The following is a 70,974-nucleotide window of genomic DNA, read 5'->3' on the forward strand; positions in this document are numbered from 1 at the left end:
GCTGGCTTGCATGTACTGCGGTATTTACACGGGTCATCCACTACAGGCAGCCAGGACGCATCCCTCACCGGTCACCTTCCTGAAAATCCTCTTGGGGTCCTGCCTCTGGCCCTTTCTCCTCTATCTCTGGTTCCTCAGTTAACTGCCTTCTCAGTCCCTCCATCAGCACTCGAAGGTCCTTGGGGTGGAGACGTTGTACCCAGTGGACCTTGTGGTGGGGGCAGTCCCATGCGACATGCCCTGGGGCATTACAGTTGTAACAGAGTCCGTTCCGCCTTTGGTTGACTCTCGAGCGATCGAGGTCCATTGGTTGGGGGCCTGTCCCACTCATGGGGTGGGCTGCCGGAGTCAGGGGTGGAGGCATGGGTGAGGGTCATGGGGGTGCGGGCACAGGGTGTGTGAGAGAGGGGGTTGTAGCGGGCAGGGGTCGTCCAAGTGGGAGTGGGGGTCTGGGTGGGGTAGCACAAGGTTGGGTTGCTTGGATGCATCTCCACTGGTTATCGAGGAGAGTGGCTTCGCGTTTCCACTTGGCCCAAGTGGTGGGCATAGGGTGGAGGCAGTAGATACTTTCGTGGAGTCAGGCATTAATTGCTTGCTCGAAGCGGTCGACTAGCCTGACATCCCCCAACCGTGAGGCGGGTCCCAGTATCTTGAACTCCTGGATGACTTTATCCATGGAGTCACTCCCCTGTCGGATGTTTGCCAACTTCTGCCAGGCTGTAGCTTCCCGGTTCAGGTCTTGGAACATGTCATTGAGTTCCATGTTGAACTCGTCCATGGTGAGTGCGGGGGAGCCAGCCGTCAGCAGTGCGATGGTTTGTTGCATGGCCCACACTCCTGCAGTCCCTCCTTTCATGTACAATAACATGAAGAGGATCTGTGAGAGGGCACTGAAGGAGAGAACAAAGGAAGGTCAGTTGGGAGGTTCAAACGAGACCACCACCAAGCTGTTCCCTGGTTCTTTAGTTAGGATGGGGAAGTGTACTAGTGTTATTTATTGTAAATATAGTACCAATCCGAGTGTTTTGGCTAATTCTATTTTTATGGGTTAGTTTTAAAGTTCCTGGGAATTGACTTACAGATAAACCGAGCCCTGCAGAGCTGTTTCTTTATTGAAATTTCTTAATTTGTCTAGGTGTAATTCTGTGTAGCGTTGTTTTAATTTGGATTTAATCTTCTACTTGGTGAAGTTTCAAAGATTCTAATCAGTTAATGGATTTGGATTGTGTCTGGAGTGTCCCTTGAGTTTGTTTTATTTTTGTCTTATTTTATTGCTTGTTTTAACAGTAGCAAAATAACTGTTTTGTGTTTACACTTTGAAATCTGGAGTGTTAACCAGCTCTCCTGTTGAAATATCTACTTAATATTTCTCTCCTTTATTGCTGCCTTTTACTACAGTGGCAATCTTAACTGTATATCACTTTTTCGCACTGGAGTGACAACCAGAAATGCTTGAGAAAAATAATACTCTATTTTCTTACTTCTCTAAGGGGGGCGAAAAGTCACAGAAAGGGTCTCCCTTTTATACTCCTTGGGTCGCCTTCCTTTTTCACGCTCTACCTTCTATTTACAGGATTTATTTACAGTGTATTTTTCTCAAACTGAATAAAAATGAAATTTTCATGCTATAGTTCTACTGCGCTTTTGCTGCGCTGAACTGCAGTTCTACTGCGGTCAGACTGTGCCTAGAATTCTTATTGTCCTCCCTCACCTAAGCTATTTTAATGGTTAATTGGAACTTGGCTGCGTGTCAGGAACGTGTCAGAAGCGTATCCGGGTGACCCGCGAGGCGCGCGAGGTCGTCCGGGCTCGTAAGGTCGGAGGGGCGGGACTTTAGCTTCAGCGACTCGGGTGGAGCGCTGCGCTTCGTTCTTACGTTGGTGTCCCAATTTCAGACAGAAGCCTTACGATGAGGATAAGAGTTTAGAGGGGGAATCCAAGTCGATATACGAACTGAGGTACATCCGGTGTAACCTACACGCGTTATAAACACAAGTAACTAAATGAGAGCGGCCCGGAAGGAGTGGCGGATCAAGCGCGATATTAATGAATGAAGAAAGGAACAAATAATCAATATCGGCAAACTTGGTCAACAAAAGGAAAGCAAGAAACAAAAGGAAGAACAATAGTCCGCAAGCAGACAAAAGAAAAAGAACCATCCGGCCGTCTAGCAAGCCGTCCGGCTGGCGAGCGGACAACAATGAAGCGGGCAACCTAGGTTGGAGGGTACGCACACGAGGGAGGAAGTGCGGATGAGGGTGACGGGTGGACGGATGGGTGGACGGATGATGATGATAGCGGGAGGGACGGACCAAGTGGCACTGGGGCGCATAGAGGGAGGTGACGGATATGTCGGGTCGTGACAGTATCCCCTTCTTAGGGCCGACGCCCCTGGAGGCCCAATTGGTGCACGTGGGAATCGTGCGGCCAATTCCGAATTTGAATCCGCGTGTGAAATCAAACATTCGCTCCATCAATTTGACTAAGTCCAGTCATTACTCAACAGCTCTACTCAATAACCCCGCCTCTATGTCCAAAACTCTTGAACTGCACAACATCGCGTCCTGGGAAGAGGAGGACATCCAGGAGGCGACGGATGACGAGCCTGCCATGATGCAGGCAAAGCTGAATGAGCGGGTGAGGTGCAAGGCGGTCAAAAAAGCGGCCGAGGCAGCTAGGCGGGCGGCTGAAGAGAAGAAAAGGCGTGAGGAAGAGGAAGCCAGGGAGCGGGAGGCAGAGGCGAAGCGCCAACAGGCGCGGGCGGCTGGGTCGTCCAAAGGCAAGGTGAGTAGCCAGCTTCTTTAATCACTTACTGCCACGAGATCCTTGAGGCTAACACAAGTATTTTTGTTTTTGTTTTTTTTTTTTAGCGCAAGGCCTCAGTCGACCCTCCACAGGCCGCAAGGGAAAAGCCCCCCTGTGGTCGATGCATCAAGTCCCAGCTGGTCTGCGAGCGGGGCAGGTATCAGGCATGCACGAACTGCACGCGCGCCAGGGCCAAATGCGACCTGGTCACGATTCGAGTGGGGACTGCGACGCCCTCACAGCAGAAGAAACCGCGGGTGATCTCACCCAAGGCGCCAGTACACGCGTCTGAGGATGGGGGAGATGATACGGAGGACGAGGAGGACGATTGGGACGAGGATGGGGGTGACGTGGAGAAGTGGGGTGAGGCGATCGTGGACGCCCTCAGGGAGCTGACTGACGCTGTGAGGCAGTTGCCCAGCGAGGTCGCCAAGATTACGCGGGAGGAGAGGTCGAGGAAGAAGAAGGAGAAGTCGGAGGGTGGGGGAGCGGGTGACCCGCCCACGTATACTTCCCGTGGTGTGGGCGCGTCGCCCTGAAGTTCTCTTTTTTTTTTTTTCATTTTTGTATATACCTCCACCATGCCATACCCTAGTCAAAACATGGCCAGTTGACGCGTGAGCACTCTAAGAAAAGTGAGGGCCCGGTTTGTCAGGATAAAGCGCGTGGAAGTCAGAAACCAAGTCAGAGGCATGGCCAAGCTCCGTGGCCGGCAACCAAGAAGTCTCCTCGTCCGTCCCATCATACCCGAGCCAACGTACCAGGTACAGTAACTTACAGTTACGACGCCTACGATCCAGCTTTGAATCTAGTATTTCAGCAATCTCATACTCAGGTTCACCGTCAATCTCAACGGGCGGAGGCGGAGGTTGTACGCGGTTGGGGATGGTGTTGGGGACGGCCGGTTCGAGTTGGGACACATGAAAGACCGGGTGCACGGCTCTCATAGTCTCAGGAAGGCAGATGGTGCGGGAATGGGTTCCTGGCGCAGCGATGATCTCAAAGGGCCCGAGGTTCTTTTCTGAGAGTTTCTTCGAGGGTCGGGTGGATCTAAAATACTTAGCCTTAACAAAGACCATAGTACCAACCTCAAAGTCGGGTGCGGGTGAACGTCTAGCGTCCGCAGGGCCCTGATAACGCCGTTGCGCTGAGGACATTTCCTCACGTAGGAACTGATGTAGGGAATCGAGATCAACCGAGTACTCTTGGGCACGTACTGAAGTCAAATCTCGTTCCGGATGGACGGAGAGGGTCGGATGGTATCCCTTGTTGGCAAAGAACGGAGAGACGCCAGTAGTAGCATTAGGGGCATTGTTGTACGCGAACTCAGCCAGGGGCAATAGCTCAGCCCAATTATCCTGCTGGTAGTTGCAATACACCCGAAGATACTGTTCTAACGTCTGGTTCATCCGCTCAGTCTGACCATCCCCTTCTGGGTGATAACCCGAAGTGAAGTGAAGGCGGATGTCAAGAGCCTTACCTAGAGAGCGGAAGAAATGGGATACAAACTCGGATCCTCGATCCGAAGTGATGTGGGAGGGTACGCCGTGTTTCGAGAATACATGGAGGAGGAACAACTTGGCGAGACCGGGCGCATCAATGGTATCGTGCGTAGGAATAAAGACGCATTGCTTTGAAAGACGATCAACGACTACCAAGATGGCCGTGAAGCCAGAGGACGGGGGAAGCTGTTCAATGAAATCCATGGATATCGAGTTCCATGGGCGACCGGGGACGGGGAGTTGTTTTAGCAAGCCATAGGGCTTGTGACGAGGGACCTTGGCACGGGCGCAGGCAGTACAGGACGAAACATAGTCCTTGACGAATGAGCGGATACCTGGCCAAGTATACTCTCGACGGACCAGATCCAATGTGCGGTTCTGACCAAAGTGTCCGGAGAGTGGATGGTCGTGCTTGTATCTCAAGATCCTGAGACGAAGATCGTTTGTGTCCGGTACGTAGATACGCTTATCGAGCCTTAACAGGCCGTCCGTGTCTAGGGACCAACGAGAGTCTACAGGGATAGGATCAGAGAGATATTCGGCAATGGAGGGGTCGGATGGCAGGGCGGTGAGAATGTCCTTGTGGATAGCTTCGACGTCAACCATAGAGCTGGCCCGGAGGACCGGGGTGGCTAAACAGGTGGCTCGTAGGGAGGCCGAGAGCTGTTCTGTGGTAAAGACAGGGCGAAAATTCTGCGGATTGACGTGGGCGTAGTCCCTATCCCCTTCTTTGGGGTAGACGTCCCAGCGTCTAGTCAACGCATCAGGCTTCGCACCAAGTCTTCCCGGACGAAAACGGACAACCATGTTAAACTGCGAGAGAAACTCTGACCAGCGCGCCTGCCTACGGGTCAAGAGTTTGGTAGTGGTGAAATATTCCAAGTTCTTATGATCCGTGACAACGTCAATAGGAGTGCCAGAGCCTTCAAGATAGTGTCTCCAAGAGCGGAAAGCTTCAAAGATAGCCAGGAGCTCCTTATCATGGGTATCGTAGTTGAGTTCGGGCGCTGTCAGCGTTCTCGAGCGAAAAGCAACTGGGCGAATCTCATCATCCTCGCAACGGATGGAGAGAATGCCTGAGATTGCATAGTCGGACGCGTCAGTTTCAACTATTAGCGGACGATCGGGTACCCAGTGAGTAAGGATGGGGGCGGATGTGAAAGCTTCTTTGAGGCGAAGGAAGGCGGAACGACACTCATCAGAGAAGGACCAAGCCACATTTTTACGGGTGAGTCTGGTCAGCGGAAGAACTATACTGGAATAATCATGGATGAAACGGCGATAGAAGTTTGCAAATCCCAAGAAGGACTGGATGTCCTTGACCTTACGGGGCTCGGGCCAATCCTGGATGGATTGAATCTTTTCGGGCGACATGGACAAACCAGTCGGCGAAAGGATGTAGCCCAGATACTCCGTAGTGTCAGTTGAGAATTCGCACTTCTGCGGATTGGCAAATAACCCATGCTTGCGTAGCCTACTCAGGACTTCCCGGACGTGATCCTCATGCTGAGTCTCATCTTCCGAATAGACCAGGATGTCGTCCAAGTAGACTACCACGCGAGTGTCGAGAAGATCAGCAAAGATGGTATTGACGAAGCGCTGAAAGGCTGTGGGTGCGTTGGTCAGACCGAATGGCATGACGAGCCACTCGTAGGATCCGTAGCGCGTGCGGAAGGAGGTCTTCCACTCATCGCCCGCTGCTATCCGCACCAAATGGTACGCATGGCGGAGGTCGAGCTTGGTGTAGATCTTCGCACGGCTAGGAACGTCTAGGAGGTCAGAGATACGCGGCAGCGGATACCTATCTTTCTTTGTGATCTTATTGAGGCCCCTGAAGTCCACACAAAGACGTAGAGAACCGTCTTTCTTGCGGACGAAGAGCACTGGCGCGGCGTGGGTTGAAGACGAAGGACGGATGAAACCGGACGCCAAGTGCTCGTCAAGGAATGTACGGAGAGCCTCAAGCTCAGACTGGGACAGGGAATATAGGGTGCCAAGGGGAGGATGGGAGCCTTCCTCCAACTCGATCTTCAGGTCATATTCACGGTGCGGCGCGAGAGTATTGGCTTTACTCTTACTGAAAACATCCGCAAACTCGTGATACGCCTTAGGAACAGTTGAGAGGTCGACGGGGTCAGAAGAGGTGGATGTCGAGCGCAACTCTGCTAAAGTGGACAGATTTTCCAGGCAGAAAGTGACGGACCCATCGAGTCGGGCAGTCCGGGCGAACACAGCCGGACTGACGATCTCGATGGTGATTGCCTGACGGATGGATGCACACTGTGGGTCGGAGGTCGGATTCCCTTGCGTTGGGACTGGGTCCACAACTACGGGAGGAGAGCTCAGGGTGGTTGGACTGGATTGCACAGACGTCCGGAAAGTTATACTGCTCGAGACCCAGTCAATCAACGGATTGTGTCGGGTGAGCCAGTCATGTCCTAGGACGATAGCGCAAGAGCCATCCAACGATGTGACATAGCATGTCGTCGGAGTAACCTCACCAGTGGCGAATCGGATGGGCAGATTGACGGCTTGGGTGATCATGGAATTCATGGAGCCGTCAAACAGTCGGAGTTGCAGAGGCGCGACAGGGTACGTGGAGATGTGATGTTTATTGACGAAGGATGTATCTACAAAGGTGTCAGAAGATCCTGAGTCAATAAGAGCGGAAAAGTTTCCAGACGGGAGAGAAGAAGGAAAAGACATATTTTTACGGGGTTCAGACCCCCCGGAAGAAGAAGACAGAGCAGAGCCGGGAGCATTCTCCCTTGAAGCGGAAAATAGATCAGAGCCGGGAGCACACTCCCTTGAAGTTGGAAATCGACCATCATCAGAACAAGGAGAAAGAGAGATCGGAACAGAAAGAGAATGGGGAGCGGATAGCCCAGACGCGTTCAAGCGCAGGACTCTAGACGTACGAGGAGGGTCAGCGTGACCAACCGGTCGTACGGGGCCCGGAGGGTCACTATCTAGTTTTTTTCCTCATCCGAATCCACCACAGAATCCGCGACATCCTCAGCCTGGGCTGCCCTAGCTTTGGCCGCATGGGAGGAGGACTTGGGACACTCTTTGGCCACATGCCCAGAGCGCCCACAGAAGAGGCAGAGGTTGTTCTCGAAGCGACGCTGGCGTTCTTCTTTGGTGAGCTTGCCACTCTTGTCAAGCTTCGAGGACAGGTCAGAGTCGGGTTGCTTTCCCTTAGACTTTTTAGGGTCCTTGGTAGAGCGATCAGCGGAAGTGGAGGGGTCGGACGTGGTGTCAGGAGGGTTGGAGGACTTAGAGTACTTCGAGTTCTTGCCCGATTTCGCGTTCTGCTTGGAGGAGTCGGGTGAGGTGGCTCGATCTCTCGGACGGTGCGACAACTCGCCCTTGCGCTCCCAATATCGTCCATCGATATCTTGGGCCAGAGAGCGCATGTCATGCAACGAGCGTGGCTTACCATAACGAGTGATCTCATCCTTGATCCTATCCGGCAACCCATTGTAGAAATGGTGCCTCAAGGCAACCTCACCGTATCCGGGTAACTGTGAAGCATTGCGATTAAACTCAACGACGTACTTGGCGATTCTGTGATTATCCGACATGGTCAGGGTACTTAGACGACGTTCAGCATCACCAAATGGGTCGTGCGGGCCGAAGTTCTCTTCGAGTTCTCGGACGAAGAGTTCATAGTCGTCCATCCAACGTGGATGGCGACGCGGGTTACCATGAAGAAGTTCAGGTTCAAACCAACTCAGAGCGATCCCCTTGAGGAAGGACGTAGCGTAGATGACTTTCGTACGCTCGTTGACAAATGCTTGGGGGCGGTTCTGGAAGTTGAGTTCGCACTGAACAAGGAAAGTGCGGAGTTTCTGAGGGTCAGTACTGTCAAACTGGTCAGGCTCACGAAGCTTCGTCCTACGGCTGGGGTCTGGAGGTTGACGAGCGGCAGTGGTTGAGCGGGCCAGGGCGGCAATAGCGTCCGTCAACTGGGCCAACACACGGCTACCCGGGTCATCTGGCAGCTGATCCTCAGGCGGATCATCACCACCGTCATCGCCACCACCACCATCACCGTCACCACCACCGTTACCACGGTTGGGTGGGGCGTCTGGCGGGTCTAGAGGATTAGCGGGATCAGGACGTGGAGTAGGGTTACGAGAAGCTTCGGGGTCATAGTCATCAGCTTGGCTGTCCGGATCTACATCTCTCTCAACAGCAGCCGCCTCGTCATGGTCTTGGAATATGGAACGATGGAATCGACGGGAGGGTGCAGGAGTGGAGGAGGAAGTAGGGTCGTCACAGTCAGCCGTAAAGCTTTGGAATGGCGGACGTTCAGAAGGGTCTAGGTCGTGTCTGCGTAAAAGTTCTTCAAGCGTCCCGAGACCTGGAAGCCTAGAAGAACCAGGTTCGGTGCGCGTCTGTGAACGGGTTTGATAAGCTCTAGACATAGTTCAGTGAAACAATGATAGAGCAAGGAAAAAAACGTAAGAGCGATTTGAGTTCGTATATACTGTCAGGAACGTGTCAGAAGCGTATCCGGGTGACCCGCGAGGCACGCGAGGTCGTCCGGGCTCGTAAGGTCGGAGGGGCGGGACTTTAGCTTCAGCGACTCGGGTGGAGCGCTGCGCTTCGTTCTTACGTTGGTGTCCCAATTTCAGACAGAAGCCTTACGATGAGGATAAGAGTTTAGAGGGGGAATCCAAGTCGATATACGAACTGAGGTACATCCGGTGTAACCTACACGCGTTATAAACACAAGTAACTAAATGAGAGCGGCCCGGAAGGAGTGGCGGATCAAGCGCGATATTAATGAATGAAGAAAGGAACAAATAATCAATATCGGCAAACTTGGTCAACAAAAGGAAAGCAAGAAACAAAAGGAAGAACAATAGTCCGCAAGCGGACAAAAGAAAAAGAACCATCCGGCCGTCTAGCAAGCCGTCCGGCTGGCGAGTGGACAACAATGAAGCGGGCAACCTAGGTTGGAGGGTACGCGCGCGAGGGAGGAAGTGCGGATGAGGGTGACGGGTGGACGGATGGGTGGACGGATGATGATGATAGCGGGAGGGACGGACCAAGTGGCACTGGGGCGCATAGAGGGAGGTGACGGATATGTCGGGTCGTGACACTGCGCTGCATTTGCTGCAGTTACCTATTTCAAATTCCCTATATATACCATTAAATTTGCTATGACTCGATGATTCTGAATTCAAACTTCGCATTACTATGCGTACGGCTGTGCTGAGACCTTCAGCTGATTTATTCCATTTTTATTTAGTGACATTTAGTTAAAATGAGACTGAAATGGTAAATGAGTGAATTATTCAGGTTTAAAACTGAAAGAAAAAGTTGCTAGTAATCAAGAATTACTCAAACGAATGTGTTATAGCTCTCCACCTCATTAGAATATCGTTCCCTAAAATTCCCACCATGGTCTGTTGTAGTTTAGTGGTTTTCATGAATTTTGTTCATATTCCCTGATTCCCTTTTGTATTATCACATCCTAATCCTCCATATGTATTGTTCGTTGTTATAGTAGGTCGTCCTTGAAGATTTCATATTTTTATGTATTTTATTTAGGACTCTGGACCTCTTGAAGCTGTTTTCCCGTGCATTTTCAGGTTTCTAACTTCATGTCCCTATATCTCATTCATTTCTGGATGTTTTCTCACGTTCTTGGTATCATAAATTTTCATTTATTCCCACCTTTCCAATGGTACCAAGGTTGTGTCCTATTTCCTGGTATTCGTTGAGTTAGCAAAAGTTCGCGTGCACATTCGGTAATCACATGCGTCATTCCCATAGTCGTTCATATGCAGGCGCCGTTTCCATTTAATTGTTTGGGATTTATGATATGCGTGGGTGTTTATTTCTTTCATATGGGCTTCTGTGATTTATTTCAGATTTTTCCCTCATGATTTAAGGTTGTTTTGCACTTTCCGTGCTTTGTTTTGACCGGGCTCTTCCTTATTTGGACGTAAATTGGTCTTCGCGATCTGCTGAAGTGCGGATCTCGGTTCTGATGGCCGGTTCCCTGCACATCGCCACCCTCACGTGTCATTACACATGATGCGGATTTCTATATTCCCGTCATGGGTATAACTTCACAACGGCTGGACTGTTTGGGCTGAGAATTTGCATAACTATAGTTCCCCATTTTTAATAATTTCCGTGTAAATTTCGTTGTATGTTTTAATTATGGATCCTATGCAAACATCGTCTTTTCCCTAAGCTCGGACTTTTGATGTCACTATTCCCATTATTGGATATCTCATTAATGCATGATCCTTTTATTATGAAAATTTGGGAGGATTAAGATTGGATCCCTTCATTTCTAATGGGCTATCAAGCTTGTCTCGGTCGTTACTGGTTAATCTTCGCGCTTCCCTTTTAGGCATTGTCCTCGTTTTGCAGGAGTTTTAGTCATATCTCCATCGTTTATAGGTAGTTTCCCCTATAATTACTCTCATTGGTTCCATTTGGAGGACATCTACATTTCCTATTGTAAACACGACTCTGACTTTTGCATTAGTTCCTGAGGAATCTTCGTTCCGTGGTACTTCCATCCTTGGCTACGTGTTCGGACATGGGAAAGTAGTTTCCGTGGAGGTTCTCTGATTATTTTTATAGTCAAATCTTGGTCAATTGTCCTAATTCTTGGTTTAATATTTGCTATAAATTCCCCCGAGAATTCCGTCTCGTTGATGGTAAGCTTGAAGTATTTTTGCTATTTTTCTTTCTTTCGATTTATTGTGTATAGTCATAATAATTCGTAAAAATTCGTAAAATTCGTTAAAATTCAGGTCCTTCTATTTTCTCATATCTACTTGTCGTATGAGGTTTTTGTGATTTATCTGGCATATTTCCATAATGGGTTTCCATAGTGTGGCTGTTATTTCTCCTACAGCGCTGTAGGAGAAATAATATTCAAAGAATAAAACAATGATCTATCAGAATAGTCAACAAACAGGTGACAAGTTCAGACGTTTAACAGATCTCATGATCTTTATGAGACTGGACAGACATTAGAAGATCATTATAAATTATCTACACCCATGTAGCATGAGATTTAATCTACTACAAGTATGCCTAGAACCTGGCATAGGTGTAATATTCAAAGAATATATCCCTACAACAAGAAAAAAGCACATAGACAGCAGAATAAGAAGGAACATTGGGAAAGAAATGTGAATATCTCGGGAACCAGTAAACTTTTGACTGCAATCTTTTTACCATCTGAAAGGACTGTTTCTAAACTTTATCCACGGTTTTGTTTCATTCTAAAAGCCTCAAAACTGACGGAGATATCACTCAAACGGCGAAACACCTTATAATTCATATATATTTATTTGCTAATTCTTATAAAAAGTAATGTGACTCAAGGGAAATATATTGGCACCCGGAAGTCTGGCGGACCGAATACCATATGACAGAGTATTCCCCGGCGCGGGCGGACAGTTTTTGATCGCATCAGAAGAGGAGAAAATGCTAAAAAAACTGGATCTTGTATATTTTCCCATGATTCATCAAAACCGTTTGATTTTAAGCTCAAATAAATCGGAACAAAGGAATGATTGATGATCTGGATCTCGGATTATAAGCATGAAGTGATTCAGAAGTCCGCGGATCGGTTAATTAATTGGGAAGGCTCTAGAACATTAGTAATGATGCGGCTTCACAAAAAGGGGTGAATTAGAGAACAGTCTAGAAAGTTCCTTTATAGCTGAGTCATTTCTAAAGATATCCGTTCGTAATTAAGGCGGTGTAGAGCATAGCTTCAGCGCTACAAGATCCCGCTAAGATCGGCCCAAAAGACAAATAAATGAATTACTTATTGCTGAGTCATGTCCTAAGTCCATTATTAAGCTTACACAGCCCAAGCCCCTATATCATTCTAGAACTATCTATAATACAAATGTAGCACATGTAACTAGTGCGAGGCGTGGGAGTAGAGAGGCCTCTGAAAAGCATAAAAGGCCGCCGCTTCTGCCCCCTCTCAAACCTCAGGTAGAAATAAAAGTTTAATTCTCCTCACCAGTGGGTGGTTCATTTGCTCCAAAAGATAAAAGCAAATATTAGTTGTTAGCTAATATAAAACTAACACATCACTCTAAGCGTGAGTTAGGGTCAGTTAGACACAGCTGAACAAAAGTGTCATAGTGAGAATTAGTGAGAATTTGGTGGAGGGACTTCTTAATTGAATAATCTCTCAGCAATACTTGGTTATCACACCACAGGAGAAAAGTGAGCAATCCTGAACCTGCTAGATAACTAGCACGCACTCTAAGCGATAGAAAGAGCAGTTTGGTCACTCCTGTATTGAGTAACATTTATTGCGGAATTATTTTATTAGTAGTTTTCCTTCAGTAAATTATCAGGAAAATCACATCCTACTGAAAAGTGGTATATCTAGGTGTAATATTGACTAGAAATCATAGTAAAGTCGATATAGAATTTTATCCATAGACGATCTATATGTCAGGTGAGATCGTTGGGGGGTGTTTATTGTTGTTTAGACAGTGAACAATTATATATTTGGCAACCAAAACACGGTCAGTACGCAAATCAGCACAAAACTCTAATATCGTTATTGGACGTAGGAAACTGGTTACATAAGGTGATCCAGCTCTGCTCCTTCAGCGCTAGGGAACTCGGCTGCCTAGATGTGGAAGTAGATCCCACATTCAGCTTTGAAGCGGTCAAGATCCTCGCTGGCTCCTGAGAAAGGGGTGGGAGGGGTGACCTTGGGCCCTTTGGGTCTGGGTGCAGCTGCAGGTGCAGGCGCAGGCACAGGCAGGGGGGTGAGCGCAGGCGCAGGTGCGGGCGCAGGTTGGTTCAGAGTGTGGCTCTCAACAATGGCCTGCAGCTCTTGAAACCGGGCTAGCAGTTCATCATATTGCTCTTCTGTCACCATGGCAGGGGAGGGGGGAGAGGTGGAAGGGATGAAGTTGAAACCTTCTTCTGCTGTCAGGGACATGTCCAGGGTCAAGGGGGCTCGGGTATAGCACCCAGTGCTGAGGACCTCGCAGGGGGTAGATCGGGTGTGCGTACTGGCAGGCCCGATATGGGACAGCTGTCCCTGGCCACTCAGACTGAAGTGGAAAAGGTGAATTGTTATTGAAAAGGGAAACTACACTAACTTACCTGAAATGGAAAAGGTGAGAAGAAGGTTACTTGTTACAGGAATGGGTTCCGGGGAACCCAACCTGAGCCGTTCGGCTCACTAAAGGAGGTGGCTGCGTAGCCATCAGAGGGAGAGCAGAATAGGATGAGTGTATGGAAGTACAACCTGTGTGTCGGCCAACGGTAACTTGGCACTCCTGGGAGCGTACCGGTAGCGAGTATGATGTGGGCTCCTTGAGGGAGCCACCTGGCTGTCTGCTAACAGGGACTTGGCGCTCTTGGGAGCGTGCCGGTAGCGGGTGTGCTGGGAGTGTTTGGCTAGCGGTGACTTGGCACTCAATGGAGCATACTGGTAGTGAGGGATACTGGGACTCCCAAAGGGAGTCACCCAGTTGGTGGCTATCGGTGACTTGGCGCTCATGGGAGCGTACTGGTAGCAGGAGTTGTTGGGGAAAGCAGGTTGGTGGACCAGTGCACGGTAGTGGGTGACTGTGGGAAGTGGGACCCGTGGGTGCATGGCCAGGCATCCTGGAGCTGCCTGGACCATATCCTTCTCCTGAGGAGGTGGGATAGGCTACAGTTCCTGATAGGGAACTTCTGGTTGGATGGGAGTAACCACTCGACCACCTGGTGGACTGGTGGGAGCAGGCAGCAGGAGGTTGGGCATGGGAATGCCCTCCTCGTTGTGGTTTTGTCATGGAGAGGAGGAATAGGGAGGTGGACATGGTTCCAGGGTTACAGGTTGAGTTTACAGTGGTGACACAATGGTGAGGATGTTACAATCACGGTACAAGGTTTGTGGGTTATGTATTTGATAATGAAAGACATTTTTCGGCATCTGCCTTACACATCATATGACTTCTAACTATCTAATATAAAAGTCACAATGGTCAAGGGAAGTCCCTTGAAACTCAACAAATTCCCCAGCCAGCACCAAAACCCAGTGGGAAAGCTTGGCATGGGGTTTGACAGCAAAATAAAGGTGCAGGGACCAAAGGTTTGATTGTTCATAGTCACGGACCATAAGATTCTAGGTCCATTCCTATAACATTACTTCTTCGGTTCCCACTTCAGGTACATTTATGTACATGCGGCTTGAGTCACATGACGGATGCCACATCATCCTTGGAGGCAGCTGCAGCCATCTGGGTGTCCCCATGGGGGATCCTGAGGGCATCCAGTGCAGGCACGCGTGCTGGGCACAGTGGGGAGCCATCTGGGGAGTCTGGGTCAGGTGGGTCAATAGTACATTGATGCAAAGGAAAGTGGTCCATGTAAATAGAAAGAATAAACAGGAGGGGTATGATGGGAAGAATGAAATAAAGAAAAGGGAGAAGGGAGAGAAGGAAGAAAGAAAGAGGAGGGAAGGAGGGAGGGAAAGGATGGGGAGTGGGGCAGTGGGTGAGGTGTGGCCAGGTGGACCCAGGTGGGCCCGGGTCAGGCGGGTGTGCCCTGACAGTCACCCGGATACATGTCCGACACGTTCCTGACACAGGGAGCAAGTGCAGAACACATGGCTAGCTGTCTCTGATTGATATCAGGTACACTATGATGGCAACTTAATAACATTGATTTCCCTGGGTAGCATGTATGTATATATGCAATCCTGCTTCCATTTTTATCAGTCACCTGCCAAGACTTTAACCCACATAGATGTGGAGGAGTGTCCATGCACCCTCCCTCTACCTGACATCTAGGGCTCCTAGCAGATCAGACCCATATTGGCATATCTTTGTGGGCAATCTGAATGTCAGGGGACATAGCATATGTGTCAGGAACGTGTCAGAAGCGTATCCGGGTGACCCGCGAGGCGCGCGAAGTCGTCCGGGCTCGTAAGGTCGGAGGGGCGGGACTTTAGCTTCAGCGACTCGGGTGGAGCGCTGCGCTTCGTTCTTACATTGGTGTCCCAATTTCAGACAGAAGCCTTACGATGAGGATAAGAGTTTAGAGGGGGAATCCAAGTCGATATACGAACTGAGGTACATCCGGTGTAACCTACACGCGTTATAAACACAAGTAACTAAATGAGAGCGGCCCGGAAGGAGTGGCGGATCAAGCGCGATATTAATGAATGAAGAAAGGAACAAATAATCAATATCGGCAAACTTGGTCAACAAAAGGAAAGCAAGGAACAATAGGAGGAACAATAGTCCGCAAGCGGACAAAAGAGAAAAGGCCATCCGGCCGTCTAGCAAGCCGTCCGGCTGGGGGCAGACAACAATGAAGCGGGCAACCTAGGTTGGGAGGTACGTGTGCGAGGGAGGAAGTGCGGATGAGGGTGACGGGTGGACGGATGGGTGGACGGATGATGATGATAGTGGGAGGGACGGGCCAAGTGACACTAGGACGCGTAGAGGGAAGTGTCGGATATGTCGGGTCGTGACAATATGACTACATATATCACTGCATGTAGCTGCATCAGCCCATAACTCTCTCACCCCTTTCCCTCATCTGACTCCACCCCTTGATCTGAGTATCTCCCTGTTTTTATTACTTTGTTGCCTACCTCATCATTTAGTTCTGTTGATCCTTTTTCTTCCAATTGATTCATATCTCTCATGTGAATAGCCCTATGTGTTGCTGAGGGTTGGAACCTCAGCTTTGTCTATGACTAGGTTTTTGGGTGATACTTGACTAAGGCACTGCAAGCTTGGCCATCCAGTTTGAGGGGAACCCTCATAACAATTGTAGCCTGGTATCAACTACCAATCATTCCAGGAGAACCCTCGGTTAAACAGTAGGATTGGGACAGATGGTACACTCATTTTGGCTCCTAATCTCCAATCTAAATGACTTGCTGACTTCACTCCCATGCTACTGCCTGGTGGCAATTGGCCCCACACAAAACTTCAAAAACATGTTGGGATTTACTGTAATGGGCTAGAGTAAACGAGACTTGTGTGCCCCCAGATCCTGGTGCTCACAATCTTCCCTTGTGCACCAACCTTTGTGCCTTTAGCCTCTATGCCTACTGTGTTGATCTTGCCTGGTGTCCACTGCTTGTGTGCATTTTTTCTTTCACTGCCTTTGACATGGTACTGATTGCAAGTAGTCAGGGTGAAGTACTGTTGCCTTTGGCTAGGTTTTTTTTTCTCCTTATGACTCACCCCCGACCCCAAACTCCACCTACTCTGTGTGCTTTTTATCCTGTATTTGAATGCTGCCTGTTTGTCCTTGCTTGCACATCCATCATTTTCTCTTCATGCCATTGTGTGTATTACTATGATGCATCTACCAATGAATAAATAAATTCTTTCTTCCACTATTTATTTGGTTGCACGTCGCAAAATTCAAAAACTCTGAGAACCCTGGACTCCAGAGAGCCTGCGCACATTCTGCACCATGGGAAGAAGAGGAGCAGGGGAGCTCAAGAGCCTCAAGAGAGTGTGCCTCCTGGTGCTTCGAGAGGGGGTAAGTGTCGAAATTGTATCCAGTGCAACTACTGGACTTATCCGGAGCTCCAATTCGAATGGCTTCAAATCCAGGTCACGTGGCAAGGACATAAAATCATGGACAAGCCTGGTATCGAACCCAGGACCTCTAGCATGCATCCATACACTACTCGCCCTTGAGCCATGCCGGTATAGGCTGTTAAACTCTATACTATTGGGAACATATTATATTCTCCAACAGTAAGGACCTTTTGGGCTCCCCAAGCTCCGTGGGATATCCCAGCTCCAGGAGGCCCTTCCGAGTTTCCTGATGAAAGGTATATATGATATCCTTAATTGATATCGCGTCAGTAAAAAGAATATTGGTACGCATGGAGATTGATATTCCAATACCAATCTCATCCTTGTCATCCGAGGCGAGTGAGCAGTCTAGCCTCTTCTATTTTTAGATCTCAATTTTTCTTCAAACGGTGCTGCAGCTAATACCGGCATCTAGTAGCAGTTCCCAGCCCAGTTCTAGGACACCCGGTGTCGTTTAAATACCCTCGTTTTCACACAGTCCTCTCGTGTTCTAAATGTTCCCAGCACCTTAGAAACACTTCAGTTGGATGATTTCGTCAGCCTGAAGTCATTGAACATGTTTAACCGCTGCTCGACGAGCTCCTGACAGTTCCACGAAGATCAAGTGTAGATTTACCTCTGTCTCTCGCTTCAGCTTATGGACCCTCCTTGTTCTTCGAAGTCGGCTGTTCTCTCCATGGAGGTATCAGGGACACCTGGCCGAAGGTGGCGAAACTGCTGGCAATTCTCAGGAAAAAGTGGGCTGACTTGAGCGATAACTGTCACTGTTACATTGTCATTCGGCAAGTTGGCAAAGCATCATACATTGGATTCCGAACGTCGACTGTTATTTGTTGATTCCGAAATGAAGCCCAGTTCCGGCTAACGATTTCCTCCGGCTGCGACAGAGTTTCCACCGGTTGCTACTATGGTTTTCTGGGGTTCTGACCCCCAGAAATCCGTCATCCACTTGGTGTCCAAGAAGTCATTCTGCTCCACGACTTTTCCATCGGCGTTGAAACGAAACCCGTGCACGTGCGAAGTAGCGACCGGCTTCCCTTCTACCGAGACGACGCCGGGCTGTGTGTACGGGACCCGTTGGCGTTCAGAGGGGATAGTATAACAACAAAAACGAGACGTACCCCGAACTTGGTGTAGAGAATCACGTTATTTTCGCTTTCCACCAAGTCTGTGACGATAAGCTGAAAGGAAAGGAAATGGTCTTTGGGGGCTCCTGTCGCGACTGATCAAACGGCGTACCTGCATTCCCTTAATCGCGGCCCACCAAGCAGTCCGGAATGCTTCGATGAACGCCGCCTTATTCAACTGATTCCATCCTGGCGTGCTGAGTGATTCTGGAAGTGCGTTCCAGACAAAGCTGTCCGCAACGCACTCATCCATGGCGGTCTTCAGGGTTTCATCAGAATATGAAATCCAAGCGTCGCAGAGGCGCAGAGCAGTTTTCACGTTGGGGGATGGCGCCTTGCGGGCTGCAGTGAGGTGTTCAGCGAGTTGAGTGGTGGCCATGTCTCGATAGGGAGCACTACCAGAGCTCGAGACTCTGGCCGTTATATGCCTTAAAATTCAAAATTTCTTCCTTTCGAGGTCCCATGATGCACGGTACGATAAGGCCTGCGTAAGCCAGTATCCCAGAGACTGAACGTTTTGGCAATGGCATGCCAACAACTCCAATACGTCACATGTGAGGGTAATGTACTAGCATGTATGCAGCGAGTGGGTGAGGGATCGACCCACTGGTTATCTCAAGCAGTTACCTCAGCTCATTTGCTCATCGTTCTCTCACCATTCAATGTGTATCGTTTTATGGTAGCGTCACACCGTACCCTTGTCACGATATTATGGATTCAACGGGGTCCCTTCGTTCCCCACCGCTTCTCCGGGATTAACAAAACAGGCCCACATATCATCTTCATTGAGCAGATGTTACCACAGTGGTGGCGCTGGTATATGTTATTAGTTTGTGCATGCTAGCTCGGGAGGCCAGGGAGAGGTTGATCTGCCCGACTTCTGGTCGATCATTGTCGCCGATAAGGGCAACCTCATTTGGAACTTGACGCAATCCTTGCGGAAGCTGCCTTCTCCGTACTAGAGGACGATTCAGTTTCTAAATGAAGATCAACTGACTATTTCTGTCAGCCTCTGGTACTTGGGGGTTGCTTCGAATATATACATATACTTTGCTCTCGGGAAATATCGCTTGGATGATGTGACTGTCCCCCCCACACATATACTCAACCTGGCTAAGGGGCTGCCTTATCTTTTACTACGTCAGCTAAACTCCATTGTGGTGCGGGACACCTCGAAAGGGTGTACGGTTATGCATACGTTTTAATTGTCTTTGGCTAAGCTGCCAGATAACGAAATTGTGCTGTTTTGGACGACGTGCTGGGCTGTCCGAGCTCACAGAGGCTCACTCCAGCAGCTAACCCTGACGAACAACCTTGCCAGAAGACAGGTATCACTGTCAGTTATCGTAGAAGCCAAGAGTTGGTTGTCGGCCTTTCATTTCCTGATTTCTGCTGTCTCCCGGTCGGTATTCCTCATCAACGGAGCAATAACCTGTCATAGATTGCAACTACTGGGCACTTTGTCTGTCATTACTATCCTCTCAGCGTGAGGCTGCACTCGTGCAGGCTGCATGCCGCGATGCAGCGCGAGCACTCTACTAGTTATATTGACGCATGTCACAATAGGGCCTAAGGCATACCACCTTAAATTTGGGGATGAAGTCCCTCATGTTCCTCTGGGTCAATATATATCAAATTGGGAACTTGGGAGAGGCACGGAGGAATAGCACCTGGCTCCTTGGTCAAGTCAGGTTCAACGATCAACCCCCATCAGCAAGCCGAGTTCTAATGTCACACCCGGTGACTCCTCCAGTGTTCAAGTAAACTTCCGTAATCCTACGGAGGGTCGATTCCCAAGTGCTCTCTGGGCCAAGCTACGGCTGTCATTATTTAATACAGTCACTTGTCGCGATCGGACTTTAAAAGAATATTGACCATTCTGTCCATTCATTCAGTACTTCCATATTTGGGCGCTTATTAATGCTGGGGCAAGGGATACGGGCTCTGGATAGACTGCAATAATAGAGCGCTCGTATAGGTCCGAAAGATCCGATCGCATGTCATAATTGCCCAATGGAGTTGGAAGTGCAACCCGATTCTGTTGGTGCGCGCGTCATAGGAGGGTAGAGGAACTCATTGTCGTTGTGATGATGGGTTACGAGTATGTGGTTCTGGTTCTGACAAGATCGGAGAGGGCGCGAGCCCTTTACTCAAATGTTGCCATACTACTACGTCCACCGGTGGCTCAAGTGGTTGTGGGGATTCACCCACTCATGAAAAGCTGCCAGCCATGCACAATTAACACTCAAGCCAACATCCGTCCGTACTTGCGGATTCACACAGGTCAAAGGAGTGACTCGATTCTGTCGTCGGGCAAAGAAAGCCGCACCCACTCGTTCATCTAAACATGTAAAGTACAGCTATGTACGTCCGTGGGTTGGGTTGGACTATATGTGTGCAAAATGCATGAGTAGATCGATCGAAGGTGGTTGCATGATTCCCTCGTGGACACTTGCGTGAAGCACTTAAGCCGCAGGCGGGAGAAGGTTGTACGTCACACCGGGCCCTTTCCATGGCTGAAGCCAACCTTGGAGAAAGCCGCGGAGGATTCAAATGATGGGGAATGTGGAGCGGGCCGGAGGGCATGTGGCGCTCGCTTACTTTTACTTACCAAGCTCCGGCGTGGAGGGGGGGGGGGGCAGTTATATATACCCGATTCAAATTTGAAAATGCTCTTGCAGACGGGTACATAACGGGAAACATTTTGGATTTCTTGGGAGCATGAGCACGCAGCTTCTTTTTTTCATTTGATTTGCCCGGGCTGCCAATCACTTCTTCTATTTGACTCGGGAGAATAACCTCGAGAGGTGCATGGGAAGGTTATCCTGGACAGCTATGGTAAAGTTAATTTGAATGATGGTCGCACCGCGTGGTTGTGTTGGGTAATCATTGGATATAGGTCGGTTTTCGAGATGAGGCAAGGTAGATGACAGTAATTCCCTGGGACGGGATCGATCGTAAGCGGTATTGTATGCCGGAAAAGCTAAATATTTCAGCTACAATTACCACTGCTGTGTATGTGTGTATGGTGTACCGGCGGATAGATGTGGCGTCATCGTCATCGACACCAAATGAGGTTTCCTACACCTATATATGATCAAATTCATGAAATACACACCCACCAAATTCGATCGACATGTAACACGGAGTTTTGCGCTAATATGACAAGTGCTCAATTGCTCATGGATGACTGGCCTTGGTTGACAGTATATATGGATCAATAGCGCACTAGTCTTGATCCGACGACGTATCAATTTATCGTTGGAGCTCATGCTAGCAATCGACTCATTCGCTTTTGCTTTAACTGGGTAGTATCGTGACCTGACAAGCTGGGCGTAATTAGCCGCAGCGAGGAGGAACTAATGGCCGATGATATGTCACGGACGATTTGGATAGCGAGAAGTGATTGGGATTCGGGGTGTGTGTATGTTTGTACTGTTCACGTCGAGCGATGTCCAATACGTAACGTACGTGAAACAAAAGGCAGGCATTGTTGTTTGGCTGAGGTATGTAGTTTCTTGAGTGAGGTTTCTCTTTCTACCCCCCTTGACCGATAAGAAACTTTCTTAGCTCCCCCAGCCTAGCCTAGCCTTTCACCGTATACAATGATCGATTTCCGTTCTCAAGTGTGTACGTACGTACGTACGAATGAATCGATCGAATACCCCGTTTGCCGTTTGTTGTTATGAAGGTAAGAAACCAGAATTGTAATTAATTATTTCACATCCGGCGGTTCGTTTTGTCAGCCGCCGCGCCTCGCTTGGATACACGAGCGATCAGCTGCAAGGGTTACATGCTGTTGCGCGGAAAAGCCTGATGCAACCCAGCAATGGTACGAGAAGCGACTTGCTCCATTTTATTTTATTTTTCACTTATTGCGAGAACGAGGGGTGGTCCACATGGGCATGCGGCGTCGAAACTAGTGTGAACCAGTACTCAGGATCCGCGAGACACTTTACATCATGTTCAGAATTATGCCCCAATTCCGGCGCTTCTTCGGTCACAGGATTTAGGTGTGGTACTGATCGGCTATATATCGACTAGCTCCGGTTTCTCGTTTCTTGTACGGATAAAGTCAGTATTGGGGGGTGTCGAACCAACTGTTGTGATTCGGTCATCGTACTATTGTGGGTCCCCCCCCTTTTTATTTTTTATTTTATTGGTTCAATTTTACGTACGAATGAGAAGCGGAAAGTAGTATACTAGTATACAAAGAACCGAGTATAGAAGGAAAGAAGAAAGGAAGGTGGCGTTCTGGTTTCGGTGGTCATGAGTTTTTCTTTGAAAATGCAGACATGTGCTTCAGGGAATTTGGTTGTAAGTGACCCTTTTGTTTCTTCGAAAGTGCGAGGCCAGACCTGAAGACGAGTAATTAACATTTGTTTTGTCACAACGAGGCGATTGCCTCAATAGAGCAAAATATATACATATACATAATCTATATTTATCTTATCATCTCGAGTGGAGTTCATGAAATGTATCGGGTTAATTAAATGATCTTGGTTATTACGTCTTCTGAATGAATTAAGTTGAATGGTTCGATCGAATCGAAAGGAAGGCTTGGCAGGGCGCTTATGTACAAATGGCCGGAGGGCTAATTTGTGAATGCGGGGTTAATCAGGTGATGAATGAGAACGGGAGAGAGGAGAGTTGGAAGATCGATTTTTTGTTTGATAAGTAAGCCTCGTTGAGTCCTCACCAACGAAGCAGCGCGTTGATGTTCCCGCCCTCCCTTTATCTTTTTCATGTTAGCCGATGACACCATTTGCTGAGTCAACATGGTTTTCTGATACGTTCCCAGGCTGTATTCTGGTATACTTATGTGTTGAAGGGGAAGGTTGGTATATACCGTCGTCAAGGGTTGGACAAATTGGACAAGGTTTTGTGGGTGTGTGATTCAGGTACGAGAGTGGAGTTTTTGTGGAACCAGAGTTGGGCAAGTTTCTTCTCTTGGATTGCCCCTGGAGGGTTGAATCGGGGGGTTTGAGACTCGGTTTACGTCGAAGCTGAGGTGGAGGTAAGAGAGACTGGGTCGTGGACACGGCACGGGCCGTGCCGACGTTGTGTTTGGTGAGGATGTTCACTTTCAAGCAACAACGTTGTGTATGTATTCTATTCTTCAAGTAACCACGTTTACAATGATTCATTTCCGGGTCTAGTTCACATAGATTTCCCACGTCAGAGACGCTTGAAGTCAAGAACAATAAACTGAGAGTCCCTTTCAATTCAATCACTTGTCCATTCTCGGTAATGGCCATCCGTTGCTCATTTACCTACCCATGTGTACCCGTGTGTACAATGTCTCTCCGTCCCCTCCCCTTACGTATATATCCCCCCTCTCTCGTGCTCTTTCTCTCTTCCCCTCCAGCTTTGCGCTCTCATCGTCGCGTGCTTTGCTCTTTCTCCAACACGCGACCTTTGTCAACACTTGGCTTTGGTCTCTTGCACCATCCCCCATTTGGCTTGACGTCGTTCCAGTAAGGTATTTTCATTTCCTTTTCCTCTCCAAGACATGATGATTAATCAGCCTCGGCGTTTGTAAACAGCAAGTCAACCAAAAATTCTAAACCATGCTTTTCTTCCTCTCCGTTCTCCTTTCTACGCCTCTGCTCTCACAAGGCGCGAGACTCCCGTCTTCAGAGAACCTTCCTTCGGATAAACTCGTGGAGCAATACGAAGCCTATTCGAATGGGAGTCATATCGAGCGTAGAGCTCCGACCAATGGTTTCACGGTTGTTGGGAACAGGTCAGTCGGTTGCAACTACCAGTACTCTCTTTTCTTCTTTGGCACTCATGGTTTTGTTTACATAGTGGTGTATCGGCTCAGATGATGTTCCTGGGTAGGCCGAATAAGGTGAGTTTTCAAGTAACTTGCAACTCGTTCCTTTTTTTGTTTTTTTGTTTTTTGTTCTTTTGCTTTTCTTGCCGTTCTTCCCGGAGGGCACACATTTATCATATATCGAGAGGTTGTCGCGACGATAAAGGAAGGGGGGGGGGGATGTTTCAGGGTCGGATATCTTCCTCGACTCCGTTCCTTGTTCCTCGTTCCTTTTCGGTTTTTCCGGCTTGTTCTTTTTTTTTTTTTTTTCCGAATTGACGCCGGGGATTTGACGATGTGACTGATGGGCTTTTTTTTCTTTGTCTTTCTCTGTCTCCATCACCCGCTCCTCATTCACGTTCATGATGAATCACGGTGACCATGATGTATAGGTTTACATCATCGACAAAGTCGAAAGGAATGCTTTGCAAGTGAATGGTCATCCGGCCTTCGCGACCGAGTATACGCTTTCTAGCAATGGTATACGTGCCATGGACGTAAGGACGAATACATGGTGTGCTGGTGGTGGTAGTTTAGGGGATGGGAGGTGGATTGATATCGGTGGCAATCCAGGCGTCGACGGTTCGTTTGATGGTGATGGCGGGTTTGCGTGAGTTTTTTCTTCTTCCCGTTTTGAGGATGTTCTGATGTCTTTTGGATTAGCGTGAGGTTCCTTACGCCTTGCGATAACGGTGGATGTCAGTGGGATGATAATCCTGCTAATGCCCTGTCGACGAGGAGGTGGTATCCTGCAGTGTAAGATTCCCATGCTCGTCTAGTCCTTGCCTTTCCGCGCCGCCTAACTTGCATTTTTCTGTTCGACAACCGGTGGTCGTTCGGCCTCACAGTGAACCAATGAATGATGGAGGTGTGATCATTATCGGAGGGACCAAGTTTGGTGGTTACGTCAACGGTCAGTGTGTCTCCTCTCATCATCTTCACGATGCTCATTTTCTCATTGTATGACTCGAATTGGAATTGGACTCGTCTTGATCGGACGGTATCAATGGGTTCGTTACATCCCCCGGCCGCCGGCGTCCATTTACACCGCCTCCTTCGCGACATCGTCACGCAATATCCACCTTGCATGACTCGACAATACATGACGACAGACGCATCACGTAACAACCCTACCTACGAATTCTACCCATCTCGGGGTGGGCTCAAAACGCTCAACCTCTTGGTCAACACCCTCCCTGCCAATTTGTACCCCTTAACTTGGTTGTTGCCTTCTGGACGGCTCTTCATTCAGGCCGGTCGGGGTACAGCCATCTTGGATCCTAACAGTGGCACTGAGACCAGGATTGCGGACGTTCCTGCGTGAGTAAAGTTTGCTTTTCGTGATTTCATGGCCAGAGAGAAGGGAAGTCGCGTTACGTCACGCGTTTTCGCTCTCCCACCCTATGTTTCCATTTCTCAGCAACGGCTCTTCTCCTTCCATTTTCACCTCTTCGATTCACTAATGCTGATTGACTCCACCACCTGCGCATATACATCAGCGCTGTCCGGACTTACCCGGGAAGCGGAGCGAGCGTTCTTCTCCCTTTGACCCCCGCTAATGGTTACACCGCAACAATCCTGATGTGTGGAGGACAGAACATCAATAATTGGACGCCGTCGCCTTCGTTGGTGAATCGCCCCGCGAGCAACAATTGTGTGAGGATCACGCCGGATGGTGGAGGCAGCTGGAGTGGGGATGCACCCTTACCTGAGGGGAGGACGATGGGGAATTTCATTCTTTTGCCGGATGGTAAGATTTGGTTGGGCAATGGGGCTAGGACCGGTGAGTTTGGTGGTTTTCTTTTGGTTTCTCCCTCTGGAGGGTGTCGACTGTCGTTTAATTTAATTTTTTTTTCTTTTAGGAACGGCTGGATATGGAACGGGATCGTATTTAATTGGGAGCTCGTTTGCTAAGAATCCACTTCGGACGCCAGTGTAGGTTTTTTTTTTCTTCGTCGGCTTTGACAAGAAGCTGGTTTTCTCTCTTTTTGTCCGCTGGCAACTTGTTGATTGTCTTCCTCATCTTCTCTAGGATCTACAATCCCGCTACGAGGTCGTTCAGTCGTGCGGGACTTGGAACGAGTAGCGTCGCGAGGATGTATCATTCTTCAGCTATCCTTCTTCCCGATGGTTTGTTTTTGATTATCCCTCTCCTTCGCTCTAAATGAATCTCACCCCTCCCCCCCCCCTACCTCCTGACTCACCACCCAACAGGTTCTGTCTTTATAGCAGGTTCAAATCCTAATAATGATGTCCAAACCCGGCTTTTCCCCACTGAGTACCGAACGGAGAAATTCTTCCCGTGGTACTACAACCATGCAAGGCCTCAACCCATTGGGGCGATCCCGGGACGATTGTCCTATGGAGGCAATTTCTTCACGATTCGGTTGAGAGGGGCTAGTTTGCAAGGGTTGACTCCTGGTGTGGCTGCGACGAGAAGTAAAGCTGTTATTATCCGGACTGGGTTTTCGACCCATGGGGTGAACATGGGACAGAGATATTTGCAATTGTGCGTTTTCTTTCCCTCCCTCCCCCCCCCTTCCTAAGTCGTCTTTGCCTCGGACATTACTGATAATGATGGCGTGTGTTATGTGCAAACAGGAATAGCACTGCGGCCCCTAACTCGGATGGCTCGATCTCTTTGTTCGTCTCTCAAGTTCCACCGAACCCTGCGCTGTTTGCGTCCGGACCTGCATTTTTGTATGTGGTCGTCAATGGAGTGCCTAGTATTGGGAGGCAGGTGATGATTGGGAACGGAATTGGGTCTCAGCCGACACTCCCTGTGCAGAGGTTGCCGGGTCCTTGAGGCCTGTGTCAGGTCACTGTGGTTTGCTTGTCCTGCCCCTTTTTTTAAATATCTATTTGGGGGTAACTGCGACTGAAGGCGGTTACCTTTTATTCTGGACTGGATGCTGCATGAAACGTTGTTCATTGTCTCCTTTTCTCTTTCTTTACCTTGTTACTTGTGTAGCTGTGTCCTTTATCCGCGCTATTATCCCTATCTTTCATTGTTCTTTATCCCCCTTTCCCTTCCCATGAATTACCCCATTCTTTAACTGATGCAATTGCTTTCGCTCATGGGTGGTATATGGTCACATCTTATTTTTCTCGAACATTCCCCCTTTTCCCCTCTTCCAACCGTTGATGTTTCATCTGTGGTTTCCAGTTTGTTCCATGATCTTTTATGTCTAATGGTTTGCATGAATGCATAGGCATGACTTTTTCCTGTACATCATGTACAATGTGATGCCTTTTCTCTGTCTTTCAATGATCATCTGATGATTTCCTCTTGAGGCAATGAGCTTGTCAGCACATCAGGAAACTTGCAGTGTTATAAAAATGGGGCCTAATTGGCCCATTTCTATAGTGTCCGGGTGCAGGGAGTGGCCGTGACATTGAAATAGTGTTACAGTTAATGTAACAGAGGTTTAACAGTTGTCTTTACAATGACATTAACAAAGTGTGGATTTTGGTGATTGTTGATAGTTAAGTTCTTATTATATACATGTCACGTGATAATATACTGTACAGAGGCCATAAGAGGCTAAAAATGGGAATTTCCCATTTCCATAACATGCAGGGACCTCTTGGAGTGGAGATATCCTGCAGAGCTTGGGGAGCCCAGAAGGTTCTTAGACCCTCTCAAAGAACCAGGAGACATGCTCTCTTGAGCTCTGCTGCTCCTCTTCTTCTAACAGTGCAGTGCATGTGCCGGCTCTCTGGAGTCCAGGGTTCCCAGGAGCAGCTGCAAGGATTGTGAGATGATTCTATTAAAGGTTGCCAATAGTGGCTGATCTACTATTGATGGCTTTGGTGGCAACCCAAGCTTTTAGTGAGTGTCAGGAGTCGCTTGTCAATCCAAGTCAAGTACCACCTGAAAACCTAGTCATAGATAAAGCTGAGGTTCCTCCCCTTCTCTTCTCTTCCTTTCCCCTTCCTTTCTCTCTTTCTTCCATTTTGTCAGGGGATGACTCCTGGGTCTGTTGGAATTTGCACGTGGTCTTTTTAGGGAAACCTAAAAGTTGGACATACTGGGAATCGAACTCCAGTCTTCTGGATCGCGAACTCAGTGTGCACAGCCATTACACCATACGCCCCGTTAGGCTGAGGTGGTTATTTCAACAGGGTCCCCATGACCCTCCCCTATGGTCCACAGCCTACTGGTGTAACCAGCCCTATCCAGGGCACAACCTACTGTGGGTAAGGAGATGTATAGATAAAGGCAATGTAGAATACACTTGCCTACCGTGTGTTACAGGAATGGGTTCCGGGGAACCCAACCTGAGCCGTTCGGCTCACTAATGGAGGTGGCTGTGTAGCCATCGGAGGGAGAGCAGAATGGGATGAGTGTCTGGAAGTACAACCTGTGGGTTGGCCAACGGTAACTTGGCACTCCTGGGAGTGTACCAGTAGTGAGTATGATGTGGGCTCCTTGAGGGAGCCACCTGGCTGTCTGCTAACGGGGACTTGGCGCTCCTGGGAGTGTGCTGGTAGCGGGTGTGCTGGGAGTGGTTGGCTAGCAGTGACTTGGCACTCAATGGAGCGTACCGGTAGCATGGGATACTGGGACTCCCAAAGGGAGTCACCCAGTTGGTGGCTATCGGTGACTTGGCACTCATGGGAGCGTACCGGTAGCGGGAGTTGTTGGGGAAAGCAGGCTGGTGGACCAGTGCATGGTAGTGGGTGACTGTCAGAGTACAGCCCGGTTAAGTCCGGACTGCTTACACACAACTGATGACACACCTGCCCCATACCTGCACAGCCTGATCATCATCCCCGGACTGGCACAGACATTTGTTATATTTCCTTCTGCAGAGCGGCCCCGCTTCGCCGGGTATACTGACTTTATCATTCCCTGGGTAGCGAGTGAGGAAGATAACTTTCTTCTCTCACTTCCCCTCGCTGCTCAGCTGGAATCCCTATTGCAATCCGCTTTGCCGGGTTCCCCCATTGAGACTGATCCTGTCCCCCTCGGCCTCAGCTCCAGCAAAGGCTCGGGATCCCTCGACTTAGAGTCCGAGCAGCTCGGTACCCTGACAGTGACCGTGGGAAGTGGGACCCGCGGGTGCGTGGCCAGGCATCCCGGAGCTGCCTGGACCATATCCCTCTCCTAAGGAGGTGGGATAGGCTACAGTTCCTGATAGGGAACTTCTGGTTGGATGGGAGTGATCACTCAACCACCTGGTGGACTGGTGGGAGCAGGCAGCAGGAGGTTGGGCGTGGGAATGCCCTCCTCATTGTGGTTTTGTCATGGAGAGGATGAATAGGGAGGTGGACATGGTTCCGAGGTTACAGGTTGAGTTTACAGTGGTGGCACAATGGTGAGGATGTTACAATTGCGGTACAAGGTTTGTGGGTTATGTATTCGATAATGAGAAAACATCTCGGCATTTGCCATACATGTCATATGACTTGTATCTATCTAATACAAAGGTTGTAATGGCCAAGGGAAGTCCCTTGGAAATCAACAAATCCCCCAGCCAGCACCAAAACCCAGTGGGAAAGCTTGGCATGGGGTTTGACAATGAAATAAAGGTGGAGGGACCAAAGGTTTGAATGTTCAGTCATGGACCATAAGATTCTAGGTCCATTCCTATAATAGTGTGGGGTGGGCCTGCAGCTCATACTTACCAGTCTGAGAGACATTATCAGTTAGTGTTATAAAAATGGGGCCTGATTGGCCCATTTCTATAGCATCCAGGTGCAGGGAGTGGCTGTGACTGTTATAAGAGCACACAATTGTCTGTAAGCAGAGGAGGGACTCAGTAAGGAGGGACCTTGGCCTCAGTGACTCAAGTGGAGCGCTGTGCCATTGCTTTGTTGTCTAAGGTGGTCCTTAATTTCAGGTTAGCAGAGGGAGTCTCTTGGGGGGACAATCCAGTCGATTCTGGTTCTAGTCATCGACTCTAGTTGTTGTTGATTTCAGACTAGGGGTACAGGAAACTAAGTACAGAGTGTATATATAATAATGTGGAGTCAGAGAACCCAAAGGGAACAAAGGGAACTGGAAGGAGACAAAGGGGGACTGGATGGGGGAACAACCCCAAGGGTCAAGGGTTGGAATTCTATGGTGATTCCCAAGAGGGCAAGGCTGTGAGGTCTCTGGGGGTAGCTCAGCACACAGAGCCGTAAGTGATACAAATGTGTGTAGTTACTATAGATATGCAGGTACTGCTTGAGCGTCTGGTTCATCTGTTCGGTCTGTCCATCTCCTTCTGGATGATAACCAGAGGTGAAATGGAGGTGGATGTCGAGGGCCTACTGTCAGAGACTGGGATATTGTCAGAGACTGGAATATTTGTCAGAGTCGGACAAACTGTCAGAAGGTGGATTGGGTTCTGTCTGAGTTGGGGTCGGAGATTGTGGCAGAGGTCTGTTGGAGCATGCATGCAGATATGTGGGCGGAAATATGTGGCAAATCCGGAAGTGCTGTTCAAGGTTAGCAGAGTGGGATCACAGCCTCAGTGACTCAGGTGGAACGCTGTGCCCTGAGCTTGACGTTTGGGGGAGATCCCATATTTACAAACTGACACTTACAGTGGACTTCAAACAAGACTTGCAGGCAGAGTGGACCTGTAGGAGGAGCGCGGACTCCGCGAGCACGGACTCAGAGGGGGGGAAGCCCCCTTTGCAGAAGGAGGGACTCAGACCAGACAGGGGGGGTACTCTAGTTGATTTCAGACTGAGGTCCCCAAAAGTATTTACAAGGTATAAGTAGATAAGAGAAATCAAAAGAGGGACCGGTCGGTCCGGTGTGGAAATAAGCGGAAATGAGCAGGGACTTGTCAAACTAAACCAAGGACAAGAACCTGGGAAATGGGAGGCAACAAATGAATAAAGTCAAATACCAATATTGACAGATTAAATGAATGAATAGGAAAGTGCAATAGCACATGGATCAAATGCCAATATTGGGGTGAACATAATAGGCACTCAGCAAGGAATGAATGTTATGTTGCCAAGTGACAAAAATGGCCAGAGGACAAAAGCGGAGGTCAGTGTGCGACGCCAATACAAGTCTGCAAATAAGCGGGGTCGGTGCGGTGCTGACACAAGTCCACAAACAGAGGTTGATCTGCCAGCACTGTCACACAAGGACAGCATGAAGGCCAACAGAGGTACAGAGGGGAGTGGGAGTGTTGACCTGACCAGAGGTGTCAAGGGCAACCAGAAGTGGCCAGAGGGTGCAGAGATGGGCAGAGGGTGCGGAGTGGGCAGAGGGTGTGGAATGCACAGAAGCGGGGCATGGCTGTGACCACATAGCAGGAAGTGATGAGTGTGGTTCAGATGGAGACAAGGCAGGCATGACTGAATGCCAGGAGTGCCAAGGGCTCAGGAACTGGAGGTAAGGTCGGAATACCGGCAGGGTCTAGGTTCTGATTATTGGCCAAGTCTCATGCAGTAAGGCAGGGGGCCAGACATGGGGTTGGGGGCTGGTTAGGATGGGTTTCAGGTTGGCGGATTCGCCTATCGGCATTGGTTTGCCACTGACGGAGCCCTGGGATTTGTCAGTTGTGACAGGGCCTTACCAAGTGAACAGAAAAAATGATAAACAAACTCCGGACCCCTGTCGGAGGTGATGTGGGAAGGAACTCCATGCTTGGAGAACACATGGAGGAGGAAGAGCTTGGCCAGTTCCGGAGAGGTGATGGTATCGTGGGTAGGAATGAAAATGCACTGCTTGGACAGGCGGTCCATGACGACCAAGATGGAAGTGAATCTGGAAGAGGAGGGTAGCTGTTCAATGAAATCCATGGAGATGGAGTTCCAAGGATGTTCGGGGATGGGGAGTTGTTTGAGTAAGCCATAAGGCTTGTGGTGGGGGACTTTGGCACAGGCACAAGAAGTACAGGAGGAGACATAGCTCTTGATGAAGTTACAGATGCCTGGCCAGGTGTACTCACGATGTACTAGATCCAGAGTCCGGTTTTGACCGAAGTGTCCGGAAAGTTGGTGGTCGTGTTTGTCTTGCAAAATGCGGAGACGAAGATGGTTGGAATCCGGAACGTGGATGCAGTTGTCCAGCCTTAACAGGCCTTCGGCATCGACGGACCAGCAGGAATTGGGGAGGTTGGGAGAAGCGAGATGAGAAGAGATTGTGGTATTGGAGGAGAGAGAGGCTAGAATGTCTTGATGGAGAGCCTCTGTGTCGACGAGTATGCTTGGATTACTGTGGCAGCTTGGAACGTGGCTTGTAAGGACGCAGTGAGCTGCTCCGAAGTGAAGACCGGTCGGAAGTTCTGTGGATTGATGCGAGCGTAGTCCATATCCCCTTCTTTGGGATAGATGTCCCAGCGTCTAGTCAACACATCTGGTATTACTCCGAGTCTTCTGGGATGGAATCAGACAGTCATGTGGAACTGGGAGAGGAACTCTGACCAGTGGGCTTGCTGCTGGGTCAAGAGTTTGGTGGTGGAAAAATACTCGAGGTTCTTGTGGTCGGTGATGACGTCGATTGGAGTTCCTGAACCTTCAAGGTAGTGACACCACAATCAGAATGCATTGTGAATGGCGAACAGTTCCTTATCATGGGTGTCGTAATTGAGCTCCGGTGCCGAGAGTGTTCTAGAGCAGAAAGCGATGGGGCGAATCTCTCCATCATCACAATGGATGGACAGGATTCTGGAGATCGCGTAATTGGAGGCGTCGGTTTCTACAATGAGGGGGGCATTGTAACGGGTCTATCACCTAGACTCGAGACAGAGAGAAGGGGGAGGGTGGTAGTGTGTGCGGTTGTGGTTCGTTGGGCCGGGTTTTGGTCCATGGGTGCTACTGAGTCTGCAAAAACCTCAAACAAACACTCACCTATGTCTCTCTTGGACGTCAAGGCTGAGTATTATGATGAGAGGGGTCTTAGATATTGGAAATGACAAGTCACCGGAGATATCCGGGACATATGTGGAGGATAATGTGGAGGATGTGACTGAGCACTTGCGTAAATGCCGCACATAGGAAGCTCCAGATTGCCGATGCATAGTATAAATATGGGTGCTTTAGCACTGTATGTTCTTTAGTTACAGTTCCTCTTCTCATTTCTATATTACATCTGGGTTGCGAGTGAACCACTGAAGTGGGTTGCCATATATGGAACTCTGGATTTACAACATTAGATGTGAGCAACAAGCTCAAGGGGGGTGTTAGGGTCGTGGATGGCATCTTTGCCACTTGGATGCAACTTCTGCTTGTCCCTTCATGGGTCTATTCAATACTAACTTGTTATGTACAAGCTGTTATCTATTTTATATGGATTTAAAATGGAATGAATGGACTGGGGGAATGTAAACGGGCCGTTAGGCAACCGTAAATGATAAATATCCAATTGGGAACAAAGAAACAATAAAAGAAATATGAATGAATGGGGAAAATGTGACAATGGGTCCGAAATGGGAATTGTGAAGGTTAACTCCGCAACACTTCGCTGCAGCGCCTGTCTATCCTCCCGTCAGCAATATCCTCGTCTCCAGATTTCCAACGAGCCCTTATTTGTCCCAATTGGTGCAGTGGTTCTTCAGATGTGGCCATTGACAGGTGCTGTCAAGACCATGTGAGGCTATACACCATGCTGAGCCATCCGAATATGGGGTTGCCATTCTGGGAAGTGCTCCAGGGGTAAAGGAGGAAGGTATAGCATCACCAACAGGTAGAAAAATGGCTGGGTCGTATGTGTGGGTATGGAGACCTGGAGAGGGGGTGAAATTGGTGGTGTGGTTGGGCATGGGAATTTGGCTTGGGGCTGTCAGGAATGATGGGGAAAATAAGGAAAAATATGGAGTGAGTCTATGGAGTGTTGGATAGTGATAGAATGAGTATCGGGAGCATCAGCGGATATGTAGTGCATGTTGGTGACCAAATTCTGCAGAATCTGATGTTTTACTGTGCACGGACTTGTCCCCACAACAGCGTTGGGTACCCAATGTGTCAGGATAGGGGCAGAAGTGAAGGCTTCTTTCAAGGTGTTGAAGGCAGAGCGACAATCATCAGAGAATAACCAGGGGGCTCCTATACGTGTAAGGTGCATCAAGGGGACCACAATGTCGGAGTATTGGTGGATGAAACGCTGATAGAAGTTAGCGAAGCCAAGGAAGGACTGGACATCCTTGACTTTATGGGGCTCGGGCCAATCTTGGACGGCTTTAGCCTTCTTGATGGACATGGTGAGTCTGGAGGGAGAAAGGCAGTATCTGAGATATTCTGTAGTGTCCATATGAAATTCGCATTTCTTCAGATTGGCGTATAGGCCATGTTTGCAGAGTCTCCTAAGAACTTCTTGGACATGCTCCTGATGTGAAGCCATGTCTTTCAAGTAGGTAAGGATGTCATCTAGGTAGACTACCACAGAAATGTCCAAGAGGTCAGCAAAGATCGTGTTGACAAATCACTGGAAGGCTGCAGGTGCATTCGTGAGACCGAATGGCATGACAAGCCACTCATAGGAACCATAGCACATGCAGAAGGAAGTCTTCCATTCGTTGCCTGCTGCAATGCGAACCAGGTGGTAAGCATGCCGGAGGTCGAGTCTGGTATAGACTGTGGCACGGCTAGGTGCGTCAAGGAGGTCTGAAATGCGGGGGAGTGGGTAGTGATCCTTTTTGGTGATCTTGTTCAGCCCTCCGAAGTCAATGCAAAGATGGAGGGATCCGTCCTTCTTGCGGACGAAGAGGACCAGTGCCACGTGAGCGGAAGTAGCAGGACAAATGAACCCGGAGGCTAGGTGTTCATCTAAGAACGCCCAGAGAGCCTCGAGTTCTGAAGTAGAGAGAGAGAGTACATAGTACCCAAGGGTGGTGAAGTGCCTTCCTCAAGGTCGATCTTCAGGTTGTGCTCATGGTGTGGTGCCAGTGTCGAGGCTTTGCTCTTACTGAACACATCTGCGAACTCATGGTACTCCTTCAGAATGGCTGAGAGGTCAATGGAATCGGTGTGGGATGAGGCAGCCCTCAAGCAGCTGTCCTCGGAGGGGATGGTTAGGCTGAAGGATACCGATCCTTCAAGTCGACAAGCCTTTGTGAATGCGGAATGGCTGACAAACTTGATAGATGGTAACGGAGGAATGGGAGCCTGTGACTGAGGTGCTGGCAGAACATCAGATGGTTGGATGTTGGATGACAGCAGTGGTGCCGGAGATGACAGGGGAGAGCTTGGAGTAACTGTCTTGGTAGGTTCGGAAGTTTGGAACGTAATACTGCTTGAGACCCAGTCAATCAACGGATTGTAGCAGGTAAGCCAGTTGTGTCCTAGGACTAGGGAACATGATCCATCCAGCGATGTGACAAAGAAAGTTGTGGGGGTGATGTTTCTGGAAGTGAAGCAGAGGGAAATATCAACGGTGCGGGTTATGATTGAGTTAGTGCTACTGTTGAAAAGGTGTAGTTGTAGGGGCTTAATCTGATATGTCTTCAGGGCCAACTTCTTTACGAATGTGTCATCGATGAAGCAGTCCAAAGACCCAGAGTCTATGAGTGTGGGTACGTTCTCATAGGTGCAGAAGAGTTTATTGCTTGTCCTATCATCGGACAGAGAAGAAGAAGAAACGGGAGAAGAGAGAGGAGAGGAATGGAGAGAGGTGGAACGAACTATGGAAGTAGTCAGAGGGGGAGGGGGAGAGAGTGGTACATCAGCAGCACTATCTACAATGGGTAGAACATTAACCGAAGGGTCAACATTGAGAGGAGGAAATAGACCATTTGAAAGAGAAAAAGAAACAGGAATATGGAGGGAGGATAAGTTGGAGATGGAAGATGCATTTAAATGCACTTATTTGAGTGCACAGAGGGAAGAATCACAACCCCCGGTCCATGCGGAGTCCATGGGGGTGCAGACTAATTTTTTGCCTCTGTGGAAGTGGATCCTTGCTCCTCGGTCTGGGCTGTATGGGCCTTAGATGCATGAGAAGAAGACTTGGGACAGTCCTTGACCATGTGGCCAGACTGACTGCAGAACATGCAAAGTTTCTTGTTGAGACAACGCTTACACTCTTGTAGCATGAGCTTGCTGTTGTCTCCGAGTTTTGACAAAAGATCCGGCTAGCAGAGCTGGCCTCGGACTTTTGGTTGTCCTTCGGAGGCTTGCTACCGGAAGCGGAGTTGAAAGGGGAGGAGGAAGGAACGGGGTTGGAATGAGAAGCGGCAGTGGACTTGTTGAAAACGTTGGAGGAGGAGGGTTTCGTGTGACAGGTCACTTCGGATTTACGCTCCCAATAGTGTGCATCGAAAGTTTGTGACAAGGTGTGAAGTTCCAAAAGAGTAGAAGGTTTACCTACTCTGGAAATATCGTCCTTGATATGTTCCGGCAATCTGTTATAGAAAAAATGATGGAGTGCGGCTTCTCCGTAACCATGAAGTTGAGAAGCATGTCAATTGAACTCGACAACGTACTTATTGATGTGGTGCCCGTCCTTCATGTCCAGGGTCATTAGTTGAACCTCAGCATCGCCCACAGGATCATGAGTGTCATATCCATCCCCAGCCAACGACTTCTGGTCCCTCTGATCCCTCCGGTCTACCTCCACTCCTTCTCCACTAACCTTGGAGCCCCCATATTCTGCAATCCCCTCGGAACCCCTCGATGGTCACCACCCCCTCCTTTCAATTTATTACCTACACCTCCCTAAGTACAGAGCCCCGAAGCCTTCTGGACAGCTCCGACGTCCACTAGTGCACTCCTGCCTCCACTGGGCAATACACTCGCCTGCCCTGCAGAGTCCAGCTTCAGGCCCATCCCTCCTTTCCATTTCTGGGTTATCTCCTGCCTTTCCGTTAACCCCATAACCCGACTTGTCAGTAATATTCAGTTGGCTAATGTTTAACCCCGTTAGCTCTGCTCCACTTGGCTCCGCCATTTGCGGACCCGTCTTCACTGTAACCATATATATATCCAACTTGTACATAGGTTACACTTCAGTAATAAAATCGACTAGAGTTTACCCCCTGTAGTTCTGGTTGCCAGTTAGTAAGTTAGGGCACAGACGTGTTACTTGGCACAGCGCTCCTGGCATAAGTCGCTGAGGCCGAAGCCCTCCGCCATGGAGACTCTCCTTCGTCTCAACCTGGTCTCTGACAGTGAGGACCAAAGTTGGTTTGAAGTTCATTGACGAACTCTTGATAGTTATTCATCCATCGTGGACGAAGCGTAGAATTTTGATTGAATAATAGATCCGGCTCGAACCAATTGAGGGCCATTCCCTTGAGGTAGGACTGCACAAAGATGACCTTGGCATGGTTGCTAGCAAAAGCGAGGGGACGGTCCTGGAAATTCAGTTCACATTGGACCAGAAATACTCGGAGTTCTTGGGGATCTTTACCGTCAAACTGTTCAGGCTCACGGACCTTGGTCCAGAGAGTGGAGGATGGTGGAGGTGGTGGGTGTCCGGTGTGACAAGCCAAACTGGCGATGGCTTGGGCTAGTTGTGTAATGGCCACATTGGGGATGGGTTCGGCATTGTCGGTGGTTGGGACAGTGGGGATTGGAGGATCAGCAGGAGGAGGGTCGATGAAATCGGGGACCTTGGAACCTAGTCCAAAGAAGTGAACTGGGTCTATGGGCTGTTCTGTGGTGTCTCCAAAGTCAGAATCTGCAACTGGTGATTGATTTCTAACAGGATGCATGATCGGAGTCGATGGGAGAGGGGTTTCTAGATTAGAGAAGCTGCAAAACTCAACTGGGTTTCTCGCCAGATGACTAGGACCAGGCTGCAAGGGTTCAGGGGACAGTGAGGCAGAGTTGGGAACTAATGTGCATAGTTGGGAACGAGTGCGAGGGGCTTTGGGTGCCATACAAGATGTGTACTAGTCAGGGAGTAATAAAATACTGTCAGAGACCAGATTGAGATGAAGGATTGTCTCCGTGATGGAGGGCTTCAGCCTCAGTGACTCAAGCCAGGAGCACTGTGCCCAGTTACACATCCATGCCCTAATTTACTTATTGGCAATGAGAACTAAGGGGGATCAACTCTAGTCGATTTTATCACTGAGGTGTAACCTATGTACAAGTTGAGTATATATAGTTACAGCGAGGGTGGGCCCGTAAATGGCAGGGCTGAGCAGAGCGGAGCTAACGGAGTTAAACATTAGCCGATTGAATATTACCGACAAGTCGGGTTATGGGGTTAGTGGATGGTAGGCGATAACCCAGAAACGGAAAGGAGGGATAGGCCTGAAGGTGGGCTTGCAGGGCAAACAAGTGAATTACCCAGCAGAGGCAGGAGTGCGCTAGCAGATGTCGGAGCTGTCCAGAAGCCTTTGGGGCTCCATACTTAGGGAGGCATAGGTAATATATTGAAAAGAGGGGGTGGTGACCATCAAGGGAAGTGGAGGTGATTGCGGAATACGGGAGCTCCGAGGTTAGTGAAGAAGGAGTGGAGGTAGTCTGGAGGGACCGGAGGTAGTGAAGGACGATGGCCATGGATGGATATTGTCAAAAACCCAGGATGGAAAGGGGGTAAATGGGTGAGTCTGAATGCAGGCGGGGCTCAACTAGAGGGGGTCTGAGGGCTCCGGTAGTGAACCGAAGCTTCTCAGGGAGCCCGGTTCTGCTGGGTGGTACAAGAGGCTCTAAGAAGGATGTGGCCTCAGCGACTCGGAGGGAGCACTGTGCCTCCATTATGTCTCAGTTAGTCCTTGTATTTCTTATGTCTGAGGTATCTTGTAGAATGGGAATGGGATTCACTCAGAGGGACTTTGGGTGGCATTTTAGTCGAGATTAGAACTGAGGAACTACAGGTTCTAATCTACAGGTATTTATAAAATGGGGAGGACTTAGTCAAAGTCCGCAATGACAAATGGGACAACACCGAAAGGTACCGAATGATACCGAGAGGTACCGAAAGGTCCCGAACGATATTTAAAACAGGGAACTGAGGTGTCGGGCCAAGGAGGGCGGAGTTGGAGGCTGGAAAATGAATGGGGAAGACAAATGGGTAAAGGGGGTTAGCCGACTGAATGGTAGTAAGAGGGTAGTCGTGCTAAGAATGGAAGGTGACTAATAAGTGATAACGTGAGGGAGATCACCGAAGGATGCGGGTAGCTCCGAAAGCGGAGTTGCGTATCCGAAGGATGTTAGGTGACTCAAATAAATGAAATGGGTGGAGGAATGGTTTAAGGGCATGTCACAGGATGTCAGAGGTCCATCGGGATATCGGAGCAAATCCAGGGTCTCCGAATGTTCCGGCTCGGGACCGAGCTTCCGGGATGGGAGTGGCCAAGGTTCGGTGTGCTGCAACCAGACCGGAGCTGAGACAGTCAGGAGGGAAGGTGACTTGGGGAGTGGGGAGGCATGGTGTAGGGGATGGTGAAGTTGTTAGGAAGGTGTGGTGTGGTGGGAGTGTGCAGGGTCGGGATTCCGGGATATGACAGATATGACAGTGACATTGAAGTAGTGTTACAGTTACATAATGTAACAAACAGAGTGTGGATTTTTGTGATTGTAGATGGGTGTCAGGGCAATAGCCCTGAACCCTGAGCCACATGTAAATTAGATACATATAGTCACATGGGTAAGTGGGAACCTCCGGGCAACTGCTTACACACCACCGTAAAATACACATTCTTGTATCACTTACAGCTTTGTGTGCTGAGCTACCCAAAGACCTCACACTTTTTTAAGTGTATGAGGTGTGTTTTACAACACAACCCACAACAACTATAAACTTTTAACATCTGACTCAGTAGCGCTTATGGTGCCCAAACATGCCTGCAAGGGCAAAGTCGCATCTGCAGCGACACTAAAAAGAAACGAGCAGTTCATTAAGAAACTGCAATCTCCCATCATGGGAGATTCAAACCAAATGCCATCATCAGATGACGATGAGGATCAACATGATCTGGCATTAGCAACCACCTCAGGGCTGGCCCCTGAAGGTTTTAGAAACTTACATGGAGTAAGTGCGGGGCCTAATACCCCCAGAACTCCACGACATACTGATCTAACCCAAGCTGGGGAAGATCCCTCACCTCCTCACAAGGTGATTGACTTGCACGATAAACGTGTAAGCGCCGAACGATCAGCCCAAAAAGCTGATCAGATAGAGTCGCAGGAAACTCCAGGGCCCCACTATCCCCTGGAGTCCCCCCTCACATCCCCAAGTCAAGCCCCAAAGGCAGACAAAGGGAAACAAAGGGAAGAGCCCCCGCATCAGCTATCCAAAAAACTACTGGACTTGTTCCAGGTTCTGTCCGAATGGAGGACGGAAAGCGAAGACCAACTTCTTCTCAGGCTGAAAGCCCAAGAAGGCATGAAGATATGCCCTGAGAGCAGGATTTCCCAGAGCGTGGAAGCTCCAAAAGAACTTCCGCTGTTTACACTCCCACATGCCATGCCAGACAAGGCAAGGTCGCCAACCTCAGAGGAGGTCTCCGAGATAATGAAGAGGTGTCAGGGACGCGTCCGGGGTAGAGGAGGCCCGGGTGAGACGCCCGACACTAGGAGCCTCGCAGGGTGTGGAGCGGGCGTGCGTACTGGCAGGCCCGGCTCAGGAGGCAGTCCCTGGCCACTTAGACTGAAGTGGAAAAGGGTGTTATTATTATTAGAAGGGAATACTATGTTACTTACCTGAAGTGGAAAAGGGTGAGAAGAAGGCTACTTCTTCGGTTCCCACTTCAGGTATGTTTATATACATGCAGCTTAGGTCACATGACGGGTGCCATGTCATCCTCGCATACAGCCGTAGTCACCCGGGTGTCCCCGTGAGGGATCCCGAGGGCGTCCGCTGTGAACGCGCGAGCTGGACATAGCGGGGGTCGCCCAAGGCGCCCGGGCTGGGCGTGTCGTGAGCGCGCTGCAGGTGGGTCAATGGTACATTGATACAAGGAAAGGTCGTCCGTGTAGAATAAAGAGAAAATAAAGAGAAGGTGAGATAAGTAAAGAGAGAGTGGAATGGAGAAAGAAAGAAAGAAGAAGGGGGGAGGAGGTAGGGGAAGACTGGGTGGCGGGGTACCGGGTGAAGTGGGGCCGGGTGGGGCCAGGTCAGGCAGGTGTGCCCTGACAAGAGGAGGCGAACTGAAATGAGGGAGTTTGCTGAGGAAGCCTTACATAAAAGTAAGGAAAAACCAGTGAACAGACCCCTCTATGAAAGGGAAGCACCCTCCACAACAGCCTCACCTAAACAAAGCGAGCGTGGAGTGTTCACTCCAAGAACCCATTCTGGAACCCCCAGAAGCGGAAATGTCAACTGGGGAGAGTCTCTGCTCGCCCAACCAAACTTCCTCCTGGAAAACCAGGAATTGCACATAATAAATGCGATAAACTCGATCCAAAAAAAGATTGAGGAAACGAACCATAATAGTATGGCTCATCTAGAGATAACTCTAGAAAGAATGGCCAACGCAATCGACGCGTTGACTGAAAAAATCAGCGAACAGACAGACTTGCTGAAGGAAATAAATTTCTCACAAAAAAGTGAGGAAACAAATAAACACCCCTGGACCACGGTCCAGAACATAAATAGAACTTGTGAAAAATTCACAAAAAGAACCACCAGTGAAAGCATACTGGAATATCATCAGTGACTCGACAGAGATGCTAAGGAGATCCTTCTCCCAAGGATAGGAGAAGACGATGCTGAAAGAAGGCATCGTTCAGAGGTTAGGAGGAGAATTGGCATGTACCAAAGGTTTGGCCAAATGTCCACTTATGACAGACCTCTCGAACAGAGAGGTAACTCAATCACACCCTCTCAAAACAATGAGAGAATCCAAATACAACTTCAGGTGAATTCGCCTGAAACCAAAGAAACGCTGCAAGGAAGATTTCCCCCAGCAAAAACCCCCCCAAAGGAGAGATCTCCATTGGATAGCGACCCCGCGAAGGCAGGGGAGCAAGAGGAATACCTGGAGAAATGGTACGAAAAGGCCATAAGAATGGCCAAAGTGAGAATACTCACTCCCTACCCAGAAGGAGTGAAGCCTGAAGCCCTAAAAAATGGGCCGGCATTCCCTGACAAGAAATGGTCAGGGGAGAACAACATGGAATTGTTCTGGCAGTGGTTCACAGAACTACTGGGATTCCTCGCCTCACAAGGATGCAAAGGTCCCCAATTCGATGAAGTCCATCTGGACTGCTTGATTCGTGGATTAGGGGGGCCCACATTCGACCTCGGAATAAGACTCCGAGACAAAACTCTCCTCAGAGGAGACGAGGGCATGTTCCTCGAAGTTCTCAACATATTGATGAGAACTTTCATTAAAGCCTCTGCTGCATTGAATGTGACAAAGAAGTACCGCAATTGTGAAATACGAAGCGGAAAAAGGCCTAAAACAGTTCTACCTAGAACTGTCCAAAGCAGCGTCCCAGATGGTTACGCTGCCAGACCAGGCGTCCTTCAACACCAGGTTCCTAAACTACATTCCCCTCAAATGGAAGAGGGAAATGATTGCTCATGATAGAATCAGAGCAGACTTCTCCTCAAACGAGGAGATGTTAAAAGCAATATCTTGTGTAGACGAGATCATTGACGGGCTGAAGATGTCTTCAGCCTACAACTCAGGTTACTATACCCAAACAACTACCACGGCAACCACGAGCCATGGTAGAGCCCTCCCATCAGGAAAGAAGGCTGAAGAGCTGAAACCCAGATGGAAAGAGGATACATCCTTGAAAAACTCGAGGTAAACTGACCAAAAGTCAGTTCCAATTTGCGGCAAATGCAGCAAAATAGGGCAAACGAAAGATTGCCCAAGACACAATGTAACGAGTGATGAAAAACCAAGGCGCATAGCTGCCATGGAGATCACGACCTCAACGGAAGAAGAGTCGAAAGGCTCATCAGATGAGAAACCAGAGAACAACTCTGGTAACTCCGAAGCATCAAGCTTCAAAGTAGAGGACCCATACGAAGGACCTCAATACTCACCCGACTCAGAGGGTGAGGAAGTCAACGTTGGGACCATAAGGATGGGCCCAATGTCAGTCGTCGATCACGATGACATAAACTACAAAAGCAAACTGGCTGTAGCACGCCAGTTAGAAAACACGGCAGATGAAAAAGTTGCTGAAGCCTTGGTGGAAGCACCAAGAAAAGATGCCTTGGGGAAATACACCAAAGTACCCAAGGAAAACAAGGACAAAGGGAAGAAGGACCAAAAGTCCATCGAAACCCAGTCCCCCTTGTTTGATGCGAAATTCCACATCTCAAAAGACACGGGAAAATACCCCGCAAACAGACCGCTCTCAATGAAGAGAACGCTGACGGCTCACATAAAAATAGCAGGCATAAAAGCCTATGCACTATTCAATAGTGGAGCTGAAACGGACGCTTTATCACCGGACTTTGTCCACACGGTCCACATCCCAATTCTCCAATTGGGGAACCCAGTCGTCCTTCAAATGGGGACGAAAGGAACAAGATCACAGATCTTGTTCGGAACAAACATGGACGTTGAGATCAATGGCCATGTAGAAAAACACTACTTTGATGTAATTAACATCGACAGATACGATGCCATCTTCGGCGCCCCCTGGTTAAACAAAAACCAGGTAAGCTTAGACTCCCGGTCCCACAAAGTGAGAACGGTGAACAAGGGCAACATAGACACCCTTGGAATAAGCGAAGACCATGTGATGAGATCACATGGATGGAAAACTCGAGCAAGAGCTCGAGAACAACCAAAAAAGAAGCCCCCCTGACAGGGAGGCGGGATTGAAACACACCTCAGGGTAATCAAAAGAAAGTACCATGAAGGTTGGCCCAATCCTAGTCCGGAAGGACTAGAACTTCCAGACGTACCACACCTGGAAGGTCTCTCCATGAACAACCCCGAGTTTGAAATACTCAGGGAGTGGTGGAGAGAAAAATTCGAAACTGTAATGGTGCCAGTGCCATTAGAAATGCCTCCCTTGAGGGAGGTGAACCATCAAATCCTGTTGAAGGATCCGAACAAGAAATTTTGGGAAAACACCCCGAGATGTCCTGCAGCACTGCAGGAAGCACTAGCGACCAAAATAGATCACTATGTAAAAGCAGGATGGTGGTATCCTGTGAACAGCGAGCGAGCATGCCCGCTACTGTGTATCCACAAAGCAGATGGATCTTTGTGCATGGTAATAGATGTGAGGAACTGTAACTCAAACACGATCCTCGACGTCACACCAATGCCAGACATGCAACTGATCCAAGAATCAGTCGCCAGAGCAACATACCGATCCAAGATCGATATGTCAGATGCATATGAACAAATATGCGTGGATCCAGATGATGTCCATAGGAAGACATTCTCTACGCCCCACGGGACATACAACTCGAACACGATGCAGCAAGGAGACTGCAACGCTCCCTGCACCTTCCAGCACGCACTGACCTGGGAACTACGAGGAGAAGTAGGCAGACACCTACATGTCTGGTTCAATGATATATTCACCAGCACAAGCTTGGTGGAAAACCACAATAAAGCACTATTGTGGTTGTTCACTCGCCTAAAAGGGGCGAAATTCTACATAAGCTGGAAAAAATTCCAGCCATTTGCCCCAATCCTAGATGTTCTAAGAAGCCGTGTGGACGAACAGGGCATCCACACTCAAGCGGATAAAATGGAAAAAATCCGCAACTGGCGAGAGCCAGTAGACCACACAGGAGTCCTAAGATTCCTGGGAATGGTAGAATATCTATTGATATTCATGCCAAACGTCAGCGGTTACACAGGACCACTGCAAACAATCTGCTCAAACAAGCAGACATTCAGGTGGACACCACTCCACCAGAAATGCTTCAACGAGATCAAACGTCTAGCATGCAGGGCTCCGATCCTGAAGCCCGTCCAGTGGAACCCACCAGAAAGCCTCTCAGAAGAAGAGAGGACCAAACTCCACGTCTGGGTCATAACAGACACATGCCCAGCAGGCATGGGTGCATTAATTGGACAAGGCGAAAGGTGGCAGACTTGCCACCCGGCCGCATTCATGTCCAAAAAGTTCACCAACACACAATGTAGGTACTTCGCCTACGAGCTTGAGGCACTGGGTGTCCTCGAAGCACTCATGAGATGGCAAGACGACCTCATGGGAGGCCGTGAATTCACAGTAATCACGGACCACAAAGCTTTGGAATATTTCAAAGCGAAAAACCACAACTCAGGTAGACACCTGAGATGGCAAGCCTTCTTCGCAAGCTTCAATTGCGAAATAAAATACGTGGAAGGCCACAAGAACAAAGTGGCAGATGCACTCTCACGGTACTATGACTCGTCAACGGACAAGGATCTGCATTTCGATGACTATGTGTTGGCGGACATCCATCTGGACAAAAATGCAGAAGATATTATCCCCAACAGAATCGAGGAATATGAAGAACTGCTACTAAGCAGTACCCTGAGTAAAAACTCAGAGAGAAAGAGACTCGCAGCGATACATGTGAGAAATACCCTAGAGGAAGCTCTAGGGGGGAGCGATAGCCTAGAGGAAACTCTAGGGGGAGCGATAGCCTAGAGGAAACTCTAGGGGGAGCGCCCAAAATCTGGAAGAAATCATAATTCCAGAAGAGAACCTTCGAAAACAATTCGAAGAGAAAGACCTCATTGAGGCAATAAAATCTGGATACTTGAAAAGCCAGATCCACCCGGAAATCCTAGAGAACCCGGGGAATTTCAAAAACTTCTCTGTAAAAGATGAGCTGATAACCCGACTTGGAGAAGGAGGAACGACCCAAATAGTAGTCCCGAAAGGGAACTATGAAAGGAAGTCCATTCGAGGAATAATCCTCGAGAACATCCATGAAACACTTGGACACCTAGGATCCAAGAAAACAGTGGAAACCCTCCATCAACACTTCTGGTGGAAGTCGATGAGGAAGGATACCCACAAGTTCTGCAGGTCTTGTGGAACTTGTCAAACAACAAAGAAAAGCACCAGGAGAAATCCTGGAATGCTTCACCCACTCCCGACCCGGAGACACCATGGTCATCAATAGCTATGGACTTCACAGGTCCATTCCCAACAAGCTTGGGATATGATTACCTCTGGGTAATCATTTGTAGGTTGACGTCCAACGTCCACCTAATTCCAATAAAGACAACAATGAACGCACTAGAACTAGCATTCGTATTTCTTTGTGAAGTTGTAAGACTCCACGGTCTACCACGCTTGATCATATCAGATCGAGACTCGAAATTCACGTCAAAATTTTGGCGCGAACTACACTGAATACTCGGTGTGCAGTTGAAATTCACAACTGCATTCCACCCGCAAGGCGATGGCCAAGCGGAAAGAATGATACAAAAAGTAGTACAAATACTATGTGCGATGGTTAGACCAGATCAACGTGACTGGGCAGTGAAACTGTCGATGGCAGAATTCGCAATCAATGTGAGCTCGAACACATCGACAGGATTTGCCCTGTTCGAATTAATCTACGGCCATATGCCAAAGACGTGCCTAACAGCACCACTCTCGGACTACCTGGGAGTAAATGACTTTGCCCAAAAAGCGAAGGAAAACCTCATGGCAGCACACAACATGATAATACACAATCACGCTGCTCAAACAATCCAGGCGAATAAGAAAAGATGCCCGGACCCGCCTTTGAGAAAAGGCAAGCTTGCATACTTATCCACGGACAAGCTGAACCTACCCAAAGGAAGGGCAGGAAAACTAAAGCCCTTATACATAGGGCCCTACGAAATTCTGGAAACATTTCCAGAGATGTCAAACTACGTCCTCAAGTTGCCACCACAACTTGAACAACGTGGAATCCACCCAAGATTCCACGTATCCCAGCTCGTACCTCACGAGCCGAATGACCAGGAAATCTTCCCAAATAGGGAAGTAAACATATTCTACGATTTTGGGGAAGACCCTGATCACGAAGCAGTAGTTCACGAAATCTTAAACCATGCGTGGGTTCACAACGAACTCTGGTTTAAGGTCAAATGGGAACTAGGGGACACCACATGGGAACCCCTAGGAAATTTCAATGACCTCGTCCACCTGGACGAGTACCTCACCTTACAAAATGTAAGGGAACCAGAAAAACTCCCTATCAAAGAAGACAGGGAACTCTCGGGATCACTACGCCCCCAAAAACGGAGGCAGGGGAAGTAAAGCCGAGGGACGATGGCCCACAGCCAAGAGCGTGGGAAAGTTCTGGGTGAGTAACTTGCCCGGACAGCCACACCATGTACTAGAGATCACATGGGCTAGGCGAGTAACTCGCCTAGACCACATGAACCACAGGCTCATGTGCAAAAAAACACACAACTGCGGCGAATCCCATGCACGCAAGAACAAAAACCCCTCCCACCACCATGAGAAACATAACGACGAAATGTTGTTCTCTGGGGGAGGCAACCCTCGGTTCGATCCAAACAAGCCACCAGATATCGAAATACGACAACCCAGGGAGCAAGGCTCCCTGGAACAACAACAACACCAGGTGCAGATAAGCGCCATGGACTACATGACGCATGCAGCACAAATGAGTGCCGTGAACCAACAACCATCCATGTTGCTAACAGGCACCGCATACCCCCAGCCTCCCCAAAGAGGCTTCCAACCATATGCGGTGCAAACTGCACCGATGGCACAACAAGCGCCATTCCAGGGCAGCATTTGCTGCTGCAGCCCCAGGCATACTCCCCAGGGAACTTCCCTGGCCAGATCAACCCCTGGATTGGCCAATTCGGCCCAGGTCCAACAACACCCCAGCCAAATGCAGGCTGGGAATCAGCCATCGCATCAGCGGTAGCTGCTCAGACAGGTCAGCTCCATGAGGAGCTGAAAGAGATGAAGTCCCTCGTAGGAGGGAGACGAGGGAGCGACAGCGGCTCCTCGTCCAGACCATCCAAATGGGCACAGTCTGATAACTCGAGGGCATCAGAAGACCCCTGTGACCATTGCACCCACTGGAGGCATGAATACAATAGAGCATGAAGAGATGCCGAGGGCATCTTTGACTCTCTGAAAGACACAGAGAGAGAAGTCGATCTCCAAAAAAGGGAGATCGAATTACTGAAACATGAGCTCAGAGAGGCATGCGCACTGGCAGACCTCGCTGCCAAACCTATCATGATGGGGGCCTCCCAGGTCAGGGGGAGGGGATACGGTTCCGGGCCTCATGAGGCGCGACCCCACATGGGGACTAGCGCATCAAGGGGTGGGGCACCCACTATCCCGCCACCCCATGGGCAGGCGACCCTGTCCGGGTTGCATAAGGGCCCACCCTCAGAAGGGCAAACCCATGTCGAGGGGAAGAGGGAGAGCGGTAGGCAACTGATGGCAGACCCTGAAACGGGGACCACTGCCAGAGGCGGCGGGCCACTGAGTACCTCAGCACCCTATGGGCAAGCTACCCTGCAGGGAAGTGTCCACATGCTATACGAGACCGCCAAACTCAACGAGTTTGGCAAAGTCGAATCTCCAGTCGACATAACAATCGACCCCAACTTCCCCATGAGGAGAATAGCAGGGTCAGAAGCGGCGCACGACACCGCATATGCTTGGTGGACAAGCATGAGTGGGAAAGAATTTGTACACTGGTACAAACAGGCTGAAGCCGCCTTCAAAAGTGGCAAGGTACACAGAACCCTTCGCAAAAAAGCGAAGGAAACCGAGAAATACTTCTTGGGACTCCCGAGTATTGCAAGACTCGCAGAGGAGTATAATTCCCCAGAGAATAAGGGAAAAATCTCCTGGGAAAGTCTAGGCAAAGCTGCCTATCTAAAGTCCCAGTTCAAACCACTCAGGACTCCTGAGGAACGTGCCGCAAGAACTGCGGAATGGGAAGCGAAAGCTTCCAAATACCGGGAAAGAGACACAAGTCTCCACGCTGGACAACCAGCCCAACGACCACCCTTCCCCACAGGAAGAACGGTAGACCTACCGTACTCCGCACCTGAGCCAAGTAGCTCAGGAACACAACAACCCACTCCCACCCAGGGAGCGCCCACTTTGTTGAGCCCACAGCCCAACAATGTAGCCCAGGCTACGTCATTGCATCCGACACAGCAATCGGATGTCCAGATGAACAACCTGGAGGAAAACCCTCCTCCAGGGCAATGACTCCACCCTTGAGAAAAGGGAAAGTGACACGGTAATACACCATCGAGGCACCCGTGAAAACACCTTCCCCAACTCGAGGCCCCACACACAATACTGTATGTGAGGAACCGCAAGTAACAATTGCAGAAATCTCCACTCCGCCAAAAGACCCACATCCACCACCGCTTGTGTGTAAACACCACTTACACACTGTCAGGGGACGGACCCTGGGTCCCCATGACCCCTCTCTACAGTCCACAGTCTGGCCTGTAAACACAGCCCATCTCAGGGCATAGCTACTGTGGGTAAGAAAGTGTATAGATAAATAGAAAGTAGGCTACACTTGCCTACTGTGGGTAAGAAAGTGAGAAGAAGGTTAACTTCTCACTTTCCCACAGTGGCCCCAATATGGCAAAAACTTCCGGGGATACCCAGAAGTCACATGAAGGGTAGGAACCGGGCCCGGAGCATGTGGCGTGTGGAGCGTGCAGGGCGGAGGCGCACATGTGGGTCCGGACGCGGGTCCGGGTCCGGGCTAGTCAGGGTGTGTGCCCTGACACACACGAACCCTCATGGAACAAGTGAGGAACACCAAAGACATACAACCTTTGGGTCAAAATTCATTTTCGACAAACTCCACTACTTTTCTCCCTGCGATACCCATGTATCACCGTTCACTTCAAAGTAATGGCCCACACTCATTTATTCCTTAAACCCTCTCTCTCTCCTTCACCAACATGTACAAAATCACCCACTTTAAAGTGGCAACAACAAAACACTCATTGATAATTCCAAACTCAATGTAAATCAATTATTAAAACTTTGTTTTATTCACTATCAACCTTGTATGCATCGCAAGGGGGAGAATGTCAGGGCAGTAGCCCTGAACCCCGAGCCACATGTAAATTAGATACATATAGTCACATGGGTAAGCGGGAACCTCTGGGTAACTGCTTACACACCACTGTAGAATACACATTCTTGTATCACTTATGGCTTTGTGTGCTGAGCTACCCAAAGACCTCACAATGGGTAAGTTGTTACTATTTACATATCACGTGACTTTGTACTGTACAGAGCCCATAAGAGGCTAAAAATGGGAAAATCCCATTTCCATAACAGTTAGATTTGTTGATGAGGTTGCAAAAACAATGGGAAAATGGGAGGATGATTGAAGTGGAGCCTGGTCACATGCTGCTAATCTGCTTTGTGTGAGTACCTGAATGGGAAGTGGGCACTTATTCATGTCTGCTCAGATCTGACTTTGTTGTCCTGTACCTTCCACGAATTTTTGGGGCATTTTGGAGGTCTCTCTCAGTTGCCCACATGTCTTCTTGCACTCCGTATCCCTTCCATCTTACTCAATATAGCAGTTTCCCTTTCTGCTTCCTGTGCCCCACCACCTCAAACTCTTCCAAGGCTTTTATATTGTCTCTGGGGTGGACAGTAATGATCTTGAGATGTCACCAGGGGAATGGTAAGGCCTCAGGTGTGCTACATTTACCATATTATGCATAGGGTAGGAGTTGGGGAGTTTTAATCAGTAGGCGTTCTTGTTTATCACTTCCATCACCTCGAGTGGCCCAATATGTCTCTGCATTAACTTCTGCCCTATGCCCTTCACTTCCAGGAGATTTAGCTTATGAGGGTCAATCAGTACTAAGTCTCCCACTTTGTACATTACCCTCTGGTGTTTGGTGTTGTGTACCTTGACTTGATGCAATTGAGCCAGATGATCACTTCCCATGCCCATCCTCTGCATACATCCACCCTTTCATCCACTTTGATGTTAAGGGACTCTTCAGGAATGAGGAACAATGTCATATCCATACATACCTGATCCAGATTCAACTTCCAGACCCTCCTCTCCACCACCTCTGGAGTCCTACCCTATCCCCATCTGCTCTGATCTCCACCTTTGGACCTGACACCACCTTCCTCTCCTTCTGACTCTCTCCCAACTAACACCCGCTAAGGTATGACCTCCCACTCCCATCCTGTACCCTGAATTTGGACACCACTTGTACCTCTGTTCTGAGATCCCATCATGCTCCCAACCTTGGACTTTGACTCCACCTTGGCTTAAGTCCATTGCATTGGTGACCTCATTTCATGTAAACATCATTGCTGTCATATCCATCCATGGCCATCGACTTCCACTGCCTCCGATCCTTCCGGACCACCTGTCAGGGCATGGGAAAACGTTACCGTGACTCGCTGTCAGCAACCATTAAGGTCCACTACCCCGGCATAACAGCCCATTAAGGGTGGGGGTGACAATCGCGGTGAAGTGGGGTTTCGGCTTCAACGACTCGTTCATGAGCGTTGCACCTCGTACTTGACACAGCCCCGATATTTCAGAGGGCAGAGGGTGCAACTGGGTCAGACAGGGAGTGCAGGGGGTAACCCTAGTTGATTTTCGAACTAAAGTACGAGGTAGTGTACAACCGGTATTTAAGTGTAACAGAATGAATAGAAATAAGTCACCAGATCTCATGGAGATTGCAGGCAGGCTTAAGAAGGAACGAAAACAAACAAAGAGCGTGGGAGAAGGATGGCCATGCATGGCTGTCAAGAAAACAAGTGTGATAAGGAATGACTCATAGGCCCATGATGGGCTTGTCCAGGCGATGTCGGGTGGGCAGCGGAGTTGATGGGGTCAAAGTGGAGGAGGGAGAAGGTGTGGGGAGTGGTCACCTGACCGTGGGAATTTCCGGGTTGTGACACCACCTCCGCTCCTTCTTCACTAACTGTCAGGGCATACACCCTGACCTAGCCCATACCCGCATCCACACCCGCACCCGCAACCGCACCCGGCTGTTGCACTCCCCGCGCGCGCCCTGTGCCGGACGCTCAGTGCGGCCGGATGGCCCGGACCTCGGGTCTTGGGTCTCATGTGACTTCCGGATATCTCCGGAAGTTTTCGATGTATTGTGGCCACTGTGGGAAGATGAGAAGTTAACTTCCTTCTCATCTCTGACCCACAGTAGGTTGTGCCCTGGACAGGGCTAGTTACACCTAGGACTGTGGACCATAGGGGAGGGTCATGGGGACCTGGGAGTCGTCCCCTGACACTAACCTCAGAGCTCCCATATTCTGCAATCACCTCCACTCCCCTCGATGGTCACCACCCCCTCTTTTCAATATATTACCTATGCCTCCCTAAGTACGGAGCCCCAAAGGCTTCTGGACAGCTCCGACATCTGCTAGCGCACTCCTGCCTCTGCTGGGCAATTCACTTGCTTGCCCTGCAAGCCCACCTTTGGGTCTATCCCTCCTTTCCGTTTCTGGGTTATCGCCTGCCATTCCGCTAACCCTGTAACCTGACTTGTCAGTAATATTCAGTTGGCTAATGTTTAACTCCGTTGCTCCACTCCGCTCGGCCCCACCATTCACAGGCCCACTCTTGCTGTAACTATATATACTTAACTTGTACATAGGTTACACCTCAGTGATAAAATCGACTAGAGTTGATCCCCCTTTAGTTCTCGTTGCCAGTAAGTAAATTAGGGCATGGACGTTGTTGTGGGGACAACTCTGTGTACTGCAAAAAGTCGGATTCTGCAGAATTTGGCCACAAACACCCACTACATACCCGCCGATGCTCCCGATGCTTATTCTATTACTATCCAACACTCCTGACACTCACTCCTTATTTTTCCATATTTTCCCCATCATTCCTGACCAAATTCCCATGCCCAACCATGCCACCAATTTCACCCCCTCTCCAGATCTCCATAACCACACATACAACCCAGCCGTTTTTCTACCCGATAGTGATGCTCTACCATCCTTCTTCACCCCGGAGCATTTCCCAGAATGGCAATCCCATACCCAGATGGTTCAGCATGGAGTAGACTCTCATGTGGTCTTGACAGCACCTGTCAATGGCCACATCTCAAGAACTACTGCACCAAATGGGATGAATAAGGGCTCGTTGGAAAGCTGAAGACGAGGAGATTGCTGACGGGAGGATAGGCGGGCGCTGTGGCGAAGCGTTGCGGAGTTAACTTTTACAATTCCCATTTCGGACCCGTTATCATATATTCCCCATTCATTCATATTTCTTTTATTGTTTCTTTGTTCCTAATTGGATATTCATTATTTACGGTTGCCTAACGGCCCGTTTACATTCCCCCATTCCATTCATTCCATTTCCAACTCATATAAAATAGATAATAGCTTGTACATAACAAGTTAGTATTGAAAAGGACCACCTTAGACAACAAGCAATGGCACAGCGCTCCACCTGAGTTGCTGAGGCCAAGGTCCCTCCACTCCTGAGTCCCTTCTCCACTTCCGGACAACTCTGCCCATTCATTTAACAGCTATCATTGAAGACCATTTCCAGAAAGGGTTGGAGTTGTTGCAACATGGCACAATGCAGGGTTCAATTAATTCCTGTGAGTCGGAATCGATGGATGACATGCACAAAATTGATGCAGCTGATCTGGGGGCTTAATTAACAATGTCCTGGGCAGGAGATTGATCAAGCAGAAGAATTTTCCTTGTTTGGACAATGGATCTCTAATTGGGCACAAAAGTATTTTATTTGTCTATAGGTGGCATGCATGCAACTTACTAGTATGACCACTCTGGTGACAATTCTTGCATGGTTCAGGGCAAGTTCAAGCTAATCCAGACACATCAGTTGAAAAAAATACTATAGCTTGTCACAGTAAACTCACCATTGTGGCCATATTCTTGCAGTTGCCACATTGTTTTGTGCAAGGCTGAACCACAGTATTGCTTTGTGCTGGGGTGGATGGCTGAGCAGATGGGGGCACTGCTGGTGGGAAAATCTGGTGAATCATTGGCAACAGCTCTGATGCGTAGTAGCCATGTTCTTCCCAATCAAGGAGCTGTATGAAATCTTGCTGATTCAAAAGTTTGTTGCAATTCATGAGATAGATAATATCGTCAATGATTGGGTTGCCAAGTACAATCCAGTCCCCTATCCAAATACTGTTGTGCCAATCAGGATAGTGCTGAGAAAACTCTGCTTTTCTCCAGTCATGGAGTGCTTTGCCAAGCTGAGAGGAATGATTCATGTCCTTCTTGTAGCTGTCATATCCATACAACTCCGGACCTCTGCTCCTGATTCTGGACCTCCATCTCCTCCAGAACTCCACATCCTTCGCCTCCTCCTCCCCCTGTTGGTTGTTGAGAGCCCACTCTACCTCTAGCTCCAACACAACGTCCAACACTACCTCTGATCCGACTCCGGTTTACTCCGGGTCCGATCCCAACCTCGTATCTTCCAGACCAGAGCTTGTGATGCTCCACCTCCGGCTCCGGACTCCTGTACCGGAACCCCATCACACCTCCACCTCTGGAACTCCGGTCACACCTCCACCTCCGGACTTTGACCTCCTCCATCTTATCTCCTTGTATTCCTTATTACATTTCATTTATTACGTCTAGCCAGTATTCTGGACTTTGACTTCTGACTCTGGACCCTGCAGTCTCTACTGTATGGTGTCATTTAATCCTCTTGTTGCCTCTTCCTTATTTAGACAGCTGCTCCCTTTCCATATTAGTCAGCTGTCATTCCCCACAACCCCCACAACCCCCACAACCCCCTCCACTCCTTCCCCTCTTGGCCTTGCCCTTTTGGGAAGCACCATAGAGTTCCAACCCTTGACCCTTGGGGTTGTTCCCTCATCCAGTCCCCCTTTGTCCTCCTTCCAGTCCCCTTTGTCCTCTGACTCCACTCCTGTATTATATATATACTCTGTACTTAGTTTCCTGTACCCCCAGTCTGAAATCGACGACAAGAATAACAACTGGATTGTCCCCCAAAGAGACTCCCCCTGCTAACCTGAAGTCAAGGACCACCTCAGACAACAAGCAGTGGCACAGTGCTCCACTTGAGTCGCTGAGGCCAAGGTCCCTCCACTCCTGAGTCCCTTCTCTGCTTCTGGACAACTTTGCCCATTCATCCTCTAACAGTAGCCAGGTTTTGCATGTTGAGGTAACCACTTAATAGGTTGCTCTACAAGTTTGTGACCAAACATTGAAGCAGTGAGACCAGGGTTGTGAAGATCACAGCCTGAGAGGGGCTTGTGCAAGTTGCAATGGTTACAGCAGTAGTGGGGTGTTGCTGACATAAGACATGGGGATGATGTCAGGAACGTGCCAGAAGCGTATCCAGGTGACCCGCGAGGCGTGCGAGGTCGTCCGGGCTCGTAAGGTCGGAGGGGCGGGACTTTAGCTTCGGCGACTCGGGTGGAGCGCTGCGCTTCGTTCTTATGTTGGTGTCCCAATTTCAGACAGAAGCCTTACGATGAGGATAAGAGTTCAGAGGGGGAATCCAAGTCGATATACGAACTGAGGTACATCCGGTGTAACCTACACGTGTTATAAACACAAGTAACTAAATGAGACCGGCCCGGAAGGAGTGGCGGATCAAGCGCGATATTAATGAATGAAGAAAGGAACAAATAGTTAATATCGGCAAACTTGATCAACAAAAGGCAAGCAAGGAACAAAAGGAAAGAACAATAGTCCGTAAGCAGACAAAAGAGAAAAGGCCATCCGGCCGTCTAGCAAGCCGTCCGGCTGGGGGCGGACAACAATGAAGCGGGCAACCTAGGTTGGTAGGTACGCGCGCGAGGGAGGAAGTGCGGATGAGGGTGACAGGTGGACAGATGGGTGGACGGATGATGATGATAGCGGGAGGGACAGACCAAGTGGCACTAGGGCGCATAGAGGGAAGTGACAGATATGTCGGGTCATGACAGATGAGCTGCTGTGCAGGCACATGTCAGGTATCAATACATACAGATATGGTCATTACCAAAGTGAGCATTGAAGGAGAGAACGAAGGAAGGTCAGTTGGGAGGTTCAAACGAGACCACCACCAAGCTGTTCCCTGGTTCTTTAGTTAGGATGGGGAAGTGTACTAGTAATATTTGTTGTAATTATAGTACCAATCTGAGTGTTTTGGCTAATTCTATTTTTATGGGTCAGTCTAAAAGTTTCTGGGAATTGACTTACAGATAAACTGAGCCCTGCAGAGCTGTTCTTTTATTGAAATTTCTTAATTTGTCTAGGTGTAATTCTGTGTAGCGTTGTTTAATTTGGAATTTAACTTGAATTAAATCTTCTACTTGGTGAAGTTCAAAGATTCTACTCAGTTAATGGATTTGGATTGTGTCTGGAGTGTCCCTTGAGTTTGTTTTATTTTTGTCTTATTTTATTGCTTGTTTTAACAGTAGCAAAATAACTGTTTTGTGTTTACACTTTGAAATCTGGAGTGTTAACCAGCTCTCCTGTTGAAATATCTACTTAATATTTCCCTCCTTAATTGCTGCCTTTTACTACAGTGGCAATCTTAACTGTATATCACTTTTTCATGCTGGAGTGACAACCAGAAATGCTTGAGAAAAATAATACTCTATTTTCTTACTTCTCTGAGGGGGGCAAAAAGTCGCAGAAAGGGTCTCCCTTTTATACTCCTTGGGTCACCTTCCTTTTTCACGCTCTACCTCGTATTTACAGGATTTATTTACAGTGTATTTTTCTCAAACTGAATAAAAAATGAAAATTTCATGCTATAGTTCTACTGCGCTCTGCTGTGCTGAACTGCAGCTCTACTGCAGTCAGACTGCAGCTAGAATCTTTATTGTCCTTCCTCACCTAAACTATTTTAATGGTTAATTAGAACTTGACTGCGCTGCATTTGTTGCAGTTTCCTATTTCAAATTCCTCATATTTACCATTGAATTCGCTATGACTCGGTGATTCTGAATTCAAACTTCGCATTACTATGCATACAGCTGCACTGAGACCTTCAGCTGGTTTATTCCATTTTTATCCAGCGACATTTAGTTAAAATGAGACTTGAAATGGTAAATGAGTGAATTATTCAGGTTTAGAACCGAAAGAAAAAGTTGCTAGTAGTCAAGAATTACTCAAACAAATGTATTATAGCTCTCCACTTCATTAGAATATCGTTCCCTAAAATTCCCGCCATGGTCCATCGTAGTTTAGTGGTTTTCGTGGATTTCATTCATCTCCCCTGATTCCCCTTTGTATTATCACATCCTAGTCCTCCATATGTATTGTTCGTTGTTATAGTAGGTCGTCCTCGAAGATATCATATTTCTATGTATTTTATTTAGGCCTCTGGACCTCTTGAAGCTGTCTTCCTGCGCATTTTCAGGTTTCTAACTTCATGTCCTTGTATCTCATTCATTTCTCGATGGTTTTTCACATTCTTGGTATCATAAATTTTCATTTATTCCCACCTTTCCAATGGTACTAAAGTTGTGTTCTATTTCCTGGTATTCATCGAGTTAGCAAAAGTTTGCGTGCACATTCGGTAATCACATGCATTGTTCCCATAGTTGTTCGTATGCGGGCACCATTTCTGTTTAATTGTTCAGGATTTATGGTATGCGTGGGTATTTGTATCCTTCATATGGGCTTCCGTGATTTATTTCAGATTTTTCCCTCATGATCTAAGGTTTTTTTGCACTTTCCATGCTTTGTTTTGACCAGGCTCTTCCTTATTTGGATGGAAATTGGTCTTCACGATCTGCTGAAGTGCAGATCTTGGTTCCAATGGTCGGTTCCCTTCGCATTGCCACCCTCACATGTCATTAAACATGATGCAGATTTCTATGTTCCTGTCATTGGTATAACTTCACAATGGCTGGACCGTTTGGGCTGGAAATTTGCATAACTATAGTTCCCTATTTTTCATAATTTCCGTGTAAATTTCGTTGTATGTTTTAATTATGGATCCTATGTAAACATTGTCTTTTCCCTGAGCCCGGACTTTTGATGTCACTATTCCTGTTATTGGATATCTCATTAATGTCAGAGACCAGATTCGAGACGAAGGAATGTCTCCGTAACGGAGGGCTTCGGCCTCAGCGACTTCTGCCAAGAGCGCTGTGCCTAGTGACACGTCTGTGCCCTAACTTACTGACTGGCAATTAGAACCTAGGGGGGTAACTCTAGTTGATTTTACTACTGGGGCGTAACCTATGTACAAGTGGGATATATATATGGTTACAGCGGAGACGGTTCCGCAATTGGCAGAGCTGAACGGAGCGGAGCTAACGGGGTTTAAGCATTAGCCGACTGAATATTACCGACGAGTCGGTTCGCGGGGTTAGCGGAAAGGCAGGCGTTAACCCAGAAATGGAAAGGAGGGATAGGCCCGAAGGTGGGCTCTGCAGGGCAGGCGAGTGTATTGCCCAGCGGAGGCGGGGGTGCGCTAGCGGACGTTGGAGCTGTCCGGAAGTCTTTGGGGCTCCGTACTTAGGGAGGTGTAGGTAATAAATTGAAATGAGGGGGTGGTGACCATTGAGGGACGCCGAGAGGATTGCGGAATACGGGGGCTCCGAGGTTAGTGAGGGAGGAGCAGAGTTGGAACGGAGGGATCGGAGGGACCGGAAGTCGATGGCCGGGGATGGATATGACAGTATCCCCTTCTTAGGCCTGAACCCTTGAAGGCCCAGAATTAGTAAGACGAGGGGAGCTGCACTTACAGGAAGAAAAGCAGATGAGAAAATAAAAATGAAAACGGAAGTGAGGAGCAGAGGGGAAAGGAGAAATGGGAGAGGAGTCGGGGTTCCTAAGGAGCTTCGGGTCCAGGCTTCGCTGGGTACCGAGAGTGGAACGCTTCGACGAGGTTGGAGGCGTGATCGAGTTCGCCGGCAAGGAGCCATTGTGTCTCCTCGTCGGTCCCTTCATAGCCTAGCCATTTGACCAAGTAGAGCAGCTTGTTGCGTCTACGTCGGTCGATCTTGGAGTCGAGTATTTCCTCGATCTCGAACTCCATTTCGCCTTCGATCTCTACGGGAGGCGGAGGTGGCTGGTGGCGGTTCGGAATGGTGTTCGGGACGGATGGTTCGATCTGCGAGACATGGAATACCGGATGAATGGCTCGCATGTTTTCCGGCAGGCAGAGAGTGAGGGAGTGGGTTCCAACGCGGGCAATGATCTCAAATGGGCCGAGGTTTTTCTTGGAGAGCTTTTTGGAAGGTCGAGTGGAACGGAAGTACTTGGCCTTTACGTGACCGAGGTTCCTACTTCGAAAGCTGGGGCAGGGCTCCAACGAGAGTCTGCCGGGCCCTGATAACGGATCTGAGCGAGATGCATTTCCTCGCGAAGGAAGTGGTGGAGGGAGTCGAGATCGACGGAGTACTCTTGGGCACGTACCGATGTCAGGTCTCGCTCCGGGTGAACGGTGATGTTCGGATGGTAGCCTTTGTTGGCGAAGAACGGGGAGACGCCCGTGGTGGCATTCGGAGCGTTGTTGTATGCGAACTCTGCGAGAGGCAGGAGTTCAGACCAATTGTCCTGCTGGTAGTTACTGTAAATGCGCAGGTACTGCTCGAGCGTCTGGTTCATCCGTTCGGTCTGACCGTCTCCTTCCGGGTGATAACTGGAGGTGAAGTGGAGGCGGATGTCGAGGGCCTTACCAAGTGAACGGAAGAAATGAGAGACAAACTCCGGACCCCTGTCGGAGGTGACGTGGGATGGAACTCCGTGCTTGGAGAACACATGGAGGAGGAAATGCTTGGCCAGTTCCGGAGAGGTGATGGTATCGTGGGTAGGGATAAAAATGCACTGTTTGGACAGGCGGTCCACGACGACCAAGATGGAAGTGAATCCGGAAGAGGAGGGTAGCTGTTCGATGAAATCCATGGAGATGGAGTTCCAAGGACGTTCGGGGATGGGGAGTTGTTTGAGTAAGCCGTAAGGCTTGTGATGGGGGACCTTGGTGCGGGCACACGAAGTGCAGGAGGATACGTAACTCTTGACAAAGTTACGGATGCCCGGCCAGGTACACTCACAACGCACTAGATCCAGAGTCCGGTTTTGCCCGAAGTGTCCGGAAAGTTGGTGGTCGTGTTTGTCTCGCAAAACGCGAAGACGGAGATCGTTAGAATCCGGCATGTAAATGCGATTGTCCAGCCTTAAGAGGCCTTCGGCATCAACGGACCAGCGGGAGTTGGGGAGGTTGGGGAAAGCGAGATGAGAAGAGATTGAGGTGTCGGAGGAGAGGGAGGTTAGGATGTCTCGATGAAGAGCCTCTGTGTCGACGAGTATGGCTGCTCAGATTACTGTGGCAGCTAGGAACGTAGCTCGTAAGGACGCAGTGAGCTGCTCCGAAGTGAAGACCGGTCGGAAGTTCTGTGGGTTGACGCGAGCATAGTCCATATCCCCTTCTTTGGGATAGATGTCCCAGTGTCTTGTCAATGCATCTGGTTTAACTCCGAGTCTTCCGGGACGGAATCGGACTGTCATGTGGAATTGGGAGAGGAACTCTGACCAGCGGGCTTGCCGCCGGGTCAAGAGTTTGGTGGTGGAGAAATACTCGAGGTTCTTGTGGTCCGTGACGACGTCGATTGGGGTTCCTGAACCTGACGCCATGATTGGAACGTGTCATGAATGGCAAGGAGTTCCTTGTCATGGGTGTCGTAATTGAGCTCCGGTGCCGAGAGTGTTCTTGAGCGGAAAGCGACGGGGCGAATCTCTCCGTCATCACAGCGAATGGAAAGGATTCCGGAGATCGCGTAATTGGAGGCGTCGGTTTCTACAATGAGGGGGGCGTCGGGTAGCCAATGTGTGAGGATAGGAGCGGAGGTGAAGGCTTCTTTCAAGGTGTTGAAAGCAGAGCGGCAATCGTCAGAGAATAGCCAGGGGGCTCCTTTACACGTGAGGCGCGTCAAGGGGACCACAATGTTGGAGTATTGGTGAATGAAGCGCCGATAGAAGTTAGCGAAGCCAAGGAAGGATTGGACATCCTTGACTTTACGGGGCTCGGGCCAATCTTGGATGGCTTTGACTTTCTCAATGGACATGGTGAGTCCGGAAGGAGAGAGGCAGTAACCGAGATATTCCATAGTGTCCGTATGGAACTCGCATTTCTTCAGATTGGCGTATAGGCTGTGTTTGCGGAGTCTCCTAAGAACTTCTCGGACATGCTCCTGATGCGAAGCCATGTCTTCCGAGTAGGTCAGGATGTCGTCTAGGTAGACTACCACAGAAACGTCCAAGAGGTCGGCAAAGATCGTGTTGACAAATCGCTGGAAAGCTGCAGGTGCATTCGTGAGACCGAATGGCATGACAAGCCACTCATAGGAACCATAGTGCGTGCGGAAGGAAGTCTTCCATTCATCACCTGCTGCAATGCGAACCAGGTGGTAAGCATGCCGGAGGTCTAGTCTGGTATAGACCGTGGCACGGCTAGGTGCGTCAAGGAGGTCGGAAATGCGGGGAAGTGGGTAGCGATCCTTTTTGGTGATCTTGTTCAGCCCTCGGAAGTCGATGCAAAGACGGAGGGATCCGTCCTTCTTGCGGACGAAGAGGACCAGTGCCGCGTGAGCGGAAGTAGCAGGACGAATGAAACCGGAGGCCAGGTGTTCATTTAAGAACGCCCGGAGGGCCTCGAGTTCCGAAGGAGAGAGAGAGTACATAGTACCCAAGGGTGGGGAGGTGCCTTCCTCAAGGTCGATCTTTAGGTCGTGCTCACGGTGCGGTGCCAGCGTCGAGGCTTTGCTCTTACTGAACACATCCGCGAACTCGTGATACTCCTTCGGAACGGCCGAGAGGTCGACGGAATCGGTGTGGGATGAGGCAGCCCTCAAGCGGCTTTCCTCGGAAGGGATGGTTAGGCTGAAGGATACCGATCCTTCAAGTCGGCAAGCCTTCGCGAATGCGGAACGGCTGACGAACTCGATAGATGGTAATGGGGGAGTAACAGCCTGTGACTGAGGTGCTGGCGAAACATCAGATGGTTGGATGTCGGACGACGGCAGTGGTGCCGGAGACGACGGGGGAGAGCTCAGAGTGACTGTCTTGGTAGGTTCGGAAGTTCGGAACGTAATACTGCTTGAGACCCAGTCAATCAACGGATTGTAGCGGGTAAGCCAGTTGTGTCCTAGGACTAGGGAACATGATCCATCCAGCGATGTGACAAAGAAAGTCGTGGGGGTGATGTTTCCGGAAGCGAAGTGGAGGGGAATATCAATGGCACGGGTTATGATTGAGTTGGTGCTACCGTCGAATAGGCGTAGTTGTAGGGGTTTGATCTGGTATGTCTTCAAGGCCAGCTTTTTTACGAAGGTGTCGTCGATGAAGCAGTCCGAAGACCCAGAATCTATGAGTGCGGGTACGTTCTTGTCATATCCATCCCCGGCCATCGACTTCCGGTCCCTCCGATTCCTCCGTTCCAACTCCGCTCCTCCCTCACTAACCTCGGAGCCCCGTTATTCCGCAATCCTCTTGGTACCCCTCGATGGTCACCACCCCCTCATTTCAATTTATTACCTACGCCTCCCTAAGTACGGAGCCCCGAAGACTTCCGGACAGCTCCGACGTCCGCTAGCGCACCCCCGCCTCCGCTGGGCAATACACTCGCCTGCCCTGCAGAGTCCACCTTCGGGCTTATCCCTCCTTTCCGTTTCTGGGTTATCGCCTGCCTTTCCGCTAACCCTGTGAACCGACACGTCGGTAATATTCAGTCAGCTAAAGGTTAAACCCCGTTAGCTCCGCTCCGTTCAGCTCCGCCAATTGCGGAACCGTCTCCGCTGTAACCATATATATATCCCACTTGTACATAGGTTACGCCCCAGTAGAAAAATCAACTAGAGTTACCCCCCTAGGTTCTAATTGCCAGTCAGTAAGTTAGGGCACGGACGTGTCACTAGGCACAGCGCCCCTGGCAGAAGTCGCTGAGGCCGAAGCCCTCCGTTACGGAGACATTCCTTCGTCTCGACCCTGGTCTCTGACAGTTCTCATAGGAGCGGAAAAGTTTATTTTGTGTCCTACTATTGGACGGAGGAGGAACAGGAGGAGAAGAAGAAGAAGAGAAGCGGAGAGAGGTGGATCGATCTACGGAAGTAGTCGGAGGGGGTGGAGGAGAGAGTGGTACATCAGCAACACTATCTACAACGGGTAGAACATTGCCCGAAGGGTCAACATTGAAAGGAGACAATAGACCATTTGAAAGAGAAAAGGAAATGGGAATGTGGAGGGAGGATAAGTCGGAAATGGAAGACACGTTTAAACGCACTTCTTTGAGCGCACGGAAGGAAGGATCGCAACCCCCGGTCCGTGCGGAGTCCATGGGGGTGCGGACTAATTTTTTGCTTCTGCGGAAGCGGATCCTTGCTCCTCAGTCTGGGCCGAACGGGCCTTAGAGGCGCGAGAAGAAGACTTGGGACAATCCTTGACCATATGGCCAGACTGACTGCAGAACATACAAAGTTTCTCGTCGAGACGGCGCTTACGCTCTTGTGGCGTGAGCTTGCCATTGTCTCCGAGTTTAGAAGAGAGGTCCGGTTTAACGGAGCTGGCCTCGGACTTCTTATTGTCCTTCGGAGGCCTACTACCGGAAGCGGAGTTGAAAGAGGAGGAAGGGACGGGGTCGGAACGAGAAGCGGCAGTGGACTTGTCGAAAACATTAGAGGAAGAGGGTTTCGCGTGACGTGTAACTTCCGATTTACGCTCCCAATAGCGCGCATCGAGAGTTTGGGAAAGGGTGCGAAGCTCAGAGAGAGTAGAGGGTTTACCTACTCTGGCAATATCATCCTTGATACGTTCCGGCAATCCATTGTAGAAGAAACGACGAAGCGCGGCTTCTCCATAACCGTGAAGTTGAGAGGCGTGTCGATTGGACTCGACAACGTATTTATTGATGTGGTGCCCGTCCTTCATGTCCAGTGTCATCAGTTGAACCTCGGCGTCGCCCACAGGATCGTGAGGGCCGAAGTTAGTTTGAAGTTCATTAACGAACTCTTGATAGTCATTCATCCATCACGGACGAAGCATGGAATTCTGGTCGAATAACAGGTCCGGCTCGAACCAATCGAGGGCCATTCCCTTGAGGTAGGACTGTGCAAATATGACTTTAGTGCGGTCGCTAGCGAAAGCGAGGGGACGGTCCTGGAAGTTGAGCTCGCTTTGGACCAAGAATACTCGGAGTTCTCAGGGATCCTTCCCGTTGAACTGTTCGGGTTCGCGGACCTTGGTCCGGAGAGCAGAATTGGGCCAATTGTGTAATGGCCACGTTGGAGGTGGGTTCGGCATCGTCGGTGGTTGGGACAGTGGGGATGGGAGGATCAGCAGGAGGAGGGTCGACGAAGTCGGGGACCTCGGAACCGAGTCCAAAGAAGTGGGCAGGATCTATGGGTTGTTCCGTGGTGTCTCCGAAGTCGGAGTCTGCGACTGGTGATCGATTCCTAACGGGGCGCATGATCGGAGTCGATGGGAGAGGGGTTTCAAGGTTAGAGAAGCTTCGAAACTCAACTGGGTTTCTCGCCAATCGACTAGGACCAGGCTGAGAGGGTTCTGGGGAAGGTGAAGCGGAGTTGGGGACTAATGTGCGTAGTTGCAAACAAGTGCGAAGGACTTTTGGTGCCATACAAGACGTGTACTAGTCAGGGAGTAGAAAAATACTGTCAGAGACCAGATTCGAGATGAAGGAATGTCTCCGTAACGGAGGGCTTCGGCCTCAGCCACTTCTGCCAAGAGCGCTGTGCCTAGTGACACGTCCGTGCCCTAACTTACTGGCTGGCAATTAGAACCTAGGGGGGTAACTCTAGTTGATTTTTCTACTGGGGCGTAACCTATGTACAAGTGGGATATATATATGGTTACAGTGGGGACGGGTCCGCAATTGGCGGAGCCGAACAGAGCGGAGCTAACGGGGTTTAAGCATTAGCCGACTGAATATTACCGACGAGTCGGTTAGCGGGGTTAGCGGAAAGGCAGGCGTTAACCCAGAAACGGAAAGGAGGGATAGGCCTGAAGGTGGGCTCTGCAGGGCAGGCGAGTGTATTGCCCAGCGGAGGCGGGGGTGTGCTAGCGGACGTCGGAGCTGTCCGGAAGTCTTTGGGGCTCCGTACTTAGGGAGGTGTAGGTAATAAATTGAAATGAGGGGTGGTGACCATCGAGGGACGCCGAGAGGATTGCGGAATACGGGGGCTCCGAGGTTAGTGAGGGAGGAGCGGAGTTGGAACGGAGGGATCGGAGGGACCGGAAGTCGATGGCCGGGGATGGATATGACACAACTCATAAGAGTGCGGCTACATTGGGAATACATGGTAGCCGATAGAGAAGCAACATGAGATAGGAGAATAGATCATGCAGACAAGGGGGTGATAGCAGGTAAGGGGTGACGTGATAGCGGAAATAGCACATTGAATACAACCTGCATTCTAACTATGGCAAATCACATGCAGATATCGGCTTACAGGTACTCAACCTATCCAGATAGGGGACCGGGCTGGCCAGATAACCGTCCATGCCCTGACACCATGGGAGGCTGTAAAAGTCATGTAATTTGTCAGAAAATCCATGGAACTCCATGAAATTCCATGGAGCCCATGGAGCATCTATCACTTTTCACAAGTTACTGGCAATTTTGGATGATTCTGGAGTGGAATTGGAGACTTAGCAAGGAGGGACCTTGGCCTCAGTGATTCAAGGGGAGTGCTGTGTCATTGCTGGTTGTCCTGTTGGCCCTTAATTTCAGACATAGTGAGTGAAGAGTCTCTGGGGGGCATTCTAGTCAATTTTAGACCAAGGGTCCATCAAGTATGTACAAGTGTCTATATATAATGGAGAGACAGAAGCATGAGAAAACAAAGGGAGTCCAAAGTGGAACAAAGGGGTTATGGATGCAGGACTACACTGAGGGTCAAGGGTTAGACTCTATGGTGCATCCGAAAGGAGGTAAGGAGGGTGAGGGCCCAGAGGGGCAGGAGGATGAGGGGAAGTGGGGTGGATGACTAACGGCTAAATGGAAAGAAGCAGTAGTCCAAATAAGGATGAGGGAAAAGTGTGAAGTATACACTACAGATGGCAAAGGTGCTGAGGTAGGTCCATGAAGCTCGGAGGTAATGGAGCTTATGGAGGCAGGGTTGGAAGTCCAAGGAATATTGGTGATGGTGTTACATGAAATGAGGTCACCAATGCAATGGACTTAAGCCGAGGTGGAGTCAAAGTCCAAGGTTGTCAGAGACCGGATCTGGGATGAAGACAACGTCCCTGTGGCAGAGGGCTTCGGCCTCAGCGACTAAACCAGGAGCACTGTGCCTAGTAACACGTCCATGCCCTAATTTACTGACTGACAAGGAAACTAGAAGAGGGGGAAACTCTAGTCGATTTTATCACAAGGGGTAACCTATCTACAAGTTATGTATATATAGTTACATAGGAGGTGGGCCCATAAATGGTGGGGCCAAATGGAGCGGAGCTAATGGAGTTACAGGTTAGCCAACTGAATATTACCGATGAGTTGGGTTATGGGGTTAGCAGGGTGATGGGCTATAACCCAGAAATGGAAAGGAGGGATCGGGCTGAAGGTAGACCTGCAGGGAAGGCAACTGAGTGCCTCACAGAAGTGGGGGTGTGCTTGCAGATGTTAGAGCTGTCCAGAAACCTTCAGGGTTCCTGAAGGGTTTCTTACTTGTTTTGGGGACGGTATGTTCCATTCCCCATTCACCTCAGGCCTCAGTTGGTCCGTCTAAGTATACGCTTTTAGTTGCTGTATATTGACAGGGTAGAAGTAAAGGCTCCTCCACCTTTTACAGCTACCCTGAGGGTTTATATACATTTGAATACATTCTTGGCACAAATAAATAGAGAAGCTTCCACAATGCTAAATTAGCATCGCGACATAGATATCAGACAACACAACATCAATTGATGTTGTGGGCAGAATATAGACATGGGCTGGGGCCTCACAGTTCTGTACTTAGGGAGGCATAGGTAATATATTGAATTGAGGGGGTGGTGACCATCAGGGGAGTCGGAGGGGATTGTGGAAACCAGAGGCTCTGAGGTTAGTGACAAAGGAGCAGAGGCAATCCAGAAGGACTGGAGGTGGAGGAGGGTGATGGCTGTGAATGGATATGACAGAGCTTGGGGACATGATGGGATCTTGGAGTGGACAGGGATAGGGTAGGACTCTGGAGGTGGTGGAGAGGGGGGTCTGGAAGTTGAATCAGGATTGGGTATGTACAGATATGGCAGACAGCTGGGTTACTGGTGAAATATTGTGTGTGCCCATTGAGTTAGGCATTGTGATGATTAGATCCTTGGCTGCAGGTTTGAGGTGTTTGTCACATGCATGTGCAGCCTCTATAACAATAGAGCAGTGAGTAATATCCTTTTTTGGTGGTGCCATTGGGACACAGTGATTTTTTCCCCTAAATTGCAAATCACATGTTTTGCCTGATGTATCCATCAAGATTTGATGTGCAGATTTTTTTGATGGTTGCTGTAAGAGGTTGACAACTTGAGGTTGGAGGTGGTAGGGTTGATAGGCTGGCCACAGGTACTTGGAGCATACTGTGTGCATGGATATGACTTGTTCAACATGGGAAAATTCCATGATGTTGCTAGTGGTTACTTGGTATTTGTGATACAAATGTACTGGTAGCAGGGCATTGTGATGTGTATCAGATAGGGAATGTCAAGTGGGGCTTTTGGTGACTTGGCAAGGGAGTGACTTAGATGGTGGTGGGTGGCAACTTGGCACTTGTGTAATGAGCATGCCAGCATCACAGGTGTTGGGTGTTCATGGTATGGTCCTGGGAAACAAGACATGACAATGTTTGTCAAGTGCTAGAGGGAGAGTATCCTGGTGAGAGCCACCAGAAGAATCAGTGTAGCTGGATGTATTAGATATAATGAGGCTTATACACACACAAAAGGTGGGGTGTTACAAAGACAGCACACAAGGTTTTCATAGTTGTTGGTGAAACTGAACTGTTAGTGAATCCATAAACCTGAGTTTGGACCAGGGTTTGGTTCAGGTTCAGCCTTCTCATCCCCTTTTCAAGCCAGTTTGGGTTCAGGTTCGCAAAATTTCACCTCTGAACCAAACCTAACCAAACCACAGTACCCCAATGTACTGTGCACCAGTACAAAAGAACACCTCCTCAAAATTAATAACTCTTAAGTAATGGGAATAATGTGGAACCAAGTCATCCATAGCTGGATTGTTGTTATTGGGTATTACCTGCACTGCAGGTCACTCTGTCTGCTTTGTAATTATGTAAAACATGCCACTTTTGCTTATGTGTTGTTTCCTGCATTGTATTACTTTTGCATAATCATCTGCCTAATCAGTGTGTTATTAATATGTTATTATTGAGTTCAATTGCTTATGTAAACCCAATTGATCATTTGACCCATCATTTCCATCCATTGTCTTTTTGTGTTTTCATGCAATCTCATCATCCTCTCATCCTCTCTTTCCAACATGCCACATGGAGTGGTTGTGAATAGAGCATCATTGACATCCCATAACAATTGTATGTTATTGTGACCTCATGCCCTCAACAATGTCACATATGCATTGAATGGTGTGAGTTGTCCTTTCAGTGGCGTTCCAATATCTGCCCATAGGTATTCCATGGTCTGACTGAAAGGTTGCTTACTATTTTGGGGATGGTAACATTCTGTTCCCCCATTTGCCTCAGGCCTCAGATATTCCATCTAAATATAAGCTTTAATGTGTTGTATATTCAACAGGGTAGAGGTAAAAGGCTGCTGGGCCTTTACAACTATGAGGTATATGTCATATCCATGCATACCCGATCCCAACCCGACTCCTGGACCTCCTCCTTCACCACCTCTGGAGTCCTACCCTACCGCTGTCTGTTCCGATATTCACCTTCGGTCCTGACACCACACCTCCTCTCACCTCCCATGCCACCCCCACACCTCCGTCCCTCTCCTGTCCTATCTCTGTCCGCTCCGATACTCACCTCGGACCAAACACCACACCTCTCGCCACCCTCCTCCTACTCCTCCTCCCACTCCTCCGCTTCCTCCCCACAACACCTCCACCCTTCCGTCATCCTCCTACTCTTCTCCTGTCCGCTCCGATACTCACCTTTGGACCTGACACCTTTCCTCTCCTCCACACCTTTCCTCTCCTCCACACCTTTCCCCCCTCCACACCTTTCCCCTCCTCCACACCTTCCCTCTCCTCCACACCTTTCCTCCTTCCTCTTCCTCTCTCTTCCCTCTGGCCCTCTTCTGCCGACCTCCTGCCAAGTTACGACCTTCCACCGCTGTCCCATACTTCATACTCGGACACCACTTGTACCTTTGCTCCGAGCTTCCGTCATAGCTCCTACCTTGGACTTTGACTCCACCTCGGCCTTAGTCCATTGCATTGGTGACCTCATACTATGTAAACACCATTGCCAATATTCCTTGGACTTTCAACCCCGCCTCAGTAAGCTCCGCAACCTCCAAGCTCCATGGATCATCTTTGGCACTTTCACCACTTGTAATGTATCTCTCATGTTTTCCCCTCATCCCTATTTGGACTGCTGCTTCTTCCCATTCTCTCTGGGCTTCACCCTCCCTACCTCCTTTTGGACGTACCACAGGTTCTGCCTTATGACCTTCGGTACCACTCTGCTTCTGTCACCCCTTTGTTCCCATTCGGATGCCTTCATTCTGATTCGGATCCCCTTTGTTTCCTTGTGCTTTCGCCCCCTCCATTATATATATCGGCGCTTGTACATACTTGTTTTAGTCCTTAGTCTAAAATCGACCTGAAATGCCCCCTAGAGACTTCCTGCTCACCTCCTATGAAATTAAGGACCAAATGGACAAACAGCAATGGCACAGTGCTCTGCTTGAGTCGCTGAGGCCAAGGTCCCTCCTTGCTAAGTCTCCGGTTCCCCTCTGGAATTGTCTGCCCTTGCCCAGTTCTAACAGTATATATATGTAAATTACATATCCTGGCACAAATAAATAAAGATTGGATAGGTCTGATCACTATCCAGGCAACACTGTCTGGTGGAGCTTGGTATTCCAGGTCATCCAACAGTGGGTCAGAGACAGACTGGAGGTTGGGGCAGAGCTCCAAGGGTGATGGGGTGTTGAAGGGACTCGGCTTCAGTGACTCAGAACGGAGCACTGCACCCATTACGTTCTCGTTGTCCCCAATTTGTCAGGGGAGCTGGTGATGGAGGAACTGAGGCTGCCAGCAGGAGGGGGCCAGAGGCCCCCCCTCACTACTTAACGATGGAGGCGTTAGCGAGGGTCAATCGTTGTCACATGATTCTTTTTGGGTTCTATGCCAAGGTGCCTTTATGCACGCCTGTTACTCAGCTCTTGGTTTAGGGTAGAGCAGCAGACAAGTAGGACACAATAGATGTCCTAGAGGAGGTTTCGATTCGAGGGCTCAAAACTTTTTATATTATAACTGGGGGTAACTATTTACTAGAGGGGTACACATGTAAATATATCAGAACAATTTGGATCCAAAGGTAAACAAAGGTTACCAAGGGGAAGGAGAAGTAAATAGAAAAGAACCCACAGGACAAATGAGGAATAGGCGAAAAGCCTGAATTATGTCTAAGGTTTGTGGAGTGGGAGAATTCAAAGCCAACTGAATGGCAAGGCCTGGAACCATCTAAGAATAAGCAGGGGACTACAGAGAAAGACATCTGGAAAGGTCCAGAGCCTGGAAGTTGTAGTCTGGAAGATTGGGGTTGTAGAAAATATCAAATGATAAAACAATAAAGTTTATCAAGACCGGAGGTAAGGTAGGAATGGGGAGGTACTGGAGGTAAGGAGGTACTGGAGGTGATGGAGGTGTGGAGACTGGAAGTAAGAAGGAGGGTGGATAGGCAAGTTGAGGTTTATCAACAATGAGCAGGTCCATCTCCTTTGAATGAGGGGTCTGAGGAGGTGGAGGTGGGGTAGTGGAGGTCCAGAGGTGGTGCAGACATAGATGGGAGGCAGAGTGGGAGAGAGTTGAAGGAGGAGGTAGTCCTAGGGCCATTGGCATCAACCGGAGGCAGCAGAGAGACGTTGGGAGGGCTGGTGGAGCTAGCCTGGACCCGGACCCGCATCCGGACCCACTTCCACCCACTATGCTTCCCGCATGCACACATGCTCCATGCGCTGCATGCTCCGGGCCCGGTTCCTACCCCTTCATGTGACTTCCGGGTATCCCCGGAAGTTTTCCTGATATGGTGGCCACTGTGGGAAGATGAGAAGTTAGCTTCCTTCTCATCTTCTTACCCACAGTAGGTTGTGCCCTGGATAGGGCTGGTTACACCAGCAGGCTGTGGACCATAGGGGAGGGTCATGGGGACCCAGGAGTCGTCCCCTGACATGGAGGTCATAGGAGTCATATAGGAATAGGGCAGAGGGAGGGGGAAGATCCGGGATATGTGTGAGGT

At 49.3% G+C, this 70,974-nt stretch overlaps 5 protein-coding genes and 1 non-coding gene across 6 annotated transcripts; 2 read left to right on the forward strand and 4 right to left on the reverse strand.

The window, feature by feature from the left end:
* Positions 1 to 17,645: 17,645 nt before the first annotated feature.
* Positions 17,646 to 18,428, reverse strand: EI90DRAFT_3048708 (uncharacterized protein). The gene is made up of 3 exons (XM_039059637.1): positions 18,125 to 18,428; positions 18,007 to 18,066; positions 17,646 to 17,944 (listed from the first exon to the last, which is right to left on the reverse strand). Exons 1-3 carry the CDS (start codon positions 18,389 to 18,391, stop codon positions 17,747 to 17,749), a joined length of 525 nt encoding a protein of 174 aa, XP_038918309.1. The 5' UTR covers positions 18,392 to 18,428; the 3' UTR covers positions 17,646 to 17,746.
* Positions 18,429 to 22,623: 4,195 nt separating this feature from the next.
* EI90DRAFT_371425 (uncharacterized protein) lies at positions 22,624 to 23,486 on the reverse strand. Its single transcript, XM_039067525.1, has one exon. The coding sequence runs from the start codon at positions 23,268 to 23,270 to the stop codon at positions 22,761 to 22,763; it is 510 nt and encodes a 169-aa protein (XP_038918310.1). The 5' UTR covers positions 23,271 to 23,486; the 3' UTR covers positions 22,624 to 22,760.
* Positions 23,304 to 24,320, forward strand: EI90DRAFT_3048716 (uncharacterized protein; the record flags this gene model as incomplete). The annotated part of the gene is made up of 3 exons (XM_039059638.1): positions 23,304 to 23,494; positions 23,559 to 23,758; positions 23,824 to 24,320. Coding segments are annotated over exons 2-3 (347 nt in total), but the record flags the coding sequence as incomplete, so codon positions are not given.
* EI90DRAFT_2914306 (glyoxal oxidase N-terminus-domain-containing protein) lies at positions 24,223 to 26,636 on the forward strand (the record flags this gene model as incomplete). The annotated part of the gene is made up of 9 exons (XM_039054519.1): positions 24,223 to 24,440; positions 24,494 to 24,586; positions 24,679 to 24,743; positions 24,943 to 25,150; positions 25,330 to 25,613; positions 25,693 to 25,765; positions 25,863 to 25,960; positions 26,045 to 26,339; positions 26,432 to 26,636. Coding segments are annotated over 9 exons (1,539 nt in total), but the record flags the coding sequence as incomplete, so codon positions are not given.
* Positions 26,637 to 27,853: 1,217 nt separating this feature from the next.
* Positions 27,854 to 27,927, reverse strand: EI90DRAFT_t102. The gene has a single exon. It is a non-coding gene; the product is annotated as a tRNA-Ala (tRNA).
* A 25,318-nt stretch (positions 27,928 to 53,245) lies between these two features.
* EI90DRAFT_3014738 (uncharacterized protein) lies at positions 53,246 to 53,691 on the reverse strand (the record flags this gene model as incomplete). The annotated part of the gene is made up of 3 exons (XM_039056818.1): positions 53,246 to 53,314; positions 53,370 to 53,420; positions 53,476 to 53,691. 3 exons carry the CDS (start codon positions 53,689 to 53,691, stop codon positions 53,246 to 53,248), a joined length of 336 nt encoding a protein of 111 aa, XP_038918313.1.
* Between the last annotated feature and the right edge of the window lie 17,283 nt (positions 53,692 to 70,974).

The sequence above is a fragment of the Cantharellus anzutake genome (assembly GCF_015039405.1).
Source record: "Cantharellus anzutake strain C23 chromosome Unknown EI90scaffold_14, whole genome shotgun sequence".
NCBI lineage: Eukaryota > Fungi > Basidiomycota > Agaricomycetes > Cantharellales > Hydnaceae > Cantharellus > Cantharellus anzutake.

Coding starts and splice junctions, on each gene's coding strand:
- EI90DRAFT_3048708 (XM_039059637.1), bottom strand. CDS start 18,391: ATGGCCACCACTCAACTCGCTGAACACCTCACTGCAGCCCGCAAGGCG. Junction 18,067..18,124: donor CCGCGATTAAGGGAATGCAG/GTACGCCGTTTG, acceptor CTTTCCTTTCAG/CTTATCGTCACAGACTTGGT. Junction 17,945..18,006: donor TTCTCTACACCAAGTTCGGG/GTACGTCTCGTT, acceptor CCGTACACACAG/CCCGGCGTCGTCTCGGTAGA.
- EI90DRAFT_371425 (XM_039067525.1), bottom strand. CDS start 23,270: ATGGCCATTACCGAGAATGGACAAGTGATTGAATTGAAAGGGACTCTC.